This window comes from Phragmites australis, chromosome 2 (assembly GCF_958298935.1).
Source record: "Phragmites australis chromosome 2, lpPhrAust1.1, whole genome shotgun sequence".
Classification (NCBI taxonomy): domain Eukaryota; kingdom Viridiplantae; phylum Streptophyta; class Magnoliopsida; order Poales; family Poaceae; genus Phragmites; species Phragmites australis.
This window is the reverse complement of record NC_084922.1, coordinates 6,769,049-6,839,778: the sequence shown is the minus strand read 5'-3', so window position 1 is coordinate 6,839,778 and position 70,730 is coordinate 6,769,049. Positions and strand designations below refer to the sequence as shown.

The following is a 70,730-nucleotide window of genomic DNA, read 5'->3' as shown; positions in this document are numbered from 1 at the left end:
ACCAGGAAAAGAATTAAGCAGCGGAAGACTAAAAGCTATACAACATAAGGATATGGAGCCACATGCCTTTAGGCTCCATACCAAGAGCACCGAGTTCGGAGTAGAGTGTGCTACTCCTGCCCGCCACCCTGATCGGCAAGCACAAAGTAGCCAAACATCGCCTCTTCCTCAACGACAGGAGTACCTGAAAGCGCAGGCATGAGTACGAAGGTACTCGCAAAACTTAAACCATATAGAGCACATATACATAGCTCGACTCCAAGGATTATGCATCGATTATTAGCAAGGATGAACCACAGGTTAAGTAAAACATATGCACTAAGCATCCTAGACATATGGATGAGCAACTGAAACTTTACCAAGCATATGAAAACTACCCTGCATCTAACAACTGAAACATGTAACTGTAACAACATGTATATCAATAAGTAACAAGTACCACATCACCATCTCCCACATACCAAACCACAAACCATACTCAAAACTCTACGACCGGGTGCAAATGAAACAATAGCATGCTCATGACCGAGAGCGCGGTAGTTCGGTACTTTACCAAGCATATGAAAACTACCCTGCATCTAACAACTGAAACATGTAACTGTAACAACATGTATATCAATAAATAACAAGTACCACATCACCATCTCTCACATACCAAACCACAAACCATACTCGAAACTCTACGATCGGGTGCAAATGAAATAATAGCATGCTCATGACCGAGAGCGTGGTAGTTCGAACTGTTTATACACCCTGCAGAGGATACTCCTGGACCCACATGACACGAGGACCATACGGCTTGTGCCACCCGCTAAAGTGCACACAAGGGGGTACCCGTGACAACCTTTCCCAACCAGTCCCAATTGTGTGCGACATGCAACGCTCGGCGTGGCGGTACCAGAACTATTGTCGGAGCAAACTAGTACCGCTTACAAGCCCGTCCGCTCACACCGTAGTTGTTCAGGCCCCACAAAGCCACAACTGCGAATGTATTCGGCTCGCCTTACCATTAGATCAACATGTGGTGAGTAAGGTAAGTGCTAAAACCAACTACCCCGACGATCGGCCTTAAATGATGTCCGGTCTTCCTCTACCGGCCTACCCAGGTGAACTCCACATCCGGACAGGATAAAACAACATCCTAGCACCGCCCACATCTCGTCTCATACTCACCACTCATACAACCATCCCAACCTCAATAAGTGTGTGTAACCATAAGAAGGTCCTATGCTCACGAACAACGAGATGAGCCATCGTTCGACTTCTACCGAATGACCTAAGCATGGCTAAGCATATAAGTCGAACTCGTGTCTAAACATTGATAACACCTCACAGCTACAAGGAATGTAAATACACAAGTATTCGAAGTAGAAGAATGCAATCGGCATAGTGTCGGTGACATGGGAACCAGGGGTCCCCGAGTCCTGAGGCCAGGATAGCAAAATGCCACGTGGCGTCTTCCCTCGGGGACCATCTCCCCGAGGGCCGAGAAGAGCCAGTTCCGGGAGGGGTGCTCGGGGCTATGAACAGTGGTCTCCGAGTACCCAGAGTTCCCCGAGGACCTGAGAAGAGGCAGTTTCGGGAGGGGTGCTCGGGGCCATGAACAGTGGTCCTCGAGTACCCAGAGTTCCCTGAGGACTCGAGAAGAGCTAGTTCCGGGAGGGGTGCTCGGGGCCATGAACAGTGGTCCCCGAGTACCTAGAGTTTCCCGAAGACCCGAGAAGAGACATATCCGGGAGAGGGCGCTCGGGGCCATGAACAGTGGTCCCCGAGTACCCAGAGTTCCTTGAGGAACTGAGAAGCCCCTTACCGGTAGACCCCTCGAAGGCTCCACAGTGAGGTGTCAATCGGTGGGAGGCTCGATGTTGCATTTAAGAGGGAGCGTGGCTGGTCACATCCAACCACTCCACCCCACGCCTGCTGTACTGAGTACGTCAGTCCCTGCCACCGCCTGGCAGGAAGGCATGGGGACATTTAATGTGACGGGTCCCATCGCACGTCACCCTGCGGGACCCATAAGGGAAACAGCTTGGAGATATCGTCGTTAGGCTCGAGGCGTATCGCCTGCCCCCCCTGCTGTGTCAGATCTGCTCTGACCGAGCGAACATGCAGGGCAGTTCGGCGGCTGCCCGGTGGGCCCCCCTTTCTGCACCTGCTAAAAGTTGAGCGTAATGGGTGACGGGATTGGCCGAAGACGCGTTTTCAACCCCTGTAACATCAAACTATAGTCCCATGATGGTTGCTTTTCATTTATGACTCATGGGAACTCATGCCCCTATTTCTAGGCAAGTCGAGCCTCCCCCAACAGGATAAAAGGGGGGGGGGGTGCACTTCGTAGAAATGCAGACTTGGAAGAGCAAGACGACTGATAGAAGCTGAAGAGAGACAGACGAACAAGCCTTAGACTGGGCAAATCAAAGTAAGACCGAAGCTCTAGACTTAAACAAAAAACCTTGTAACACAGAGATCGAGAGAAAGGCATTCCAAGAGCATTAATAGCATATCATACACACAGGAGTAGGGTATTAAGCTCTGTGCGGCTCGAACCTGTCTAAAATCCCTTGAGCATTTACTCTCCCTAGCAGACGATCATCCGTCCCGCCTAGATCTCATATATTCGCATTAAATCCACGTACGAGGTAGATCCAGAATCAGCCCCCCGGCCGAATCTCAAAGGGGTCCCTCAGGATCCCTGCTTGCGGTGTTCATCCACCGACACATAGATTCTACCCATTGGTACCCGTTAATGACTCACTAAACATGCATACATACATAAGCATAATTTATCAATTTTAGACTTATCCAATTACACAAGAGGGATCAATATACTTAGTTGCTTGCCTTGCTGTTCAGGTGGCTGCCCAAAATCTCCTTCACTCTCCTAGAAAATCGGCTCGACGTTCTCCAAAAAGAATAACGCGTGCAATGCCATGAGTATGAATAAAATGCAACAATACATGCCATATGATACGTAAAACATGTTAAAAGTCCAAACATGCGAATTAGAACAAAATTGGGACTCAAACCCATTTGAAAAGTTACTGAAGGTGCGGAACCTCCGGAGAACTCTTCGGAACCTCTGGACATATGCGGACTATTCGCAAAATTCTGCGGAACATCCGGACATTTGCGCAGCTCAAGTAAACTCCGGACTATCCGGAGAATTCTCCGGACATATGCGGACCCTCCGGACTTTGTCTGGACACTCCAGACATTGACAGGAAATGTGTTTTCGCCGATTTGTTGATCGATTCAATTTGAACACTAGACACACTTTACCTAAACATGGTCACACACTATATAAGAGGTTTAGATCCAATTAATTATGCAATGTTAAAGATTAAAACCATTTCAATGACTCATTAAACCTTAGCACGTATTTCATTAATCAACGGAATTTAAACACTCATCTCATGGCTCATAGTATTTTTAATGTGTAGAGTATGTTAATAAAAGGCTAACAAAAGTGGTTTCATAATTTTAGGATATGGCAACAACTAACCGTGACCTAAATAAGCCGAAACACATTTAATTAACTCATTAATTCTCAAAAATATTTTTTGGAGTTCCAACATTTTTAACACGTAGTTCACACTCATACAAAGCTAACGCAACTGGTCTCACGTCGTTTGGAGTTCGGATGAATTAATTATGAATTTTACAAGACTCAACGCGCTTGATGAATAGTAACTGCGGACCCTCCGCACTTTTCTGCGGAACCTCCGCACTTTTCTGCGGAGGTTCCAGACTGCGGAACCTCCGGACAATTTTCCGGAGGTTTCAAACTTTTCAGAACTGCTCCTAATTTAGGGGAAACTTTGCCAAATCAATTTGCAATCTTTTTCACTCTAAAAGGGGATATGTTTGGGAGAGTTTAGAGAGTCTAGAACTCAACTAACCAACTAGCAACTCAATTCTTAAATCAAATCTCATCTAAATACTCATTTTGATTCAAAACCTCAAAAACTCATGAACTTTGCTAAAACTCAAAATCGACCAACCAAACCATGAATTTTTGCCATGAGAAGCCTAAGAGACTTACTCAAGATGCTTATGGAGTTGGGTGACCGCCGGGAAGTGGAAGAAATGGAGGAAAATCGAAGAACTCCGGTGTTTCTTGTGCTTCAACCATGAACACCAAAAGATATTAAATCCGGCTTGAATCTTTCGAGAAAACAAAAATGAATTAGATGGATGAATAGCTTATGAGCTCTAGAATGCAATGTTACCATATGTATACCTTCAATCCCCCTCTTGAGCTCGGATTTTGGAAGAAATAGAGAGAGGGAGTGAGAGCTTGAGTGGGGAGGGGGGCTGCAGCTGCTGCTGCACATGTGGGAGAGAGAGAGAGAGAGAGAGAGAGAGAGAGAGAGAGAGAGAGAGAGAGAGAGAGAGAGAGAGTAGGTGGGCTGCCCATTTAAGTAGTTGGAGGGTGGGGCCACATGTGGGGCCACATGTGGGGCCCACATGTTAGTGAAAAGTGTCCGTTTTTGCTGCGAATTTAGTCCTTTTCTCTCTCGGATTTCCTTCTCTCATCCAAATGATTTCATACGAATTGCATAAATATCCAGAATTATAATTACGCAATATTAAACATAACGCTTAAAAAGCATGATTATGCTTAATTGTGTGATTAAGAATGTAGGGACGTGACAATGGCCCAGACATTGCGACGGGGAGGGGAGATGGCGTGGGCTGGCGAAGGGGAGCTCATCCTTGTCGGCGTCCATGGTGTCCTTGACAGCATCATGGGCCACCAGCTTGATGACGGGCGTGAGGTGTAGGAGCTTACGAAGGCAGATGGCCTTGTCTGTTGCACCCGCTGCTAGGCCGTGCTTGAGCTAGAGATCATGAGGGGCCACAACAGCTGCGGCAGAATCCGATGAGGAATCGAGCAGAGCGGCGACGGAGGAAGGGTAAGGAGAGGAGAAGGAGCGTGGCAGCATGAGAGGAGTAAGGAGGAGGAATGGAGTAGTGCTCTGTTTGCTCGTGAAGAGGAAATGTAGAGAGAAAACAAAGGAAAGGGCGGAAGGAGGGAGATGAAGGGTGGGATCCACACGTCGGCGACATATGAGAGGGAAGAGAGATGAGTCTATTGAAATATAAGGATTGGGTAATACGAAGTCTGTTGGAGATGAATGAGGTTTAGCGAGTGAATTTTATTGAGAAGGCTCCATATATGGTGATATTAGGAGTGAGTTTTTAGGCATCTCTCATAGATGCTCTAATATTGAGAATATTATAAGCTATGTATTCTTTGCTTTTTCCTTAATAACACTAAATTGTGAAAAGAAACGACACTTTATAGGCTGTTCCCATCAGAATTCGAACATAAGACTTTGACAATACCATATTGAGTTGTTTGCACTAATCTAGAGTCTAAGTTAATACTCTCTACAGTTACAAATAAGTGTCATTTTAGGTTATGTGCAATCAAAATTTTAAAACTTTGGCTACAAATTACTTTTTATATATTGAGTTTGGATATTTAAAAATAATACTGGTAGATTTATCTCAAAAAGTAGTTTTATAGTAGTATAATTTTGATACATTCTATAAACATATCACACAAAAAAGTAGTAGCCCTCCTTCGAACTGGCAATGTAGAAGTCCTGCACCTTGCCCACCTCCGCGGACCCAGCTCAGGTGCCTTGGTCAGCTCATCATCCACCACTGTCATGGTCTCGAAGAGGAGCCTCTGCAGCGTGGTGCTCTGCGGGAGGCTACCACCGGTGAAGATAGGGACACAATTGTTGTTGTTATTGTTGTTGATGGACTTAGCAGCGTTGGTGGCGCCACCAAGACCCGTGAGGAAGGGATGTTGTTGTTGTAGATGACACCAGCCGTGCTAGAGTTGATGTTGACACCGCTGTTGAGGGGAAGCAAGACACCGTTGGGGCACACAAAGGGAAGCTGGGCAGTGACCGCGGTGTTATTGATGATGTCGGCCATGATGCACGCCGACGGATTTGTGCCCCCCAAGACGCCATTCATGAAAAAGATCATCGGGTGGTCTCTGCCTGTGGGGTCCGCTTCCACCACCCCTAACGCCACATGGATAGTGCTAGCGGTGATCGGAGCGGTCACATCACCACCAAACACCGTTGCATGGGCCACTTTGCTGCAGTCGGGGTGGCATTAGCAACGATCGGTGTGATATTAGCAGTAATATCTATAAATCTTTTTTTAAAAAAAGATGGTCAAAATTGCTACAGTGAAGAAAACTGAGGTAGTATCAATATTTTTCACACAAATATCTTCTCTCTAGATACATCCTCTAAGTTATAGAACTTACCATTCTCATTTTAACCTTTTAATATTGAGAATACTATAAGCTATGTATTCTTTGCTTTTTTCCTTAATTTACTATATCTTAATAACACTAAATTGTGAAAAGAAACAACACTTTCTAGGTTGTGGCCATCAGGAGTCGAACATAAGACTTTGGCAATACCATGTCGAGTTGCATGCACTGATCTAGAGTCTAAGTTAATACACACTCAGTCAAAAATAAGTGTCGTTTTGGGTTGCGTGCAGTCACCACAGTTTAAATTTTAGCTACAAAATAATTTTATGTATTGAGTTTGAATATTTAAAAATGATACGTGTAGATTTGTGATATGCAAAATGTGTTTTAAGTTTAAGAGACCGTGTTGATATGCAAAATGATAGCTTATTTGTGATTGGAGGGAGTAAGAAAATGGAAGCATTCACACTTCAATAATGCAAAGCACAGATTCACAAACAGTACATTAAGTTTTGCATGCAACTCATTGCAGTATCAAACAATTGAAGGCATTCACATCAACCTCAGTTGTACCGTTGTACGCACTTTCCGCTCCTTAACCATATTACGTGCAGTCGTGCAAGGTTGCAGCTACATGAGGAACACGGTGAACTGGAGCACGGTCTCGACGCCGTCGGTCTCGAGCAACGCGCCGGACGCCACCACCCCTCCGGGTCTCACCACGGCCACCTTGGCGAAGCCCTTCGCCCCGACGTACTTCCCTGTGCCGCCGACGATGGCGAGGTGCGACTCCGAGTCCGCCGTGCGGTGCACGCCAAAGAAACTGATGGTATCCGCGAACTCCCCTTCCTTGAACATGGCCGTGACCACCACCGTCTGGCTCACGCCCTCCTCCGATCTGGCGATGTAGAAGCCCTGCGCCCTGCCCACCGCCGCGGACCCCAGCTCAGGCGCCTCGGTCAGCTCGTCGTCGACCACCGTCATGGTCCCGAAGAGGAGCCTCTGCAGCGTGGTGCCCTGCGGGAGGCTGCCGCCGGCGAAGACAGGGACGCCGTTGTTGTTGTTATTGTTGTTGATGGACTTAGCAGCGTTGGTGGCGCCGCCGAGACCCGTGAGGAAGGGGATGTTGTTGTTGTCGATGGCGCCAGCCGCGCCGGAGTTGACGTTGACACCGCTATTGAAGGGGAGCACGGCGCCGTTGGGGCGCGCGAAGGGAAGCTGGGCGGTGACCGCAGTGTTGTCGACGATGCCGGCCACGATGCGCGCCGACGGGTTCGTGCCCCCTAGAATGTCGTGCATGAAAAAGATCATCGGGTGGTCGCCGCCCGCGGGGTTCGCTCCCGCCGCCCCTGACACCACCGGGATAGTGCTGGCGGCGATCGGAGCGGTCGCAGCGCCACCAGACACCACCGCACCGGCCGCTCCTGCCGCAGCTGGGATGGCATTGGCAGCGATCGGTGCGACTGCTGCCCCGGGCGCCACTGCCGGTGCTGCAGCGGGAGTAGCACCGGTGTCGACGTTATCACCGGAATTCAGCTGGCGCGTTGGCCTCGCTGCAGTGGCGCCGGATGCGATGAGGAGCAGCAGGAGAAGGGAAGCGATGGCGACGGCTGGCTTCTTGAATGCCATTTTGAGCAGGCTCTCTGTTCTCGTGTTGTCACTGTTGTTTTCTGACCTGCGACTCTGATGGTTCGAGTCGCAAGAGATCTCTCTCTATATAACGAACGATGTGCAGACACATGTTGATGGCCTGATCGTTGAGTGTTCAGTGGTGTAGTCTTGTGGAGTCGCTCACTTGCTCATTGGAGTGGAAATGGTTTAGTTGCGCTCACGTGTGAGCTGAACGGCAGAAGTTGCAAACTGCTCCATCCTGCACTCATGGGCTTGGCACACTTCATTACTTTCCTCCCTTGGGCATGGCTTGCACCGGCAAAGGGAAGCCGGTGGCCCAAGATTCCGTGCCAGCGGCGCCCCAAGCCTTGGCAGTGGCAGGCGGAATTTTTTATTTTATATTTTGAAAATAAAAAAATTACAAAATAGATGTCTGTTTGAAAAATTGTAAAACTAAGCTATTGTCGACAGACCCATGCAACCAGTGACATGTTTAAAATAAAATAAACTTTTCATCCTTTCAACGGGCGACATATTTAAAAATAAAAAATATTGCATTTCATTGGCCTTAAAATTCGAAGCACTATCGAAATAGTCATGAAAAATTATGAAAAATTTAGTGGTGTAGAAGACGCTATAATCTAGCTCTCCATAAAATTACTTGTACAATTACTTGTGCGATGAAATTTGTTTTTTTATTTCTTATTGCACGAATAATAGTTTTGTCTGAATGTTTTTTAGAGCTAGATCATATTATTCTCTATACTACCATTTTTTTTTTCAGAATTTTATGACTATTTCGATAATGTTATGAATTTTGAGAGAGCAATAGAACATATTATTTTTTATTTTTAAACTAGTTGAATGCTCATGCATTGCAACAGGAGACAAATTTTTTCACAAGATAATATTATTAGTTAGGTGAAACATGTGCACAAATATCTATCATATCCTGACACATGTTATAGCAAATAGTCAAATGCCCACACATCGCAATGAGAGCTATTAATTTTCAACATACTCATTGTACTGCACAAATTTGTCACATGTTAACAAAAATAATTTTGCTTGCACAACTAAATTAACATGTTATTTTGCCAAATCTCATACTTCCTCTTGCTGTGGTGTCAATCTAGGTATTTTTCTTCATTGGAGTTTAGTATGGTGCAGGTAATTTGTTTTGCATTTGGGGAGTGCTAGCTTGAAAAGCAAAGCAAACTCTACTCGGAAGATGCTAATAACCGAACGCACGATCCTCTTATACAAGTTAATGTCTCAACTCAAATTTCTCACAAAGGGGCAAGATTATCTGAACACAAACAATCATTCCTAAAAATTTCCAATAACATTGACACTAGAAATTGCAGGTTTACTTTGACATATACTCCTTGATAACATCCCTGCAACTTGTTCTATCTAGCTCACTCTGCTTGATTGACCATTCTCTTTAGTGTCACACCCGGTTTTAAAGGAAACAACCAGATGTATTCCACATGTATGCCAGGATCAAGTTTTACATACATGCAGCGACGTCATTAGTGATAACATAAACTGTGTCTCAAATAACGTAAACAATCCTTACAAAAGGACCCGTAGGTCTGAAAGAAAATACTAATAAATCTTCAATTGGCAGCGGAACACCCATCCATCCACAGGCGTTGTCCGGGGGAAACACCAGCCTAGGACATGGTCTTCAATCAACGCCATCTTCCTTCTAGAAATCAGCGTCCTCGCCCGGGACTTCCTCGAAGACTTCACCTTCTGAGCAGCATCCGAGGGTAGGGAAAAGGCAAGCGTGAGTACATAAAGTACTCAGCAAGTGGAGGAAAAAATATGACATGCAGGCTATTGACAAGGAACAGTCAACTTGGGGATTACTGCGACTATGCTCAGCTAAACCAGACTCAAACAACCTAGCACTCCTATTTACTAGATTTTATTCCAACAGTATAAGAACATAACTCATCGGATTCCATCCGACTACCAGACTCACCAGATATCCCATATCCGGCTACCGACTCATCGGGAGTACCACCACCCGACTACCCAAACCAACCCTTAAAGTTCCCATCTAATCCTGAAGAAGTCCAAGCCGCTCTTGACCGTGAGCACGGCTGATCGATCAGTTATTTACTCTGCAGAGTTTGCACACTTTACCCACGAGTCGTGATTCCCTTTTTGCCTTACACTTCCGGGGTGTATGGCCGGGGTTTCACTACAAGGCTGTTACAAAGTATCTCCACATCTATAAGCACCCACTAAGGTTTCACCGCTAACAGGGATCCCATCCACTGCAGAGGCCCCCTCTTGTGCCACCGAACCAACCATTGGTGCGTACAGAATGCGAAGAACACTAATTACTTAGCCAGGCCGTACCCATATAGGCCTCATGGTTGTGCTGTTTTGCCAGGTTACAGGCTCCAAGAACCGGTCCTTAGGATCCCACACAAGAACATACACAAACCCTGCTGTATAGCTCCACCACATACTAGCCATCCAGTTGGGATCCCTAAATTCAAGTTACTACAAGATTATCAATTCTCCCAAGTACTTGTTCCATAGTTATTAATCAAAGTTCATAATGATTCTAATCCATGACTGCACTAGCATGACTACCCTTTTACAGGACCCAAAAACCCCAAAAAGGCTACAAGGAATGGCCATACAAATTCTAGTAAACCCTATTCATGGGATTCAAAATTAGACAAGCATGCAACTAAGGAAAAGTAAACTATAATGATCTAGGGTTAAATCAAGGTGATCAAGGACACTTGCCTTCGTAAGTTGGCTGCTCAGAATCTTCGAAAACTTGGTCTTGAATGCTGGCACTCTGTTCTCCTCCTAAGCCGAAGAACACACCGAAAAGAAATAACAAAACAGCTAAGTACAACACACTAAACAGGAAAAACTAACTCTAAAAAGGCTAAGAACGGAAAGTACACGCTGCTACGATCTCGGGAGCGCGAAAATCACCTAAATCGGAGGTCGTATGGAAAAGTTACACTAATTCTACTCTACAGGGGCTTTTCTGAAAGTTTGCATGGTCTAAATTGTAAAACAGATAGTTCTAGGGGCTTAAGTGCAAAGTTCAGGGACCTAAACATAATTACCTAAAATTCAGGGGCCTTATTGCAATTATCCTATAGTCCAGGGGCCAAATTGCAATTATCCAGAACTATCTAAGGGCCTATATGCAAAAACAGTGAAGCCTAGGGGTTTCCTTGCAAATCTCCCTATTTTCCGAGAATAGGTGGAATTCTTTTTATACTGAAAATCCTAATTAATGCGCAATGCTGACGTCACAGGCTGACTGGGCTGCTGACTGGGCATCCACTGCTGACTGGGCTCTGCCACGTAGGACAGGGACATCCACGTGGCGCACTGACGTGTCTTGACTGCTGACTGGATTAAAGAGGACACGTGGCGGCTTTCTACTGGTTTGCGAAAGGGTAATCTGCGATCTAATCAAGAGCGCTCAAAATAGATCCGACGGTTGAGGTTGATTGGGGGGGAAACAGGCCGGCGGCGATCGGAACACGGCGGCGCCGCCTCGGATCTCGCCGGAGGATCGCCGGAGACACGCTAAACCACGCTACGGGCTACCAAACTCTACGGGGAAAGGCGCAAACGGACGGGGAGCGCACGGGGAATCTCACCGAGAGCTTGTCGACGGCCGGGGAGCTTCTGGCGGTGATCAGCGACGACAATGGCGGGCGGCGGCGCTCGGAAGTCGACGGAGATCCGGCTGCGACGGCGGAGAGGCGAATCCGACTGGCGGGGAAGCTTCCTGGGGGACATGCAGTGCCGGAGAAAAGGTTAGCTGACCGCGGGGACCTTCGGGCGATGCTAGCGACGGCGAGGGGCGGCGACGCTTACCGGCGAGCGGAGAGAGCTCGGTCCGACGGCGGAGAGGCGTCGGCGAGCAGCAAAACGAGCTCCTCCCGCTACGGCGATGCTGGCGGTGAGCTCGGACACGGCGGGGAGGTTCGGGCGCGGAGGATTGCTCGGCGACGGCAGCCGCTATGGCGCTCGGCGAGCTCGGGTTTTCTTGCGCGTGTGCAGGGGGGGAGAAGGCGGCGCTGCTGGGGATATATAAGCGAGGGCGGGCGCAGGCTGTTGCGGGGCACAGCGCGTAGGGCGGACGGCGCGACGAAATCGGACTCGGCGCGCGGCAGTTCGGGATCGGTTTGGATACGGGCGCGGGTTGTTGCGGGGCGCGGCGGAGACGACAGAGCTGACGGGCGGGCCCCTCTGGCAGCGACGCGCGCGCGGGGTGGGCTGGGCTGGAAGCAGACGGCGCTGGGCTGGGCTGCGGAGAGAAAACGGGCGTCACATTTAGCATTCCCACACTTACGTGTCGTTGCTTCTTGTGATCCTCTAGCAGCATTCCTACGTAATAGAATATGAGGAATACAGTTTAATAATTAATATAAAAAGTCTTGCATTCTTTATCTCAAAATAGGCTGCCGTGAAATAACATGCATTCGACATATGCAGGAATTAAGACCAAAAGTTGAATGCAACCAAGCTTTAGTTGTACGTGTCAATCTAATCACATGTACTGATCAGCACACAAAATTGAATTCCTAATAGCAAGGGTAGAATATATATGTATGGTCAGAACTAATAAACTTAATGATAAATAATGTTCTGACTAGCTAACAACAATCAATTACTTTCCCTCAATCTTTACACAAATAAATGGTTCCCCCATAATTCTTTCATGTAGTTCTGTTGCCGTATGGAAACAGTGATTAACAATAGCAGCAATTTATACTGTATTGCATAAAAGGGGAATTAATTTGGTTGGCAATTATAATTCAAGATAAACTCTGTCAACCCTATTGTCAGTTAATAAACAATCCTTGGCAGTAGATTGCTCTAAGGCTGATGAGCAGTACTCTGCTAGAATCTATTCTAAGGGATGATAATCGTAATGGAGTTAGTACTTCACAAATTTTAGAAGTTTCTTCCTCCCGGCAAGATGGCAACAACATGACAAGAGTACTCCACGGCCAAGCAAAAATGCAGAATTTAACCTATCTCGTCGTGAATCAAATGGTTGCAGTAGGTAATACCAGGAACTCACGATCAGCATATGTAAACCAACTGGTTTTGCTAGTCCAAAGCAAAGGCAGTATATGAGGTTGGCCTGAACTCAATCAATACTATTCCATCATCAATGAGTGTACTGAAATTTCTTAGGCAAAGCATGTACAATTGAATTATAACCTCCTAACTAATCATGACCCTCCTCAAAGTGCTTAATGGAGAGCGTAACTACCATTTCAGTTTGTCAGGATTCCCGATATTAGAAACTCTCTAAAATATATTCTAACGAAGAGTCCCAAAGCAAAGTAAAGCAAATTTCAGCACTTATACATGAACAAAAAATTTAACCATTGTATGCAATGTTCACTGCCATTTCCCAGGTTTGGTAATCTATTTATTTCGATAAATACTACACCATGTAACATTTATTTGCATGTTTAATAGAGATATTAATATTATTTATTATTTAACCAGAATGGCTATCATCTATTATTGCTCTTGGTGGTATGAACAAAACATACATTGCAAAAATATCAAACATCTTAAAGTAAGTACATAGCTTCTGCGAAAGAAACCCCAATATCTTTTTCACAAGACCTGCTGCAAAAAGATTTGGACGTTGCAAAAGAATGGCCGTCTTCACCAATCAGAAAAAGGATAGCCTAATAAGAGACATTTGACGGAATATAACAACAAAATAAACTAAGGCAAAAGACAGAGTGATCAATGTACAAAAGCCAGAAAAAACAAAATGCAAAAGGATGGCATGATTCGATAACATCCATTTTTTTAGTAACCATTGCATAAATGTCAACAATTTTGAGATCCATTTTATTAGCACAAACCAGACCTTTATTAATTCCACAGAATGATAGGAGAGAGAATGATGCATGCATATTGCATTATTACCTTAGGTTGATGCAAGCATCCAACCTTGAATCATGAAAAATGTTGTGTCGATCCTGCGTGGAGCCTCCTCTGTCTCGCGCATCAACTCTCTAGCGCCTCCTACGTGTATGCTCACACTCACCAGCGACCACTTTAGCCCCAGGATCAGGCGACTTCATCCCAAACATCTTCCCCCAGCGGCCACGTGAGCACTCTGTCTTCCCACACGTTTCGCGAACAACCTCTAGGCATGAGTGGCAGGATGGTGCGCCAGCCAGTTGAGCTCAATGCAGTTCCTGATGAAAGTGATGTGATAAACTCCATGGTGGGGGATCCCGGCAGCAGTGGTGGTGGTCGGCTCACTTAAGATAGCAGAAGTAGTGGGTGGTCAGCCCACTTTGGTGGCGGCGATGGGAGAGCCCTCTCTGACAGCGAGTGGATGGTCCGCATACCATGTCCCATGAGGTTGGCCTTGTTGTCTGCTTGGACGAGCCATGCCACCATGGCCACGCCAGCTTTGTGGTACGTGGGTCGCATGGTTGATCGATCGGCGGAGCACACAACATCTGCAGCACCGATATGCACATTTGGTCGGCACGGAGCTGGCCACGCCATGGCCAGACCAGCTCCATACCCTGTCTCAACAGCATCTAGGGCACCAACGTCGTGCCTAACCCTCCCAGCGTAGCACGGCATAGTGTCCCACTCATCCTCAGGTGCCGTCACCACCGGGCCCCACAGCCCAGTGTTGCTCCATGCAGTTATGGCTGTCATGGGCTTCGTCCCTTGGTGGAGACAATCGGTGGAGAGGAGATCGACGATGACAACTCTGTCCACTGGGGAAATGAATCAAGAAAGGCCGGATGAGGAGCGCATGGTTGTGTGGGAGCCATGAACCGAAGGGATGGGAACGGGGCTCACTGGAAAAGACGAATCAGTGGTGGCGGTGAAGCTCGATCTGGAGTTGGAACGGAGGAAGACGACCCCCAAGCTTGACTTCCATGTCAGGGAGGAGGAATTGGAAAGCCGATGCGGTGGGTGGCGAAGAAGAAGGAAAGGAGGAGGAGGCGACAGACGTGTGAGGGTTACAAAAGGGGTACGTGGCGGCGCGGGGGCAGGAGGGGCACCCGGCATCGTGGCGGCACGGGGGCAGGAGGGGTACGCGGCATCATGGCTGTGCGGGGCAGGAGGAATACGCGGCGGCATGGCTGCGTGTGGACGAGGGCACGATGGTGTGGTGACGGTGGCGCTGGGCGAGAGCAGGAGGGCGAGATGATGTTTGTTGGGCACCGGAGGGTAAAAGGAGTGATTGACACAGGGGGAGGGGAGGAGTGGTTTCTAGATGATGAAGGGCGTAGGATAAAAATGTTAATTCAGGAGGCTTGGGATTTAGATTAGGTACGGGATTAGTTAAAGACTTTTTAAGTAGTAGAGATTTATAGTATGTTGGAAGGATGATAAGTTTATTTTTTAAAATATATTGTTCGCTAGACAGGCGACAGGTGCAGCGGAGGACAATAGCCTAATTTTACAAATTTTCAAACGAACGCTTATTTTTACAATTTTTTGACTTTTAAAATATAAAAATAAAAAAAGCTCGTGGCCGGAGGCACCACGGATGCAGCAGTCAGCAGATGATCATAGCACAACTCTCCGCCGCACGTGGGCTGATGCAGATGGTCCAAACAGACGGGCGACGGCGAGGCTTCCTTCTTGCTCAGCTCGGAACTGAACCATGTGCCTGTGGTCACCGAACCGGTGCAGACTCGAGAGCGCACGAGCATCTGACCACTGAACCGTCCGTCGTCCAAGATGTAGCACCTTCCTCGCGTCTTGCACGGCGGATGACAGAACAGGGCATCGCGTGAGTGCGCCTTGAATTCCACAGCCGACCGGAAAAGACGGCAGCGACAGATCATCGTCAAAGCATGTCTTAATCATGCCCGCCGTCGACGGGTAGGTTCCCCGCCACTGGACCAACACGGTCTCATCGCCGTACCAGAAGTCCAGCACTGTCTCCGTCGAGAGGTGTGTTGTCTAAAAACTCTCGGCCGCCGATTCAACAGTTCAACTCGCCACCTCATTTACCCCTCCTGCCGTCTCGGGGCCGCGACGTTGCTGCCCTGCTTCGCATGTCGAGTCTGTAAACTACACTGCACCCTCCTCCGTTCATCTCCATTTCATCGGCCATGTCCGTACTGCCCACCCTCGTCGGGCTCCTCGTCCTCCTCGACGCCGGCGCCTCCGCGTGTTCCGCCGCGACGGACACCATCTCGGCCGGCCAGGTCCTCGCCGGCGATGACAGGCTCGTCTCCAACAACAGCAAGTTCTCGCTCGGCTTCTTCAGAGCTCCCGACGGGGCCGCCCAGTCGTCAACGTCCCCCGGCCCCGACACCGCGCCGCCGTCAAACAAGTGGTACCTCGGCATATGGTTCACCGCGGTCCCTAACCTGACCACGGTGTGGGTGGCCAACGGCGCGAACCCAATCATGAACGCCGCTGACTCAGACTTGCCGGAGCTCACCGTCTCCGCCGACGGCGACCTCGTCGCCGTGAACCAAGCAACCAAATCTATAATCTGGTCTGCTCAATCGGCCCAAGACACAACCAAGAACACCACCACCATCGCCGTGCTCCTGAACAGCGGCAACCTCGTCCTCCTCGACACCTCGAACTCCTCCGCACCCCGCACGCTGTGGCAGAGCTTCGACCATCCGACCGACACGCTGCTCCCCAGCGCAAAGCTCGGCCGCGACAAGGTCACCGGTCTGAACGGCCGCCTCGTCTCCAAGAAGAGCTCGATCAACCCATCCCCCGGACGCTACTGCTTCGAGGTAGACCCCGACGTTCCCCAGCTCGTGGCGAAGCTCTGCAACTCGTCTATCACCTACTGGTCCACCGGCGCATGGAACGGCAAGTACTTCAGCAACATCCCGGAGCTGTCAGGCAACGTTCCAGGTTTCCGGCTCGTGTTCGTCGACAACGCCCAAGAGGAGTACCTCCAGTTCAACGTGACAAACGAAGCAACGGTGACTCGCAACATGATCGATGTCACTGGACAGAACAAGCATCAGGTGTGGCTCGATGCCTCGCAGGACTGGCTGACGCTCTATGCCGCCCCGAAGGCGCAGTGTGATGTGTATGCAACCTGTGGACCTTTCACAATCTGCAGCTACAATTCAATCCAAATCTGTAGCTGCATGAAGGGCTTCTCTGTCAGGTCAGTGATAGATTGGGAGCACGGCGATCACTCAGGTGGATGTGTCAGAGATGCTCCACTGGATTGTACTAGTAACTACACTAGTCAAGCATCTTCAACTGACGAATTCGTTTCCATACCTAGCATTGGATTGCCTGACAAAGGGCATAGCTTGAAAAATGTTAGGAGTTTAGCTGACTGCTCAAAGGCATGCATGAACAACTGCTCTTGCTCTGCATATTCCTACGGCAGCCAAGGATGCCTTGTTTGGCAGGATGGATTGCTTAATGCAAAACTACATCAAAGCATCGGTACAGGTGCAGTTTCTAATGGAGAAATTCTTTATCTTCGTCTCGCCTCAAGAGAATTGCAGGCATCGGGAAGCAACAATCGAGGAGTGATCATCGGTGTCGTCACCGGTGCATGTATTACTGCTTTAGGTTTGCTGGTGTTGGCAATAGTATTGATCATCCGGAGGAACAGAACCAAGAACAACATTCAAGGAGGTGGTGGTGGGCTTGTGGCTTTTACATACAGAGAATTGCGTTCTGCAACTAAGAATTTCTCTGAAAAGCTTGGGCAAGGTGGATTTGGTTCTGTCTTCAAGGGGCATCTGCGCGATTCGACCGGTATCGCGGTGAAGAGACTCGATGGAAACTTCCAAGGAGAGAAGCAATTCAGGGCTGAAGTGAGCTCAATCGGAATCATCCAACACATCTACTTGGTCAAGCTAATCGGTTTCTGCTGTGAAGGCGACAGCAGGTTCCTTGTCTACGAACACATGCCAAACCGGTCCCTTGACACCCACCTGTTCAAGAGCAACGGCATGTTCTTGGACTGGAGGACTCGGTACCAAATAGCCCTTGGAGTCGCCAGAGGCCTCTCCTACCTCCATGAGAGCTGCCGAGACTGCATCATCCACTGCGACATCAAGCCGGAGAACATACTACTGGACGCGTCGTTTCTCCCCAAAATCGCCGATTTCGGGATGGCGAAGTTCGTGGGGAGAGATTTCAGCCGAGTCCTGACCACGATGAGAGGAACCAAAGGATATCTCGCACCTGAATGGATCAGCGGGACAGCCATTACGCCGAAGGTCGATGTCTACAGCTACGGCATGCTGCTACTGGAGCTTGTGTCCGGAAGGAGGAACTCAGGTGAGGAGTACACGACTCCCGAATCTTCTGATGGCTACCGGGCTGTCTACTTCCCCATGCAAGCTGCAAGGGAGCTTCTCAAGGGTGATGTGAAGACTCTGCTGGATCAGAAGTTGTGTGGTGATGCCAATCTTATGGAGGTTGAGAGAACTTGCAAGGTGGCCTGTTGGTGCATCCAGGACGACGAAGCTGACCGGCCGACGATGGGCGAAGTGGTTCAGATCCTTGAGGGCGTGCTGGACCGCGACATGCCCCCGCTGCCGAGGTTGCTTGAGAAAATCTTTGGGAGACCACACTCAATGACAAATTGACAACAGAGAACACAGTATTCTTCTAACGGAAATGGCTTAGATTTTAGCCTGGGATCTTGCCAGTCGATCACAGAATCAGTTTGCTAGTATATACTTTTGCTTCTTCTTTTTTCCTTCAAATAGTTGTACAGTTGTTTGTGCTTGTGAAATTCAAGTTATACTACTACCATATACAGTTGCTGCTTCCTTTTCTCCTGAACTAGTGGTACAAATAGTTACACTGAAAAGTCTACCGGTGTGAACGAGTTGGTCAGAGGATATGATGGTCTGGTTTACCTTTGCAATTTGGGTGATGCTATATCACGTGACTGAAATTGAGCCATGTTACAGTTGACGTGTGTGCACTGTCAATCGTGATCCAATAATCCAAGCAACTTCTTCAACCTCCTGGTCCTCCTCCCGTGCTCACCCCGGCCTGCCAGCCTCCACATGAATCTGGTGGCGTCAGGGGCAGAATCAGGTCCATGACAATCTGAGGAGAAGCTTGGGCTTAGATCTAAATTTTTATTGAATTTTATTGTACAAATAATAGATTTTTTAAGACCCATCTAAATTTGAATGGGCTATCTCGGGGCTTGGCCAATGGCTAGTTCCGCCCCCGCAGCGCACTGCCGAATCCACTCTTGTCGCCCACTACCGCGCTAATCACTATGTTTTTTGTTGCCCCCTTCCCCACCAACTCCTAGTGGCGGTCCTCCACCCGCGTTCGGTGGCTCCTCGCCTCGCAACCTCGCCTGCCGTCTGTCGCCACTATCGGGCCGGTTACGTCACAAGGCCATCCCACTAACCCCATCACCGTTGAACCATCTCCGAACCCTAACCTCGTCTTCACTATTCTTCTCCGTGGAATCCCCGTCTATTGTAACATTGCACATTTTCATTCACCTGAAATTTAGGAGGCGTGTTGCAATTTCCATTATTTAAAGATTTTTCCAGCAAGCGTCTGACCATGCTCCACACATGATAAGCACAAGACTCACACGCCTCTCACCTGACGCAATTGGCAGCCCATTTCCTCTCGTCCTCATAGCCCATCACAAGCACACAGTGACACAACCCATCTTACCTTGTGGAGCACAGGAGAGAGGCCCAAACGTGCGCAACCCATCCGAACCCACAACCCTGTGTCACCGTCTTCCTTGGCTAGCTCCTCTCCGCCGGCATAGCATTAACTCCCACCAAAACCACCGCTCTTAAGATCTCACTTCTTGCACTGGAGGTGGACACGGCAAGGTGGGTGTCTCCCACGAGGGCATTGAACTCGTGAAGGGCAACGAGCGCACCCGTTTCCTCCCCAAACTTGACAGTCATCGGGTCATTGCCCGCATTTGATGAGGGTGGCCGATAACAACAAGGATGAGGATGAGGCGGAGCTAGGAGCGCAAGAGGAAAGCCACATCCGCGGCTTTGGAACAAGGTTAAAAAATTCGTCAAAAATTGGTCAATTCAGTCCTCAACGAATTCTGAATTCGATCGGTTTTTTAATTTGACTTTAAAAAATTCAATAAAAAAGTAATCACAAAATTTTCTAAAACAATACTAGAGACAATTCTAAGACATACTGTAAATTTTTTTTTCCCAAAAACAACGTCCTTTGCATCATATTTATGGAGAGGAAGTTTGGGAAAAAAGAAAAGAAAAGGCATGCTTTAAAAAATGTGCAGCTCATTTAGTAGGGTTCACGTTAAGGAAAATATTAACATGTAAACCCATATTTTTTGTGTGTAGGGTATATATTAAGAGGATCTATAAAATTAGTTTCACTTTATTTAGAGTTTCAATAATTGCTCTATGATTTTTACAAAGTTCACAAGCATAAAACGAACATGTTAAGAAACAATACTGCTTAATTTTTTTTCATATCTATCATTACTTTTCCTACATAAAGCATAGCATAAGCAAACTAATAAAAGTGGTTTCACTAATTTTAGAGGTGTGATGGGTTATTTTGAATTAATCTAGTTGCAACACATTTACATAATCCTACATGTTACAATTACTATTTCATGATTTCATATATTTTTAAAGACAAATTATCATGTAATAAGACTAACAAAATTGGTTTCATGATTTTTGAATTAGCAAAGAATTAACTATGCGTTTAACTAGGTTTAAAAATTCCATTTTCTCACAGAAAATATTCAACTTTTTTATGATTATAAATACTTTTATCATGTAGATCATTTTACAAGGAAACTAACAAAATTTGTTTCACTTGAGTTGAAGCTCAGATGAATTAGTTATTGATTTTACAAGATTGAGCTATTCTTCGGTTTTTTGGTTGAATTTCACTGAAATTCGAGAAATGCGCTTGCTAAATCAGAAAATTCGACCTTTTTGACTAATTCATTCAAAATGTTTTCAATGCGGAAAATGCGATTGGTAAATCGGAGAATTTGCTTATTTTTGGTGGAATTCTATCGGTTTTTGCTGACTCGATTTGATCAGATTATCTTTGATTTATAAATTTGATCAAGTGAATTTGTCTGAATTCTCATCGAGTTTTCCGGTTTTCGTGAATTTTAGAAAATTGATGGGTAGCGGTTTTTGTTGCCCAAACAAATTTTTAACCGTGCGCTATACATGCCCAGAAAGGGAGATGCGTATTTAGCTGGAGGCGAATGTCCAGTGCACGGACTCATCGGAGAAGCCCTCCACGCCATGTGAGAGCAGCATCTCGTGTCGAGAGGTGCACGACTTGGAAGCTAAGTGGCATGGCCAGGAGATACGCGATGAGGAGGTGGAGCAACGCTCCTGGTCGAGCTCGAGTTGCAACAGTAGCTCGCCGTCGCAGTCCGCGGCTTAGAACTGCAAGGCCACACGCAGCTCAGGACACGATGGTTGTGGCGGCGGGGAACCAACTGTGCACATGACGAGGCACAGGTGGAGCAGCTCCACTTTGTGGCTATCCATGAGCGACGGTGACGAAATTGGGATGCACAGGTGAAGGGGATGTGGCCTGCGGCGTGTGACGGGAGAGGGAGACGTGTCGGCCGTATGACGAAAGATGCGGAGTAAAACCGTAATAGAAATAGGGCAAAAAATAACCTAGATCTGAAACCAACTCGAATCGAGCCCTACCTAATGACCCTATGAGATATGAGATAGTTTTTACACCTAAGTCTGTATCCGCTGGGTCTAAAACCCATTGAAACTCGACCCGACCAGACTCACTACCATCCTTACCTTCGCTGGCCACTTACATTACTTACTCATGTAGGCGCGACAATGGTGCGCTTGTGTTCTAGTCTATACCGATTGAACGTTACATCTCTTCCATGCAAAAAAATTCTTCCGATGGAGCTTAGATCCAATTCTGCAATCGTGACAAGCTGCAAGCCTCCGGCTCCGTCGATCGACGGTCTCCAACCATGTGCGGCGACACGGTGCCGCACGTCGTGGAGGACTTCTTCGGCGACGTCCGGCTCCTCGGCGAAGGCTCCGTCGTCCACGGCGGCGAGGCCGTCCTCATGCCGGCACAGCCATTCCCGGACGTCCCCGGCGTTCAATGGAAGGACGTCGTCTACGACGCCACGCGCGGCCTCAAGGTTCGCTTTTACAAGCCGTCGGTGGCCACATCCACCACCTGCAAGGGCGCTAAGGTCCCGGTGCTCTAACGGTGCTGTGCCTGTGCGCTAGACGACACAAGCTTTCCTCTGTTTCCAGGCCTCGCCACACCTGTAGCTGGTCATGGGCGGACGGCATCAGAAGCTGGCCTTGAAGGGAGCTGATGGCCTGAAACAAATCTTTTTTTGGAGTTTAGCCTGGAACAAATCTGTCTACTGTATTCACACTGCACTGCAGAAGCAAGTGATCAAGTGCTCCTTCCGCTCGGGAGCAAAGAGCATTTCATTGCTTTGCCTACAACAAAGTCTCTCCATAGTGGGTCTATTTGATATAGCTTTAGCTCTAAAATCCATGTTAGATTTAGAATTTGTACCATAAAATAAAGTAATTTATATTTATATTTTTAGTCTAAAATAAAATCGGATGGTTTAACTAAATATTTTCAATCCATGTACAGCTTTAAATTCAAGATTTTTATAGGTAGTTTTAACCAGTTTTAAAAAAATTTAAATCTAGAACTATATCAAATAAGACCTATATATACACACTTCACCGCAGAACACACCTGGTGCAACCGCTTGTTGCTTTCCCTCCCTGGCCTTCCGCTGCATAGCAAAGTAGGGGAGCACAACAGGCTTCGAATCATGCACCTGCAATCCAAATCATAGCAGAAAAATATAACAAAAATCGGTGCACAATTGTGAAACAGAGCCGCGTCATTCTGCAAAATGTCGAACTGAAACGAGTTTGGCAGATGGAGAATCAAAAAGGAGAAATGTTCAGTGGGGTGGTCGTCATTTCGAATAGCTACCACCCCAAATCACCAGCAAATCACTTCAGGCTCTAAATTTAGCAGCGAAAATTCTATACAAAATTCTGGAGATAGGGATTACACTAGAGCATCATCCTGCGAAATTGCAGACTCAAATGGATCCAGTAGAGGGAGAACCGCAAAAGAGAAATGTTCATGAGGTGGTCGTTATTTGAAATACCGACCACACCCTGGCTCCATTCCACTTCGAATCAACGGCCAAATTCTCCGCCAAGAATTCTATAAAAATTGGTGGCGGAGGGGCAAACGAAGACGCATCACGTGCGAAATTTCAAGCTCAAAACAATTCGGAAGATGGAGAAACAAAAAAGAGAAATATCCAAGAGGTTGGCTGTTACTTGGGACATCGACCACCTGTTTTGAGCATAGGAGGATGAGTCGATTTAAAGGGAAGTGGATTCAGGAGGAGGAAGACCACAACGGGGGAGAGGGGAGAATGCATGATTCGCTTGGTGCCGGTAGTGGCATAAGTAGTTGTCGGGGATGCGACCGGCTCTGACGGAATGTCGTGGCGCCGTGAGCGGCACCGACTCACCTCAATTGAGCGCGACACGTTGGCTTACAGACCTCTTCAAGACTCCTCAGCATCGTCTAGGACTTCTTCGGCGTCGTCCAGCTCCTCAACAACGGCTCTATCGAACGCGGTGACGAATCTGTCCTCATGCCAGCTAGGCCATTCCTAGACGTCTCAGGAGTTCAGTGGAAGGACGTCGTGTACTACGTGACATGTGGCCTCATGGTTTGCGAGTATAGGCCATCGGTGGCCGCCGATAGAGGAGGTAAGCTCCCGGTGCTGGTGAACGTCCATGGAATCTGCTAGCCGACTACTGTGCTGTGCCTGTTGGGCTAAATGTCTCTCCACACGAAGAAACTTTTGTGGCTCGCGGACTCGGTCGACTTTGCCCGGACGTTCATGTCCGGCGTGTCGGCCGGAGCCAACCTGGCTCACCACGTCGTCGTTCAGCTCGCCTTGGGGTAGCTCGCAGTTGGCCCTGTGCGCATCGCCGGGTACGTGCTCTTCTCAGCATTCTTCGGCAGCGCCGAGCGCACAACGTCACAGTCCAATCCCCCGGTGGATTTGGATGTGTCCCTGATGGTGGAGATGTATGACCAACTCTGGCGCATGGCGCTGCCAGTGAAGGCCACCCGCTGGCGAACCTGTTCGACCTGGACAGCCCGAGCCTAGAGCAGTTGTTGTTACCGCCGAAGCTCGTTGTGGCGCTTAGGCGCGTCGTGCTGTGCGGCCACGTGCTGCAATGCGTGGCAAAGCTGAAGGAACCTTGTACTTGTGCCGCAAAGGCCAGCACTAACCAGGCCACCACCCACCCACCTCGCCGGCCGGCGCCCGGCGCCAACGCCTAGAGCCTCCTGCCATAGTCGCCCAGGCCGCGTCAGCCACCACCATGAACCCCTCCCCTCCCTTGAGCCCCGTGCAGCTGGTGGACTGGGATGACAAAGATGATGACTCGGCGTCATACTCGCCGGTTAGGATGGGAGCCGCTGAGATCTCGGGGCTGCCTCTAGTGCTGGAGCGATGCCTCTACCAGTAGCCCAATTCCCTCAGCGGGGCAATAGCGCGTCCCCGGCCTTGATGGCGGCCCCCAATCATCACGAGACACTAATGGACCTGGTTTGCACCGCCTCCTCGACCAAGGCGTCCGCGTCTACTCGACGATCCCTGGACAGAGGGGAATGCAGCTCCGTCGCTCCTGGTCAGGCTACATTCACTTCGCCTCTCCCTTCAGGTGCTCTGCCCCACCCGGTGCGCATTACCAGGGAGCCGTTGCGTAGACGCCCTGACAGAAATTTTGCTCCTGAAATGCATTCTAAGGCCCATCTGTCGCTTTGAAGCTTTTACTAAGATTCGGTGTTAGTATTATTATTCTTATCGGATTATTCGGTACTAATAATTTTTCTGATCTATTAAAAAATTGTTAGGTGATGAATTTTAGCTATAAATATCCCTCTACTCAGTCATTTGATATGTGACATGCTGCTGGAGTCTAGAGAAAGCTCATACATACTTGAGAAGACATCCAAACCATCAAAGTGCTTAAAGTGATCATGTAAATCAATTAAGCACAAGATTAAAGAGTGTTTAGTGCTTATAGGTATAGAGTGAGTTGTAGCTAGGTGCTGCAACTTGAAGAAGGGATCAAGAAATGATCCTAGCGTGTACCGAGAGGTACATAGGTACCTTAGAGTCTTGGTAACTCACCAACATCTTGAGCTTTGATGGTTCAAGCTTGTTGATCCTCCGACTTAGTGTGAAGCAGCGTCAAGACATGTGTACGGTAAGTGACCGGAAGATAGGCTAGTGGTGAGACCTTACCTTGGTGGTTTCGTGACTCATCGTGCTTGAGACATTACCTTAGTGACTTGGTAGCTCAAGAGCCATAACCGGAATAATCGTAACGATCAGGAGCATATTATTTGTGGAGCTCCAACGTGGATTAGGGGTGGTATTCATGCCATTGATACCACAAAATAAAAATTCCTTGTGCCGAGTTTGTCACTCTATCTTTATTTATGTTTTTTCATTTGCATACTTGTAATTTACCTTGCTAAAGTAGGTTGTAATCTTTTTGAGCAGTAGAGTAGATACACTAGATAAACCTAGAGCACATTTAGATAGAAATTAATATAGGTTTATCTTGTGAAATTTTTAGAGTCATTTTGTTATAAGTTTCTAAGTGTCTTAATTCACCACTCCTCCTCTTAGGATATCACCATTCCTCACAATATCACTTAATGGTCTAATTTAAAATTAATACGTCATACGTAGCAAGGCTTAGATCATTGGTAGACGTTGAGTGGTAATTCGACTATCATTCGCGAGCTTAGAACTTACTCTTATAACACAAATACAATGATGATGATAGGATGTGTAAGTCAGTGAGGATGAGACGAGATTCAGGCGGGTAATAGGAATGACTCGAGAAGGGAGTCTCAGATGCTATAGGCTCGTTTGAATCAATTAAGCGCCGTCCGTTGTTGTAATTAGCTTTAGCACTTTTCGTACTTACCATGTGTTGATATAATGGTAGATAAACTGAATACTTTTTGCAGCTGTGATCTTTTGGTTTGTGGGTCTATAGTGTCGTGAGCATAATTGACTTGTAGTGGTAACATCATAAAGGTGTTATAAGCATAATAGGCTTATAGAGGTATCTAGTTTACTCGGAGAGTAGTTCTAGCTACCTCCACACCTTTAGACGTAACTAGGATGTTCTGAGAGTAGTCCTAGTGGACCTTCACACCTATAGGTATATGTTCAAATGGTCAGAGCTCAATTGAAAAAGGTTGTCACGAGTACCCTTGTACGTACTTTAGCAGGTAGCATAAGTCAAATGGTCCTCGTATCATATGGATAAAGATGTACTTTTGTAGAGTGTAAGATCAGTTCAAATTGTCGCACTCTCGATTATGAGCATACTTCTATCCATTTACATCAATCGTAGAGTCTTCGATATCGGGATGTTGTGATGGTACGTTAGGAAGTGGTTGGTGGTGTTGATAAAGAGTTGATATGATACAAGTGACATCTTTGTTATGTTCATGATATCAGGATACAAGGGTATTTTGGTTAGGTGTACATGCTTGCACTTGAGTCCAAATCGTTTTTGCATATGAAGTTACTTAACCTTTGTGATTGAGTTCTTGCTAATTACCCATATGCATTCTCCTTAGAGTCGAACTATTTATAAGTAACCATTATGGATTAAATCTTACGAGTACCTTTATATTCACGTGCTTCATTTACTTTTGAGGTGAGGTAGATTTAGTTTTTGGCTATTTTATACCCGCGATGTTGGTAACAGGCAGAAGTAGTGCCATTCTAGTCGTATGTTGTTATTTTGGGTGACTCCTTAGGGCAAACGTCACTACCTATCTTTTATCGTCATGTGATTCATTCCGCTGATAACTACTCTAACAAATGTTCAGATTATATATTTTGTTGTAAAGTTTAATCTATTTAAAGACTTGTAACTTAATTTAACTAGTCGCTCTTTATTATGTCTTACGATGATGTGCTTGTTGTAAAGTCGTGTGTTCAGATTTAAAAGTAAACACATGTCGGAAATATCGGAGTAGTATTCTAGTTAATTAGTGTAGGTGTGATTATAGAAAATAATCATTCTAATAATTAGTTTGAATATTATTTAGACGATTCGTCTCACCTTCTTACCTTTGTCATTATCCTCGCATTATAACCTGACTCGGGTGCAAGCATCAGTTCGGTAAAGCAGTTAAACGACAACTTAGACGAGTAATAGTAATATTGACATCATACAGTAATTACTGAAATGCATAACATGGGTCGGATCCCTTGTCGACGGTCTTGATCAATCCTCTGCTCCTCTCGCGCCTGATTATTGAATTGCGTTGAAGCGGTATGCTCGCTGTCGCTTCTATCGCTACTCTAAACATTGACTGAAAATTCAGTTATCTTCGTTCTCTGAACATTGTTGACCCTCCCGAACTGCACCGCCTGAGGGGGGACGACAGGCGGATGATCAAGGCGAGCGGACGGCGGCAGAAGAGTACGTTGGTGGCGGAGACGACAGCTGCGACGCTAGGTGGCGAGGTGGAGCATGCGCTGCTGTGGGTCTTTACAGGTTGTTGTGGGCCTATGCGAGGTTGCCTGGTGGGTTTAGAAGACAGGCCAATGTAGCTGTAGCTAAGGGTGGATCGGGAGAGGCCCGGTGAGAGTAAGACTCATTCAAATTCTAGTTTGTCAGTGAATTTCAATAGACTTATGTATTTTTTAAGGTTGCAAAAATACAATCACTGTTTAACTGGTCCTCCCCTGGCTATAGCCAGGCCACATGTGCCATGAATGGCAATTTGCGGGGCAGGTAAGTGGGTTCATAGACAAACCCACCCCACCTGCACCACTACGTTGGGGAGAGGAATTAAGCATGGGCGGGTCTGATCAAGTTTTCATTTAACATGATATGATACGCGGGCCAAATGTGAGAGGGGATGGGTTCTCCCTGATGGAGAGGCAGGAGAATGCGGTCTACTGTGTTGCCCATAAGGAACTTTTTGCACCCCAGACAATCAAGAATGCTTAATAATCAATTGATCCAGAGTTACATGTGTAATATTGGCTACCAAATAATTTTACATATTCAAAATCATATAATGAAAAGATTTTAGCTAAATATGAATGGTAGCAACCAAAACCTAGTATTTAAGGGTTTGTTTGGCAAAGTTTTAGATCTAATAATTCTTAAAGCTAGGTATCTTTAGTTTTAAAAATTTATGGAGTTGGAGCTAGGTACATCGAAATATTTGGATGAGTTATCTTATCTATATTTTAGATAAAAAATAGAGGTTTAGTTCACTTTATTTTACTCTACAAACTTCAAGGCTAAGGTGGAGTTAGTATCTCGAGTTCTATCCAACGAGACCTAATTAGCATGAAAATATTTGTTTCCTTTATGAAAAAAAGGCAAAATAGCTAGCCGTGAATGATGATAATAAAGAAACATGTCAATATATAGTAATGAACTTCGCGATAACCTGCTGCACGAAACGCATACATAATTCAGCTCAGATCCAAAGGTGTGCATAGGCATGGTCCGTTCCTTCAAGCTTTTTTTTTTTTCTGAACACCAGACCCTCTTTTCGGAGTTTTTATTAGAGGGGAGATTACACAATTCAAACAATTAGGAATTCACCTCAAAGTAAAATAGACGAAGAAATTTTTTGAAATTCAAGAACGATTACTATAGGACGTGCGACGCACAGGGTTCGAACCTGTCGAGCTCAGCTCACCACCGAGCGTTTTGCCACTAGGTTCCATGCCCGCTCGCCGTTCCTTCAAGCTTTTTTTCTAAACACCAGACCCTCTTTCCAGAGTTTTTATTAAAGGCTATTTAGATAGGAGGTACGACGCATAGGGTTCGAACATGCCGGGCTCAGCTCACCACCGAGGCTCCATGCCCGCTCGCCGTTCCTTGAAGCTCAAATCAAGCAAACGATCAATGCGCGAGACTCAGTATGGGTGGTTTGGCGAACGAGCCGCGCAGCCATGTCCCGGCGATGTCCTTGTACGCCGACTCCGTGAGGTGGATGCCGTCCCAGCTCACCGCCTTGGATGGGTCCGCGCACGCCGTCGCGCCGGGAAAACCGCAGGCCGCCATGGGATTGTAGTTGTACTTGCCGCCGCCCGCCCCGCAGCACGCCACCAGCGTCGAGCTGCTGTTGAACCCTGCACCATTTTTCCGACGCATTTGATCCTTAGTCAGACGCGTTCTTTTCGATCAGGTTGGTTCCCACGATGTGGAAGACACATGATCTCACCGAAACGGGCAGGTTTCTTCAGGAACGCGAGGATGGGCCGGTAGTAGTCGGCGAGCACGATCTTCGTGTACGGGTACTTGCACCGTAGCGCCTGGACCTGGCGCCGGAGGAGAGCGTTGTGGTAGCGCGCCAAGCCGTTGAACTTCTCGAGGCAGCCGTACCGGTCGTAGTCTGACGGGTCCGGGCTCGCGAACAGCGTCAGCATGATGGGTATGCAGCCCGTCGGCAGGATCCCCGGCACGACGATGCTCTTGGCGCCGTGATGGATCAGCCTCTGCATGCATGCATGCGCGTGTTTGGTCAACCAAGCAACGCAAATACGTACGTTAACAAAAAAAAAAATGCAGGTCAGATAGACAAAGATCGAGCCGGTCTAAACGGAATACGTATGTTTTGAGTACCTCTACACCGTCGGTTATGGCGTTGACAATGGTAGGAACGTAGGCTCTCGTTTGGTCCACGGTCTTATTGGCAGCCAGGAAGAAGACGTGGTCGTTCCCTCCGAACTCTCCCATGAAGAAGAGAGACTTGCCCATGTAATCCTCGCATCCTGCATACATGCACGTACTGATCTCGGACTTTTGAAAGGAGTGCGAGTTTTTGGACGGCTACCCGAGGTAGTCTTTACTAGCCTTTCGTGGTGTTGCATAGCGAAGGCTTGAGCTCCTCGAACCACCCGAGCTGGACACTGAGGGAGCTGTTGAACGGGGGAATAGAGGTGATGTTCTGTTGCAGGAAGAACGCCAGGTCCAGAGCCGTCGCCCCCACGACTGCGAAATTCACGCCCTCGGTGAAGCTCTGCTCCTTAGCCAAGGATGGCGGCACGAAGGGTAAACCTAAAGCATCAGCTGCGCGCGTTCCATGCCAATGAAAGAACATACTGCCAGAGTCAGATCATTGTATCGAAGGTATGGCCACAGTTCCTAGCGGCGGCAAGCTTGGTAGCGTACGAACGTACCAATGAAGTCGAGGACGATGCGGCCGTCGCTCGCCCGCCCGGTAGGGTGGCCGAAGAACGTCTCTCCGTAGGGGAGGTTGTTGAAAGGAACCAAGGGGACCAGCGGCGCGGCCAGCCTGACGAAGTTGCCGGTGTCAGCGTACGAGTCGCCGAAGCTGAATATGGAGGTGAAGCGCTTGGGCCGGTGGACGGCGCACGCGCAGTGGAGGCACGAGACGACGAGGAGGAGCACGGCGGCGATGGAAGTGCTCATGGCTGTAGATTCAGTGCAAGGTTGATGAAACTATCGCCGAGTGCTACGTGCTTGAGACCTCGTGCGTTTCCAAGTACGCATATCATGTTGGACATTCAGAGTGAAGTATATATAGGGGATCAGGTCCACAATTTCAGATCTCGACAGTGCACTGATCTTAGACTTGATACTTACTATAGAGCAATAATGGTTGCTCCATTGGACGTGTCAAGTGGGTTGATCCTTTTATTTCTTACCCACAAGGGGAACACGTTTCCTTCATGCAAACCAAAATTATTGGCCCACTATTATCTTCATAATCACACCGTTCAAATTTTCAGTTTTATAAACCAAAGTCCAGTTTGAACTGTCCACGAACTCTAATGTCCATTGCCTTTCTCGATGTAGATTTTTTTTTTTTTAAAGGCGGGATCAAGGCACCAGTACAATCCTAAAATCAAAAGGAAATCTAGAGAAAACGAACTCTTCGAAGTTCTAAAAAACAAAACATCTAGCACTTAAACTATTGGAACGAGTAAGGCCAGTTTTTTCTCTTCTCCACGTGTTTCACATGTTGATGTGAGTGGGCTACATGGTCTTAAACTATTGTACATGTCGTAAGTGCCAAGTTGCACATCTTAAAAGAGCACTCTCAAGTCTCAACTACAACGTCCTTTTGAAAAAGAAGTCTCAACTACAACGTGCCACATATTATTATCACTAATAGTGACTGGAAAGGGAGTGCTCGCGCGTCTCTCCGCCAGTCCCGCTATACTCGTTCCCATTAGCCTGAGCATTTGTAGCCATCGGGTCTCACGCGAAAACCGATCGGCCGTCGAAGAATCGTCGATCGGTGCCCAGCCAAGAGTGAAAAACAATGGGAAAAATGAAAATATATAACACTATTTTCCTCGAACTAGCAAAGTGATTCATGTTAATAACGTAGCTAGACTTAATTTCGATGTAGCCATATATATAGGTGAATTGAGTGGCAATTTAGGATTTTACATCATTTAGATACATATTGGATATTGTAATTTCCCATAATGGCGTGACCCCTTCATGATTTGATATTTTTATTTTCCCGTTGTTTTAAACCCCCAATTAGAGTTGGACCCATAGTTCCCAGCCTGAGCATTGTTGGCCCTTGGGTTGTTGATTTGATAGGTCCAAGGTGATCTTATATCGACGGCTTAGTTTCTGCTTGTGAGGACTTCCTTTTTGGATTTCAAGTAAGTTAATTAGTCTTTCATTTTTAATATGTGTTTATATCGGTTAAGGATAGAAACAATGCTATGTACTTATAGCTATGTGCTTAAAAAAAGAGAGTGTTAAATACATATAAAAACTGTAATTTTCAATACAAGATATTGGTGTTTAAAAATTGTAATTTTCAATGCAAACAAAGACTACATGTGTTTAAATATAGTTAATTATCTTGTATGCACTAATATAAGCAGCGGTGCTTAAATAAACACATTACCCTCCGCCTAACCAAATGTGCTATTGTAGTTAATGAAAAAATGGTTTTTTTAATAATTACCTCATCTGAGCACCCATTGTATATGGTCTAATTGGTTTATCGGTTGCTGCCTTCTTGCTAATTACAATTGACACAGAGAGGCGGCTAGCAGACTCCGTTGGTGGGAAGCGGTTCCTTTGAGTTATGTCACAGGGTGATAGGAGCTAAAATCCAAAATCAGTTTTTTAGAAAAACTAAAAACAGAAACTTAAATAAACCCTAAACCGTTCGGTCTGCTGGCACATCGATCCACACCTCCAGCTGGGGGCAAACCTTAGCTCTACTCCATCTTATGTCCCATTTCTCACACAATTTGCCATCACGGCAAATTGAATCCCAATCATGTCTTTTGTTCATGACTATCTACTTCTCAACCCCAAAATAGATGAACAACTTACTCTAATTTCCGTTAATGCTTAGAGTTCTTCTCACATTGATCCGTGCATTTTAGGGATGACAGCTAGACCCGTGGATTCGAGTCTCTGCGGGTTCTACACCCAACATGTAAGGGTTCAGATGCTGAATCCTGTCCACGGATTTGACAGGTCGGGTACCCAAGCTACAAGGGGTTGGACACAGGCTTTTACCTACGGCAGTGGGTGCCCACGGGTCACTTGAACATACTGAATAACAAGTCAGCTCAGCTCCTCTCATAGCCCAACCCAGCCCACTTAGGCACTCATCCCAGGTTAGTCCCTTCTGCCTTGGCTCCACGCGACCACACCACCCCTTGGGCCCTCTCCGCGCCGGCGCCACCCCTCCATGCTCCACTCAACTTGCTCACATGATCCGACGCTCCTCCGTTGATAAGACCCAACAAGTCTCTATCAGGTTTTAGGTCCTCTTCGGATTCGGATGCACTCGATTAGTGATTTGGTGTAGGTCAGATTTTAAGTTTCGGGTTTCATGACGGACGGGTTTTAACTGAATTCACAACTGATCTGACCATTGCCATCCATAGTGCATCTTCTTTCTCTCTCCCCACAACACCTTAGGTGACTGCACCACTTCGGTGCGTCGCCAGGTCCTCTCGTTCTCTCGGAACGTGGCCACATCACCCAGAGCTTCGCCACAACGGTAGGATGATAACACTCCAGGCAATCTACTTTTTCCAGGGCTCATCCGGCCTTGCATTCTACGTTGGCATCTTCCCAAACGCCCTGAGTCTCCTCAACCTGCCATTGCATACTTACCTTTGCCATTGAGCTCCATAGCCAAGCGCTCGTTGGGAACTACTGCACGTACACGTTCGTCGTGAAGGCGTGCGTTGCGGTGATGGGAGCCGCGGGGCGCGTCGGCCAGGCCGTGCACGCGCTCGCGGTCAAAGCTGCGGTGAAGCCCGACGTCTTCATGGGCAATGCGTTGGCTGCGTTCTACGCCAAGTGTGGTGATGAGGCCATGGTGAGGAAGGATGTTCGACTGGCTTGCCGAGAAGGATGTCGTGAGTTCGATGATCGTTGGGTACACCCAGAGTGACCATTCGGAGGAAGCAGTTGCGTGTGGCTTGCCGACCAGACCATGTTACCTTCGTCGCTGTGCTCCCGGCATGCGCGGCATCGGCGTCCGTGCAGAGAGGCATGTAGGTGCATTCCTATGTCATGAAGAATGTCATTGGCATGGACGCGACGTCCGCTATAGGGCTCGTTATCATAATGTACGCCGCTTGCTGCCGGCTTGACACAGCCCAGACCCTCTTTGAACGTGTCCGAACCGGAGCCATCTAGGGATAACAAATGGATCGGTGAGTTCGGCTACCCGTAGGTTTTGTATCTGATGGGTTTAGGTTCGGCTTTTATTTTTCATCCATAAGCCCGTTAGGTCAAGTACTCGAAATGAGTCGGGTCAGACTCAAGTTTCCATTTCCGTACGCGAGTGCCAATCGGGTCGTCCAAAACACCCAATCGGCCTTCAACCCAGTTGCTTGCCCCGACAGCCCACTCCCGTTCGGTCATGCCTCCACGGCTCTACGTCTAGTTGTCCACGCCCTGTTGCTTGCCTCCACATGCCCACGCGCTGCCGTCGACCCATCATCTCTACGCGCCCATGTGCCGGAGCGTGCCGGCCGCCACAGTCGCCCCACCTAGGATTTGTACGCCACCGCATCACCGCGTCGCCTGGGATCTGCAACTCTACGCCGCCCGCCCCTCTAGTCTCAGCTGGTTGCGGCTCCGTGGCATCCGCCCCTCTAGCCTCGGAGCTGACGTGAAGCTGAAAGCTAGAGCTCTAACAATCATGATAGAAAGGTAATTACCAATCACCAATTCTATCTAAATACACAGACGTGTGTAACCATCTTTCTATAGTTTGTGTAATAAACTTCCAAAGTGTTTTAAGGTTTGCAGTCAGTTTATTTGTATTATTACTATATGTTTATACTCTGTTCAGGATAGCTCACAAAAAGCCTCATATTCTTTGACCAGAAGTCTAAGTAAAGGTGAAAGTTTCTGCTGCGAGATAGTTTGTTGCAACGCTGTTGGTGCATATTTCCTGATGACTGAGACATGATACATGAATTTGTACCAGAACCTACGCTAGGTAGCCTGGCGCTACCCGTTTATTCTTCATGCTACTTAACTGGTTTGGTGTCTGGCGTCAGAGGCAATGGGACATAGGCATGAGTTGTTTATTTTTTATATGAGGTAATATTTTTCAGGGAAAAGGTCTGTGTGTACAATACTATTTCTTCTATATTTGAATGACCTACATATAAGAACACAAAACCAAATTAGATATCATATATATGGGTTTTGGTTGCAGTGACAGATTTCATACAGGAAATAGATCTTTGTAGGAAAAATTATTGTAACAATTGGCAACTATGTTACTCATGTATATAAATTATTTTAAAGATATCATCCTCATAACAGATGGTATTTTTCAATATGAATATTTTTATAATAGTATCCACCTAATTTTATCTTTTTTAAAAAGAAAACGTAAGCACGATCTCAGGAGCACATACCGTGCACATAATATAGGGGTGGAACTGCAAAATAACCATTACCATATTAAACTACGTAATTAAAAAAATATAGGCGCTAAACTAGGAAAAAGCCACATAGAAAATATTACGTAAATAACTTGAACCTCAAGGGTTCATTAACAAATACGCCAATGCTGTGGATTTTGCACAATTTCCAGAACATCAGGGGTGCACACGCAAATACCACAGCAGAAAACATTTTTCATTATTACCATAAATACCAGGGGCTTAAAGACAAAATTCTAGAAAATCGACGGGCCGATTTTCAGGAGTAGCCCACTATGTTAGGCCGAGTTCGGCGCTAGGCACATTTCATTTTCGTGTCTAAGATTTTTTTTCTTTTCTTTCGGATGAGCCTATTGGGCCGCTTAGGGCAGCGGCCGTTTGACCCATCTTATGGCTGGTTCTCCCAAACTTTTTTATTTTAATATATTTTAAATAGAAAATCGTAAATATATAAGTCTGTTTTGAAAAACTACAATCTAGACTCATATCGTTCGTTGGAAGGCGGTAGTACATGTCATCCTTCCAACGGGTGATAAATTTAAAAATAAAAAAAATGTTGTCTTCTAATACTTTCAAAATTAAAAACACTATCGAAAAAATCATGAATAATTCTGAAAAAAAATCCGTGATGTAGACAATGATATCGTCCAACTTTCTAAAAAAATGTTGTCTTCTAATACTTTCAAAATTAAATACACTATCGAAAAAATCATGAATAATTCTGAAAAAAAATCCGTGATGTAGACAATGATATCGTCTAACTTTATAAAAAAATTCAACTCAAAACAATTATTTGTGCAATGAGAAAAAAAAAGACAAATTACTCACACAAATCATATTTTTATCAAAAAAATCTGTAGAGCTAAATGATAACATCCTCTCCACCTCACCGTCAGGCCCATGGACGACGCTCGCATGAGCCGCGCCGCCGCCGCGCCGCTCTCCGCCCTCGGCGTCGCGGACTACCCAGCCGCCGTGCGTGAGGAGATTGTGCCGTTCGGGTACAAGGAGGTACCCTGCATTGCCTGTGCCTTGCGAGGCATCGCATCTTTTGGGGATTCTTCTAGTTTTAGTGAAGCTTGGCGTTTCGCACTGTGGTTGTCAGGGCCTGGGCAAGCTGTGGCCTGTGGGCTTCGCTGCACTCCAAGACGGTTCTGACGGACGTCTTCCTCCGCGCGCCATCGCTGATGAGCAACGTCTATCTAAGCTCTGTCGGTGTCGGGGAAGAACTGAAATGGCAGCTGCCCGTCTCTCGTTTTCGTTTTTATTTGGGAGTTTCTCTATGCGCACGCAGGCTTTGCTACTTGGTTAACCTTGCACTGTGCTGATCGAAAAGCATCTTGCCTTAGTCTTGTTTCTGTGTGCGCCATCAACTGTGACGTTCTGATAGCTGGCTTGGTAGGCTACTTAGTACCCTAGAATCGTGCACTGTAAAATGTGATGTTCTCATCGGTAGCAGGCGGTATTTAGAATGCTCATCGAGTTTCTCTAGCAATGTTTTTCAATCGAACGGGTCTGCAGAACACCCCATCAAGTTGGAACTTGGAACCAGGCACCGGTTTTCAATCGAAGGCGTGTACGAATGGTGTAGTGGGTGAAAATGAAACTTGACAAATGGTTTTCCAGTGTCTGGTACAGGATTTGTGTTGATACTTAACAAATGGTACAGGATTTGTATCCAAGCATGCTATTGAAGAAAACAGTCGGTTACATGAAAAAACAATTGGGGTACAACAAATGGAGTTCTGCAGTTCACACTGTTCTACAAGAATACATATTCTGTTGATAATTTAGAAGAGGAAAGGTTGTGCACAAATACATAACATGGCTAATGTGCCTCCAGGCCTAAATCTTTTATCAAATTACTGTTGCATCCAGTACTTTGGCAGGTTTAAGCGTTCTCTATATATAAATCCCTCTGGGTCAAAATTTCTCACGAACAAAATCACTCCCTGCTATGCAAACTATGCAAACCAAAAAAAAAAGGTTCAAAACAGAAAAGGAGCCCAATGTAAACTACTAGCTACCCCAGACGTTTTCGCTATCAACAGTATCCTCAAGAAGTTCTTAAAAAAAACAGTACCCTCAAGAAGCAGGGAAGGCAAGGTCCTTCAGTTGCTGAGCGTCTACAGCTGATGGTGCTTTGGTGAGAGCACATTGAGCAGTCGTGGTCTTTGGGAAAGCTATCACATCCCGGATCGAACTCTCACCAGCCAAAAGCATGACCAACCGATCCAATCCATAGGCAATGCCTCCTGCAGTAAGACAATGATGAAGTGACCTTTGCGTTCAATACTCAGAGAATAATCAAACGAAAACAACAAATACAATGAAAAATACCACATGATATATGTAGATCTAAAATATTGAGCATGAGAATTAGCTACTCAAGCACCTTAGAATGAAAAAATAGTCCGAAAGTATGGATGCAACGAGAAATAAGTGGAAGGGCTGCTCTAGCTCTGAGGAATAGTAGCTTAATGAAACGGAGAAACTCCAAAAAGGAATGTCTACCAAAGATACGCCTGCAAGCTAGCCAACTGAAGAACAATAATAAATGGAGTTATTTGTGATTGAACATGCATACCATGTGGAGGGGCACCCATGTCGAAAGATTCTAGAAGGTAGCCAAATTTCTCCTCTGCCTGCATCAGAAACTTGCAAATGTGATGTTTAGCAAATGAGCATAATCAAATACAGCAGCAGCATGTTCTCCAAACTAACAATGTTTAGCAAAACCGTGTGGATAAAAAGACTTAAGTTTACAGAAAGTGCCAGTTCACATATTATAACCATGCAATGCTGGTGGTTTTATGGCTTTGGCCATCTAGTTTTAAAATATAGAGTAACCTTACATTGATGTTAATTCTATAAAATTGGCCATCTAAACTATTCATTACACAATTCCCTGAGGTGCAATAATGCTCGTATAGTTTCAGCCTGGCCTGGCCTGCCTGGCGCAGGCAGCAACTCCAGGCGTCCGATTCCGGAGGCCTGGGCTGGATGTTGCTGCCTGGACCAGGCAGCTTTGTGTAGGGCTCCAACCAAACAGCCCCTTGGTCGATACCACGTACCTGAAGCATAGAATATTGAGAAGACAAATTTTCTAGACAAGTACAACATCCATTACCAACACACCTAAGGTGCCTTGACAATAAAGTATTCAGACATTTGAAAGCACACAAGGCAACTTGCATTTCTCCTGAATTTAGAGGTAAATTTCAGTCAAGCAATTCATAAATATTAATGGCCTTACGCCCACCAGCATTGCGCCTCCATAGGGAGAAAGGAAAGAACCTATGTAAATAACTGTCATTAAAAATATCGAACCAATGCATTATTTCTTCAGAGTTTTGTCTCGTCATGCTCTGAGCCTCTGAGTGAGCAAAAGCATGCCACATGTGACAGCTTAAGACTTCTTCGACCAAACTATGAATTTATAATTGCTTTTCCTATTAGATATACCCCAAGCTACCAACAATTGAGGACTGAAAGGAGCATCCTCCTATCATAATTGGGGTGCTATGAGATCATATCATATGAATTATGAAAGGGATTCTATGTTCAGATGGATGAGAGCTCTCGCTCGGTGCCGCCTCCTCGCCTGGCAAACACAGGCTCCTCTCCGTCTCCCACCCCCTTCGAGCTAGTGACCCCCATGGGTCCTCGCACTCCTTCCCAACATCGGACGCTCCGGCCACGCCGTCCACTCTCAACCCCCATGCCGCTCTGTTTAGCCCGGTGGCCGAGCCCTCGCTCTCTGTTTAGCCCTTCGTCCGCCTCAACTACTCTCTCTGACGGGCCATTGTCAAGTAGGCCATCGTCTTACCTGGTCACTGCAAGGGGTGCCACCCACCGACGGTTCAGTAAGGGCGGCCATCTCCATCGGCGAGGGTCCTTGATGCGGTCCGACGGTCAGAGCATCTGCATCCACTGCACCCCCCCCCCCCCAGCGGCCAGCTCCTAGCCACCTTTGTCTGGCGAGCCCCCGCGTAGCACGATCGCTGCTGAAGATGGTTGGCAGCTGGTCGCTAAGAGGAGACGCAGGAATCGAGCCCCACACCCACAATAGCCCCCGACTTCGCGACCGGTGCCAACAGAAAGGTGCTTCAACTGCCTCGCCACTGACCATGTCGCAGCAGCTTGCCGGAACCCGTCGCGCTGCTTGAGATGCCGGCACGAGGGACACCAGGCATGCCATTGCAAGAGGCCTCGCTCCGTGCCTAGATCCGTCTCAAGGTCGCACATCCCTCCACCAAACGTGCCAGGGCGATCATCCCGGTTGCCTCATCGCACCCCTCCATCACCCGTGCCTGCCCGGCTGGGGCTTCACGTCGTCTGCCACTTCCCAGTCCACAGGTCGGACCTTCACTCCACCTCCTATATGTGCGATCGTGTCCCCGTCCTCGACACCGCCATTCTTCGGTGCTACACCGTCGCCTGCTAGGTCAGTTCTTGGCCCCCTGAGCACCGGTCACACCATCAATATTGCCTCATCCCCCGCTCAGCAGACCTTGTCCAAGATGAGGCCGAGCTTTCTCGTGCGTTGGTGGCGCTGGTGGTGGATACTAGATCGTCGGTGACTTCAGAGCAAGTTTGGTCGCTTCTGATGTCCTCCTTCGGTACTGAGGAAGGCGAGTTCTCGATCCGGCGTGGTCACCTGGAAGACTTCCTCATTACCTTCCGTGAGATGAGGACTCGCGATCTCGTCCTCCACTCCACCATGCTTGCCGAGGTGCCGTTCCAACTACGTTTCAAACCATGGACACGTCAATTCATGACGATCGCGGGATCGATGCTATTTCGTGTTCTGCTCGAACTCTACGGGATCCCATCACACGCTTGGCGTCTCTCCATGGTAGTGAACATCTTGAGCTCTTCCTGCTCCATCCTTCAGCCAACTTCAGCCACCGTTGCCAAAGAGGACATGGGTCATTTTTGCGTGGTTGCTTGGTGTGTTGACCCGGATCTCATTCCAGTGGAGGACACTCTAATTGTGCCCGAGCCTGCGGAGGAATACGTGGAGCAAGGCCTCTTTCTGCGCCCGAAGGACATAATCCATTCCAAGCAGTCTTTCCTGTGCTATAAAGTGGTCGTCCACCTCAAGGAGATCCAGGATTGGCGCTCGCCATCGGATTCCTCTGATGGTGGCACTCAGCCGGACAATTGGGATAGCGACGGCGACGACTACCCCGGTTTTGAGCAATGCTGCCGGTCCAAACCATGGCCGAAACGCACGAGATTCCATGAACCACCAGCAGGTTGCGACGCCGGTGGGGCGGGAGCTGGAGGCCTCAATGCACTGGGCGGTGCCTCGATGTCCTCCTTCGCCGACACCCAATGGCCTCCTACCTTGCCGTCAACGTGGTTACCTCCGTCTAGCCGCCTGTCCTTGTCGACGCGAACCTGGTCCCAACCGACCCCACTTCGTTTCGGACGTTCAAACGCCGGATCGCGTGCAACGAATCACGGGCGCGATGGGCCGCCTATAAAGTTTTTGCAAGACCCTGAACTCGTGGTGCATCGCCTCTGCCCTCGGTTTTCCTTGATCCTATGGTCACGAAATACCACCCCAGCACCTGCCCCTTGTGACGCACGGTCTCGCTGGAGGTGGAGCCCTTGGTCGCTCCCTTTGTTGCCCCTTAGTCGTTGGCCTAGGACCCGATGGAGGAAAGCTCTCTGGCGGTTCATGCGCTGGGCTCTCGCGTGAATGAGTCGACCCACTCCTCCTTAGTGATTCCAGTGCAACCAGGAATCCTGCAAAGGCACCACTCTGCCATCCCTGAAAAAGTGGCTACAAGAGGCCTATTGGTGACAGGCACTGCTTCCGGCTTTGGGTTCAAATCCTTTAGGGTTCACTTGTGATCCCCGTGTTCGTCCACTGCCTTTGGTGTCCCCGGGTGGCATCCATGTGGGGATGGCGTCAGGTGCTTTTAGTGGGGTCGTGGAGTTCGCTAGGACACCCCATGCCCTGTCCCCTGGCACGGGCATGTTTGGGTCGTATGTTGCCTCGATGGAGATGGCCTTGGACACGTCTCTAATGGCCCTTCAAGCGTCCGAGGTCGCGGCCCCTATGCCTTGCAGCGACGTCGACGGCCAGGATGTGCTCCTGCCCTTGATCCACTCTCTCCACGTATACCCTCCTGGGACGTGTCACCTGGTTTATCGTAGGCGCCATTCGCGCGCGGCCTCCACGACTGCGCTGCTCGCGCCTGTGCCGGCGCCATCGATCGGGCCAGCAACGCTGGTGTTGTCGCTGTCGCCTCCGCCGTTGTCGCCTTCGAAGGTGGTGAAGGGCGCTTTCCTTGCTCAGATGTCCTCACCCACATGTGTTTCATGCGCCACACATGCCCAAGCGCCGCCGAAGTCGTTGGCAACCGCTGCGGTACCTTCCAGGAGGAGACGGTTGGCGGGATCTGGCCGTGCTTCAACTGACAATGTGGTCTGTCAGGCGCAGCCAGTCCTCATGAAGAAACTGGGGATCATCACCGAGGAGGTGTCCATTGGCCAAGAGGTGCAGGACGAATACGCGAGCCTTTTTGATAGACCCCCGTGCCCACCTGGTCGCTCTTGCTGCGCTTTTTGGATGGATCGTGCCAGACGTCGAGGAAGTTCGATCTGCTGACTTCCTCAATGTTGGCTGCTGAGTGTTTCAGTTTGATTGATTTGTGAAAGTGGTGGCCTTCTTGTTTTGTTTTCCGAATGGATGTTGCAAATATCCTTGTTTGGAATGTTTGTGGTCTGAACCAAAGGTCGCGGCGTGACTCGGTGCGTGAGGTTTTAGGCATTGCAGGGCCGGATATCGTTTGCTTCCAAGAAACGAAGATAGCGGTCATGTCTACCACAATTCTCCACCCTTGGCTCGGAATTCGATCGCCATGTGGTGTTACCGGCTAACGGTTCACGCGGGGGTATCTTGATGGCATGAGGGGGAAATGTGTGCACCGCCATCTCCTCCCGGGTCGATTCCTACTCGGTGTCAGTTCAGTTCATGAGCGTGGACGGCCGGCCTTGGTGGTTCATGTCTATCTACGGCCCGCAGCAAGATGCAGAGAAGATCCAATTCCTTCAGAAGCTTCATGACGTTCGCTCGATCTGCCAGGGGCCGTGGGCTGTGGCCGTCGATTTCAAACTAATATATAGATCTGACAAGAAGAATACCAATGATGATCGCGCAATGATGAGTCGTTTCCGCCGCCTCCTAGACGATCTTGAGTTGCATGAGATCGAGATCCTGGGTAGAAGGTACACCTGGTTGAACGAGCGCTCCTCGCCGACACTGGTGCAACTAGACCGTGTGTTCTGCACCGTCGACTAGGAGAACCTCTTTCTAGATTGTCTCGTGCGGAGCTCCGCGGCCGGAGTTTCGAATCACTGCACTCTGTTCTTGGGTCTAAGAGACAATGTCAGGGGAAAGGCGTGCTTCCACTTCGAGAGCTTCTGGCCCACTCTCAAGGGGTTCCATGAGGCGGTACTTCGGGCTTGGTCGTCTCCGGTGGAAGCCGTCTGATAGATGCTCTAGACCCGAACTTTCAATGAGGGGTAGATGTCGATTTAGGTGGAATAGACGTTGATGATCCGGCTACACCGTCCAAGAACATTGCGCCTTAGCGATCGATACACCAACTCCAGAAGTTGTTCGTGATCTTTCGGAGCACGATCAACCTAACCACGAGGGTATTTGTTCCTGCAAGCAATCGAAGAACGAGCAAGAACAAGATGAACAAGCACAATCTGAAAACAGAAGTGGCGGGGTTCCGAAAACAAGTAATCGGGCGGTCTAGCCAACACGCGTGTTTACAAGGCGAAGTAGCAAAAGCTAGATCTATTGTATTAAAACCCAAACCCTAGAAGAGGGTGCGGCTGTCTATTTATGAGATAGAAGAGGAGAAGTTTCGGCCAAAACACAGGAAGCCGAATCGGACTCTAATACAAGGCCCAAGTTTGATTCGGACTGGAAAACAACCGCGACTCTCTTTAACGATTCTGGATAGCTCAGGAGGAATTTCGAGATGAGGCCGGATCCATCTGAAAGTAGACGAAATTATCTTTCCATCAAGTACTCATAGGCCCAGAGAATCCTTCGGAATCAACAGTTATGGCCTTTATCATTTGCTGCTGTCAAGAGGGCCAAATCCGAATTGAACTCGCCTCTACTTATATACTTGGGCTTGTGTGGTTCTTCTCCCTGGGTCCTAAGGACAATAAAATCATCACAATAGTTAAATAGTAATCCATTCTTGTAAACATTTGTGGGCAGCCCTTGGAACAAGTTCACCTGATGATTAAGTTGGCGTGCTCGTGCTCGCGTTATTGGTCCTTCTATCACCTGTTCAGCGTGTTGTGCGGTAGGAGGAATGTGTGTATCTGTGGAAAGTATGTCCTCATCACCGTCTGTCTGGTCCATCGTCTCACCCTGAAATTCAGTGGGCTTGCCCGAGGGTTGCAGGCTTGGAGCCAGCGGAAGGTCGACAATGTTAACTCTCAGCTACACCTGGCTCGAGAGCTTTTTCATCGGCTGGACATTGCGCAGGATGGGCGGAGTTTGTCTCGATTGGAGACTTGGCTGCGCCGGCGTCTCAAGAAACACTGTCTGGCCTTGGCCTTCCTCCAGCGTGCCATTACGTGCTCCCAGTCGCGGATTTCTTAGCTGCGGGATGGTGACGCCAACACTTCTTTCATCTACGCCAGATATCGAAAACGAAAGAATTTTGTGGCTACGCTCAAGGTCGACGATCTTGTACTGACCTCCCAGCAAGACAAGGCGCAAGCTGTTTGGGACTTCTACACTGACTTGTTTGGCTCCCCGCATCAACGGCGCTTCACTCTGCGCCTTCAAGCCTTCCATCCAGCGGCCTATGATCTGGCCGCTCTGGACCTGCCATTTGAGGAGTCTAAAGTGTGGGAAACTATCAAGCAATTGCCGCCGGACAAGGCGTCGGGTCCAGACAGGTTCACGGGTCGGTTCTATAAGGAATGTTGGTCGACAATCAAAGAGGATGTCTTAGCGGCGCTGCACGCATTGCACGGCGGTGATGGCAAGAAGCTGCACCTCGTGAACTCAGCTTTCCTGGTGCTGATCCCCAAAGCGTCGGACGCTGATCATGTGCGGGATTTCAGACCAATTGGCTTGTTTCATAGCTTTGTGAAGCTGGTCACCAAGATTTTGGCTAACCGTCTTGCACCCAGGCTCCCGTCAATGGTTTCTGTGAATCAAAGTGTGTTCATCAGAGGGCACTGCATTCATGATAACTTCCTTCTAGTCCAGCAGATGGCCAAGTTCCTTCACAAACAAAGGTTGCCTCGGGTCTTTCTCAAACTGGAACTTTTCTGCTGGAAGTGCTGGCGCACCTGGGGTTCGGACCTCGATGGAGGAAGATATTGTGTATGTTGTTGGCATCCTTGTCAACGTGTGTCCTTCTCAATGGCTGCCCGAGGGAGATTATTGAGCATCGGCGTGGCCTCCGTCAAGGCGACCCGCTGTCTCCGATGCTTTTTATCCTAATAATGGATGTGTTGAACGCATTGTTTCTCAAGGCGGCCGAGGAGGGTTTGCTGCATCCGTTGGTGAATAGGAACATTGGTCACCGGTTTTCAAAGTATGTGGATGACGTCGTGTTATTTATCCATATGACGACCAAGAGCTCTCAATGAGTAGGGCCATTCTTCACGCATTCGGCAAGGCGTCAGGACTGCAGACCAACATGCGTAAGAGCTCGATCATCCCAATCCAGTGCCGCAAAACTGACCTGGAACTTATCCGAGCAGAATTGTTGTGCACGGTTGCCAGCTTCTCGTGCAAATACTTTGGCTTGCCTTTGTCGACCGGCAAGCTACGCAAAGCTAACTTCCAGCCGCTCATCGACAAGTTTGATGACTTGCTTTCGAGATGGAAAGCGGGCATGCTAAATACCGCGGGGAGATCCGTCCTCGTATGAGCCGTGCTCACGACAGTTCCTATTTATACGCTCCTGGCAATGGAGGTGCCGAAGTGGGTGCTCAACACACTTGACAAGAGACGGAGGGCGTTTCTCTGGAAAGGTAGAAAGCAAGTCAACGATGGGCATTGTGTTGTTGTCTAGACGCGTGTGTGTCCGCCGTTGGATCTTGGAGGCCTTAGCATCCATAACTAGAGCTCCTTGGTTGGTCCCTTCGGATGCAGTGCCTATGGTTGTAGAAAACGCAACCGGATCGCCCATGGCCGTCATTTCGAACTGATGTTCATGCCAATGCTCAGGTGATGTTTTGGTCCGATAGGTGGCTTCTCGGTCGCTCCCTGCAAGACATGGCGCCAGCCTTGCTTCCTTTTGTGGCAAAGAGGGCTGGCGCTACACGGACAGTGTTTGACGCCTTACAAAACCGGGCTTGGATTCGGGATATCAGCGGTAGCCTGACCGTGCCGGCGATGGAGTATCTTCATGTGGGGGATGCGATAGAAGGTACAGCCTTACAACCCGGGTTGCCCTAACCAGCATGTGTGGACACCAGCGGCCTCAGGAATGTTCTCGACACGCTCCACGTACCGCCAGTTCTTCACGGGTGCTGTCGGTTTTGAGCCTTACAAGAGGATTTGGAAGACGTGGGCGCCGCTAAGGGCCAAGTTCTTCATTTGGCTGGCCACGCTGAATAGATGTTGGACAGCGGACCGTCTCGAGCGTCGAGGCTTGCAACACCCGCAGAGTTGCCCCCTCTGCGATCAAGAAGCGGAAACAGTGCAACATCTGCTTACGGATTGTGTCTTCTCTAGAGAGGTTTGGTTCAAAGCGCTTTAGCAAGTTGGTCTACAAGACTTGGCTCCGAGAAATGCTGATTGCGTCTTGCAGAGTTGGTGGAAGCGTGCCCAGCGCAGAGTTCCCAAGGAGATCCGAAAGGACCTAGACTCTTGGGTGATCCTTGTGGCTTTGACAATTTGGAAACTCCAAATTGATGTGTCTTTGATGAGGCTCGCCCCTCTGTCGGGAATCTACTGCAGGAGATAAATGAGGAGGCCCGGCTTTGGTGTCTCGGAGGAGGTATAGGGTTGCGTTCTTTGTTGGGTTGAATCTTTTAGGTCTTTAGTCGTAAACAAAGTATGTGGCGCGTACATCTAACCCGGCCGTTGGTATGGCATTGTACTCAAAGTTTTATCTTTTCTTAATATAATAATACACAGCTCTCTTGCACGTTCGAGAAAAAAAAAATTACGAAAGGCAAGCTGGTAACTGAAGTGTGATCTCATACCTGTTCAGGTGAGATACCGATGATCTCGAAAATCCTTTGTTGTACATCACTTTTGTAGATTCTCAAACTGCCTCCTCCAATCTATTAATAACAGGACAGAATATAAGATGTTTGGTATTATTTTCAGCTTTGCTTCTATTTCATTAAAGCTAGCACTCTTTCCCATAGACTTCAACCAAAAAAATGGATATATTTAGCTATTATTATCAATGCATCAGATCAACTTTTCCAGTTTGCACACCTCATTTCATTAGTCTCATAGAAGAAAGAGCAATCACTCAAGCAACCAGTTCTATAAGTAATTTAGCATCTGTTAGGGTCAAGATGTTCAAATATTTGTTGTATTAAATTCTGGACCATCTATACAAGCAAAAACAAACTTGTGTGCACACTAAGAAAGAAGAAACACAGAAAGTACCTCCACCCCATTGTAAATCATGTCATAAGCCAATGCACGAGCTGATCGTAGATCATTCATATCTTCAGGATTTGGTGCAGTGAAAGGATGATGTAGAGCCTGTGTTCACAAAGGCAGCATAATAGGCATATTCAGAAAACAGACAATCAGACTACTCCCAATCCTTTTAGTGAAATGCAAATTCTCAGACTACTCCCAATCCTTTGTATTGTATCGCAGTTTCCAAAGCTGCCATGTCATATGGAACTATGGAAGATACAACTCCCCCGATGCATTGTATCATAGATTGTTTTAGGTCCCCCAAGACAATTAATTGTTACATGTGTTTGTGACTATGAATTGTGGGGTCACCTATCTAGTCCAGTTTCCAATGAGTTGCATTTCATGCCCAGGTTGTATCTTGCATAAGATACCACTCCTCTTTCCTCATTCTACACCAAGTCAGCAAACAGTCGTACATGGCAAGGTATTTAATGTCTACGATACTCCCACTGGGAGTGTGTTTGGTTTGTTCATTTAATAAATTTTGGCACAACTACACAGTTTCCTCACCCATTCAGGAGAACAGTCGGCATCTGCTGTAATCATGATTCTATGGGTACCAAGGCCTATTAAAACAGCATTAGCTTGTAATAAAAAAAAATGCATATTGTCTGATATTCATCTTTAAATATGTGCCATACCATATCGTGTCTAGATAACATTTACAAATTCTAAAGACTCCATCCAATAATGGTGGGTAGTCTGGCAGTAAAATACTAAAATGTAATACCCAAATATACCTAGTTTTGTTAATGGTGTAGACACGATGCCAAAGACAGCTAAGTATTATGACAGTTCTTTAAAATAACGTGATAACAACACAGTAAAGATTATCTATTTGTTTTTTGAAAAGTGTAAAGAAATATGCACTTCTAAAAATTCTTTGGCAGAAGATAAAAAACTGACCTCATATCTCTGCTCATCACTGTTCCATTCGAACATAGGAAAATCTGTTACCCAAAGAACTGAGTGTGCTGACTAGCATAATGAGAAAAATAAAGAAAATGCAAAGGCAGATGTCAGGACCATAGATAGCAGAAACAAAACTATTCTCCTCATCGTTAAATAACAAAGGATAGCAAAGAACCACAACGTCTCATCAACATGCCACGAGTAATGCATTAAACATATCAACGATAAGGACAGAAATATTCCTCAGTTTGAAACTCACCATGTCTATCACTTCCATCTTATGAGCAATAAATAATCTTAATCTGCCAAGAATTTGATTAGCCGATGATTGTTCCCCCAGTGCAAACAGGATAAGATCACCTGCCTTCGCATCCAGAAGTTCCACCAACTGATCTTTCTTTTCAGGTTTCAGACTTGACACCAGCGGACCAATTCCTTCAAGCTCACCTGTGAGACCAGATAAATTTAAATATGGAACAAGACATGACACAAAATTTGTCTAAAAGAAGGCCAAAGATCTTTTCTATTTACCATTCTCCATAACTTTGAGGAAAGGCAGGCCCTTAGCTCCAGATTTGGAAGCTTCAGTGTAGACAGTTCCTTTCTTTAGATCAGTGTTTGAAAACACTTTGGCGCCACCAGGCACACACAGTGCCTTTATTATACCTCCATTTTCTAATGTATCGGCAAAAACCTTGAAGCTACTGCTCAAAAATACATCACTAACCTGCATTTGAAAGAAGAAAATGAGGGGAGAGAATTTTGTGATTTAATAAACCAAGGAATTCTTAGCATATGTTCAACATATATGCCGCATGGCCAAAGCAACATACGATCTACATAACAGGCCACTAATAAACATATAATAATAATAGCAAACTACTAACAGTAGAAGTTGTGAATTCTTGACAACGGTTAACTAATTAAGTAATTACTATCGCAATTACACAGGTCATTCTGCAGAAGGTTAGAGGTCCTCACATCTTTCAGCTCCCAATCGAACCGAAGGTCAGGCCTATCTGTCCCATAGCGATTCATTGCATCAGCATATGTTAACCTTGGAAAAGGATTTGGCAGCTTGATATCTCTAACCTCTTGGAATATCTGTAATATGAATCATTCCATCATTCATTCAAACAACCATGAACATGGGAAATAGCTGAAGAAACAAAGAAATATTCTCTGAAAATGAACTAAGAGCTTGACTACTACTAACTATTTAATACCTGGTAGCTAAATGAGTAAATGGCACAACCAGTAATAAGTCAAAAATTACATGACATCACATCTTTATAATTCAACAATAAAAAATGTGTAACACTGGCAGGCAAGGGTGAAGAGGGGTGGGTAGTGTTACTCTCAAATATGTGTTTCAGTTTTGACACAAATAAGAGGGGAAAGGGGATGTAAAAACAAGTATACATGTCTCATCAATTCTTCATTCAACTTCAACATATCCTCCATTGATGTAAAGGCAATCTCCATATCAAGTTGTGTAAACTCTGGTTGCCTGTCTGCGCGCAAGTCTTCATCTCGGAAGCACCTGATAGGAAGCATGCAATGCAGCATGTCAGGGTAGTTAGTTGGTTTGACAAATATAATATGCCAACTGAATACAACCATATTGTACATGCTTGTGCTATGAGCAATTTATAGACTTTATTCAGGTTGAAAAGGAAATAAACTCAAGAATTCAGCTTAGAAGGCTACAAAAAAATGAACATGAATTTATAGGCATAACTGCATGAGAGAAAATTAGTCTCACCAGAGAAGATAAAAGAATGACACAGAGATGTAAATTTGCGAAACAAGCAAACAATTATAGCTACCAATCAACACCCAGCCTTTCAAACATGAGACATGTCACCTAGTTACCTTGCAATTTGATAATATTTTTCGAAGCCAGAGACCATCAACATTTGCTTGAATAGCTGAGGGCTTTGAGGGAGAGCATAGAATGTTCCTGGCTTCAGAAACAATGTTAGAGGAAATCAGCGAATATGTAGCGCTCATTTGAAAAAGATAGAAACCTCAACTGCATAATTATCAGACCTACCACTAATAAGCACTCACACAAGAATAATGTGTAATGCCTTCATAAATAGAAGTGGAACACAAGAATAATGTGTAACATACTAAAATGGAACAGAACTTAGTAAACAATGGAAGATTTGAGGAATAGAAGTGGATAGCATTGAACATCAGGGAACCCACATGAAAAAGAGCCTCAAGAGAAATCCTCCAGAATAGTTTTCCAACATATAATATGCACTTTTGAAAACCAACTAACCTCAAAGTAACTTTCTCAAACATCAGAATCAACAAAGCACACAGAAAAAGAAAGAATGCAACTTAATACGTCCATTTAAACGGTGATAAGAGCATATAGTACAGAAGATAGTTACTTTTGTGTTAAAGCATCTAAAGTCCAAACATGACATGAGGCATTAGATCTCTCAAGGATGCAAACATAATCGTGTGTTTTTTCAACAGAGGAATCAAACATGCTATACAATTATCTGTGAAAAAAAAATGGTACACAGCTGAATCACCTGAACTCTTGATGGTACAAGATAGTCTCGAGCACCTTCTGGTGTAGATTTGGATAAAACTGGAGTCTCAATCTACCTTGGAACATGTAGTAACTTTAGATGAGACATAACAAAAGATTAATAGTAAAGTAGTAAAGAAGGGTAGAAATTCTAGTCATTGTAAGGGAAGGCATACTAGTTACTGTGATGCCTTAAATCTTAGTAAATTATTGTGTTAAGGTGATACAAGCAACAGCAGACAGTGCATGCATGATGGATTTATTTTAACCAATCCACAATCAACTAAATTGTAATGCTGGTGATAAAACAAGAATTATCTTTACACAATGCGAAAAACTAGTTTTCAATTAAAATAGATTAGGTATAAGTGGCTGAAGAATTAGGCACCCTATTTATAAGCTGAAGAATTAGAGCCCCCAATTTAAGAATTGACCTTTTGGCACTACATCACGAGAGGAAATATTTCGCTCTTTCTGTTGCAGTTCATCTAAGGAATAGGACCACTTGGATATATTACGTTCCGAAGTGAAAATGACAGGCATATGACAAAAGGTAGGTTATGTTAGGGTGGGACTCAGATGAAGTAAACAATGAGTGTAATAGTGGATATAACCAGCATACCTCAACAAAATCATGCTCATCCTCCAAGCAACGACGAATGAGCTTAACAACATTATGGCGCAGCCTCAAGTTTGATTGCATATGTGGACGACGCAAGTCCAGGACTCGAAACCTACAGTATTTATGAATAGGAAATCATAAAAAGGCACTCATCACTTCAAATGAAAGAGCATAAACACATCATTTAAGTAAATATAAGCAGAACAGTACTTTAAAGCCCAAAAAAGAGAAAATGAGAACAAGGGAATCAGTTTTAGGGAAAGAGGAATGCTATATCTTTTGAAAAGAACAACTATATCTGGAACAGAGTTGTTGCTCGGATCAAGAAAAAAAATTAGTGCCACTGGAAAGAAGTTATGGTCCAACAGCATCCAACGTTAGTTTGCCTACAGTATGATAGTTAAATAATTGCTACACGTTAGAATAATAAGAATGATGGCACAAAATTCCCAATGAAACTGAATCTACCCACCTCATCACAATATCAAATATGTACCACTTTATTGAAGAGATTTGAAAGGACAAGAAACCAAAAATATAGCAGAGAACATAAACAAGTATATAGTGAAAACTAAAGTGAAGATGACCACCAATCTCAACAGTCACAAAGTGTGTGATGAATCCTTATGACATACTCCCAAGACATGCATCCCATTTATCAGGCAATCATGCAACTTTAAAAATGAGTTAACACCTAATCCAAATATCAAGCACACAATAACACCTAATTCCTTGGACGGCGGACAGGTTAGCTATGCGGGGATTACCTCACCCGGCGGCATGTCCTCTCTGTGATCAAGTCCCGGAAACCATCAACCACCTGCTTATCTCATGTGTGGTTGCGAGGGAAGTTTGGTCTACTGTTTTCCGGAAATATGGCTTGCTGGGGCTTTCTCCACAACCAGATGTTGCTCTTTTTCTGGCTAGTGGAGCAGGGTAATCAAAAGTTTGGACAAGGAACACCGAAAAGGCCTCAACACTTTGATCATCCTAGTGGCCGGTGAGATTTGGAAACATAGAAATAATTGTGTTTTTAGCAATGCTAGCCCTAGTGTTTCCTTGGTAGTGAGGACAGTGGAGGAGGTTGGTGCTCTTTGGCGATCAGCAGGAGCCCTTTGCCTCCAGCCCCTGTTTTAGGATCGGTGTCCTGTCGCTGTGGTCATTTTCTTTGGTAATCGTGGCGCGTATGTATCGTTTTGTCTAATGTGTGGTTGTTTTGGGTGTGTGGTGTGTGAGGAGTTGTAATTTTGATACCCTTTCTTCTTTAATGAAATGACACGTAGCTCTCATGTGTTGTTCGAAAAAAAAATAGTAACTTAGTATAATCTATGTCATAAGTGATCCACAATACATATCCCACCCAATCAAAGCCAGTGGGGGAGGTGGGTTTGGCCTGGGAAATGCGACTGGACATCAGGTGCCCTTCCGTCGGAGCAGCAATGGAGAACCTGCCGCCATGAATCACGTCTGGTGGCTGGTCCGCAGCAGATCTTCACGCCTGCCTCCGCTATATCCCTTTACCCGATGTCGATGCCCACACTTAATGCTCACGTTTGTTGAGGAACATTTCACCGAATTCGCCCCTCCAATCTATGTGAACTGTAGGTATGCGCCGTGTGCTCCTACGCCCAATGGCCCACGCAGCCGCGCTTGCACCCTCGGTCGAGGCAATCAGCGTCGATGCCAAGCGCCTGAATGATTTTCTTTGGTTGGATAGATGCTTCTTGCTTGATTGCTTCCTTCCAGAATGTTTCCTTTCTTTCTTGCTTGATTGCTTTCTTTTCTTTCTTTTTTCGGCTATTGTATCTTTGTTCTGTTGTGCAGATGGAATGTTGAAATGAGGGATATGAGGATGCAGTAAAGTAGGATGATATTTTAGAGTATTTGGACTGCCAGACTACATTCTGATTTATACATCTCATGCTACGTTGCTAGAAAAGTGCAATCATGACTTCTCTTTTACTCTTTTATTTTTGAGCAGCGATATTTTGGTCACATAAAAAAGCTATCCCAATCACATACCCAATACATACCAAACAAAGGAAATGACTAAAATCTCATTACTTATCCCAAACCATCTCTCTGCTACCCAATCTATTTCCCTTTCCCAAATCCAGAGGCCATCCAAACGCCACCTTAGGTGCAACTTTAAATATACCATCCAATCGCATAGCTGCACAATTTTGATAAGCCTAAGCATGCCACCAATAAGCAATATACAAGGTCATAAGCTGGCTAATTTGAATGATTCACAATTCTTCAAGTCGATAAAAACATGCAAGGGCAAAAAGATGTAGAAAAACCACAGATTGTAAATGTCTTACCTCAGTCTAATTTCTTCCGGAAATTTCTCTTTTACAGTATCAGCAGTTGTAACTGGAAACGGCAATGAACGAGTTACTGAGTTCAGCACTAAAACACGATCTGCAGCAACCTTCAAGGTAGCAACATGACATCATAGTGAGAAGGGCGTGTTGTTTTCTGGATCAACACAAAAGGAAATAGAAAAGTTGACGAAAATCAAAGAAAAAGTAATTGAACTATGAATATGTCATTCTTTATCCATATATTAGATCCATATATTTTGCATGTCCAACAACATACTGTGTACAAGAAAAGCAAGTTTTTTAAAGAGTGATAACGTAAATTTTAAATTCTAGCAACGAAAAGTCGCCTCTACCTTCATCTCAAAGAAAACAAAAGAAGGTACAATGGCTACAAGTTAATACCTCTATAGCCCCAGTCTTCATATCCGCATTGATGGCATCTGCCGGGCGTGGCTGTACCACCCCCTCAATAGCAACCACGGACTCTACTCTCAGCTTGTTCACTACATTGTAAACTTCTGGATACTCTGGTAAAGTTGTCACCTAAACGGAGAGAGAGAAAACAATGGGCCTTCGGTCACTCGATAGCTATAAACATAAAAATCCAGAACACATGCATACATAATCCTGTAAAAATTAACACTTACCAGTCAATGGAAACAATATTTTACAATAAACCACCAGTCAGATGGGGATAGCAGTTACCAGTGATATAGTTTTAATGTGATCACTTGTTTGACTATGAAAGTTACAAGATCACTCAATATCAGTTGCAAGAGCAATATCAAACAAGTCACCTCAGGATGATATTTGGTGTTAGGCTTCGTAGGTAGTTATGTTCGGTTGGTAGTATACAGGTTTTGAACTGGGTGTAAGTTCTTATTTTGCATTTCATTTTGAGCTGGTATCCCAAGCAAGTTGCGTTTATTGAACTCGGTTAATTGACTTTCAATAAAAGATGCTTGTACTTCTCTAAAAAAAAGGTAAGTAGCCATAGCAACACTTATTTTCTGAAGAAAGAATCATCCAGATACAACAGTTATTAACAGCAGCGAATACTCCTACTCCACCACAACTGTTATTAACAGCAGTGATTACTGATGCTGGTGTAACAATTAACAGTACACCAATAATTTATCAATGCAACAAAACGTTCCAGATAACACGAATCAAGCAATGCAAGCTTTGGTGAAAGTGTGAAATCATAAGCAATTACCGAGAATTATCTCTACAGCATCAGCAAGCATTGATGTAATCACAAGTACACAAATAAGAGATCACACAACACTGTACCAGCGAGCCACATTACAACCAGTCAACGAAAGCTACTACCAGGAAGCATAACCGCAGCGGCAGCGGACCCTCACTAGCGCCGCATACAACAACAAAAATAAGTCACCTGCACCATGCCGGAGCGGTCGCGGAGGGTGAGGAAGGTGAGCCCAGCGTGCGTACGGCGGAGCGCGACCCAGCCACATAGCCGCACCCGACGGCCGGCGTCACCGGCGCCGAGCTCTCCGCACAGTGCGTCCCTCCGTGGCCACTGCAGCGACTGCAACCTCTCAACCTTAGACTCCTTCGACGGGGTCGCGGCCGCGTCGGTGGCCGCCGCGCCCGCTAGGGTTCGGAGCGGGGACGGGGAGCGGGAGGACGAGGCGGTGGCGGAGGCGGAGGAGGTGAAGAGCGGGAGGAGGCGGCGGACGTGCGAAGCGGGCGGCCTAGGCCTGAGGCGGGAGAGGAGGGAGAGGGGCGAGGCGCGGAGGAAGGAGGAGGCCATTAGAGACGACGAGGGGAACGAAGCGGATGGGGAAAGGGGTTTCGGACTTGAAGAAGACATGGCGGTGGATGGGCTTCAGATGCCTTATCCTCCGGCACGAATCTTACAGAGCAAAGTTAAACAGTGACTCTGACCACTCCGGATTCGCGACAACGCAAGCGATCAGGTTCTTCGATCATCCGAGTGACCAAAGTATGGAAGCACACCAACTCACAACCACCAGTCACGACCAGCTTGAGCGACCAGTCGTACGTGCTCGACCACGACTAATCTGGCTATCCGTCGTGTACGTGTTGCTCTCGATTACACCAATCGACCAGCAACACTCAACTATTCCTGAGTCGTACTACTCAGCGAGAACGATCTCGCGTATCTCGACGAGAACAATAAAACAAGACAAAAAATCTCTGGAGGAAATTTTAACTCGATTACACCAATCGACCAGCAACGCTCAACTATTCCTGAGTCGTACTACTCAGCGAGAACGATCTCGCGTATCTCGACGAGAACAATAAAACAAGACAAAAAATCTCTGGAGGAAATTTTAACTCTATTCAACTCGTGACTTGCACGACTCTGTGTCTTGCTTACAATTTAGATATTACAACTCATATTTATAGCAATCTGCTAACTTCGAATCCTAACACGAATCGTGTCATCCCACGATCCGATTCTGACTCGAACTCTGCACACATACGAACGACGCTATAGCCGTATACGAAACGTATATAAACTCATTCCTTCCGTATTGTCGTGAAACTGAGTCCCCGAGACCGACGACAAGGATTAAGTCCAACATGCTCCTCCTTAATCTTATCTTGAGTCAACATCACGAATCCCAAAAGATGTCGCATGACCGTTAGCTTCACCGCCGGCAATACCTTCGTTGGAGCATCAGCTCACTGCTCCTCCGTGCAGATAAAATTTACCTCAATCTGGCCTTCTTCAATGCACTCACGGATGAAATGAAACTTTATGTCAATGTGTTTACTGTGGTCATGAAACACTGGATTTTTTATCAAAGCAATCGCTGATTTGTTATTGACAAATAATTTGACTGCTTTAGGCTCTTCTCCTGTCAGCTCTCCCAACAGACTTTGAAGCCACAGTGCTTGGCAAGCCGCTGTTGTTGCCACTATAAACTCAACTTCGCAGGAAGACAAAGCCATTATTTTCTAGTTCTGCAAGTTCTATGACAACAGGCTATCATTAATATAAAAAGTCATACCTCAAATACTCTTCCTGTCATCCATGTCACCAGCCAGATCACTATATGTGTAGCTGGTGATCACCTATGTTTCTCCTCCTCTGGTATATACAATACCATAATGCATAGTGCCCTTCAAATACCGAAGAATTTGCTTTACTGCCTTGTAATGTATCACCATGAGCTTCTCCATAAATCTGCTTGCCACCCGACAGCAAAAGAAAGATCAGGTCTTGTATGGAGAAAATACCATAGACAACCAATGATACGACGATATTCAGTTGCATCAACCAGTTGTCCATCTAGATCCTTATGCAACTGCGCCCTTTGTTCCATGGAGAATTTTGTAGGATTGCAATCTAGCATACCGAATTTACCAAGAACCTTCTTCGTATACGTTGTTTGCTTGATTGTCATTCACCCATCTTCTTGCGTTACCTCAATCCCCGAGATAATAATTGAGCAATCCGAGATTGGTCATCTCGAACTCACTCATCGTCTACTGCTTGAATCCTATGATCTCCTCCGGACTTTCTCTTGTCACAATGAGATCATCAACATATACTCCAATAATAACTTCATGTCGGTCTATTCCTCTTATGTATACGGTATGATCTTGAGCACACTTCACAAATCCAAGTTGCTTCAAGCTTCTATCAAGCCGGATATTCCAGGCCTGTGGCGCTTGCCGAAGTCCATACAACATCTTGCTAAGTTTGAGCACAAGATGCTCTTTGTTCTTCACTACAAATCCCTCTGGTTGGGTCATATATACTTCCTCTTCGAGCTCACCATTTAAGAATACGGATTTGACATCCATATGATGACCTTGCCAACCTCGGTTGGCTGCAACAGCAAGAATGACGTGTACGGTGTCCAGTCTAGCCACCGGTGCAAACACTTCTTCGAAATCGATTCTTTGCCACTGCACATAGACCTTCACGGCCAGCCTTGCCTTGTGTTTGATCGCATATCTATCTGAGTTCTTTTACAGTTTGTAAACCCATTTGAGCTCGATTGACTTGTGACTAGCTGGCAACGCTGTGAGAGTCAATGTGTTATTCTTCTCTATGGACTCAATTTCTTTAGCCATAGCGTCTTCCCAGACCTGTTGTCCAGCAGCCTCAAGGTAACAAGATGGCTCCTCTGTCTCTACGAGCATGACCTCTTCTTCCACGTCTTCATCGAGATCCACCCTTGAAGCATCTCTCATGATGTCGTCAATGTGCCTGTAGCGCACAGGGCCCTCATCAGTGCTACTGCTCCTGCTCGATAGCGGTGTGGCTTGATCATCCACCGGTAATTCAGGTGCCGCCAGCACCACTAGATTTGTGGGGGTTGTTGGAGAGGCGATTGTCGTGCGTTCCGCAGCGCGTCTCCTGGTTACTGGCCCTTCCGGCGTTACCTCACCGGCCAGCAGAGTCGATGAAGGAGCTTGATCATCATATGCCGTGGGTACAAGCAGACTTGCCGAACAACCCGTGAGTGGCATAATACCGTTCACCGTCGTCTCAGTGCTAATCGCCTCCTCGACATCGAAATCAGACGACTCTCTGCCACCTGTTCTTGTACACCAGCTCTACTCCATACTTTCATTGAATTTAACATCACGACTTACATGAATTTTCCCACACCTTGGATCAAAGAGACGATGCGCCTTACAGCCGTCTTGGACGCCAAGACACACCATCGGCTGGCTTCAGTTGTCGAGCTTCTTCAAAAATGGCGTTGTCACATTTGCGTGTGCAGTGCAGCCGAACACACGAAGGAGTGCCAAATACGGATTCCTTCTGTTCCAAGCCTCGAACAGAGTGCATTCGTCTAGTGCCTTCGTTGGCAAGCGGTTCAGCAGATACACCGCGTGCCGCATCGCCTCCCCCCAAAACTTTCCAGGCACATTCATGCTCTTGAGGAGGGACCTCGCTATCGCCATCACGATCCTATTCCTCCACTCCACTACGCCGTTTTGTTGTTGCATGCATGGCGCGATGAGGTGCTATTTGATCCCGGCCTCCTCGCATAACTGAGTGAACTCAGCAGAGAGGAATTCGCCGCCGCGATCAGTACTCAACGTCTTGATGCATTCCCTGCTCGTTTTCTCGGCCTCCAACTTGAACTTTCTGAACATGGAGCAAGCTTGGTTCTTTGACTTGATCACGAACACCACATCCACCATGAGTAATCATCAACAATTAACATGAAGTAACTGTTACCGACGAGAATCGAATGTGTGATTGGCCCGCAAAGGTCAGCATGTAGCAGCTCCAGTGGATTCTCTGCCCTAAAATTTGCCACTGCCGAGAATGACTGTCTCCCCTGCTTCGTCACCAAACACCCTTGACATAGCTGGTTTGGGTGTATAATCAACGACACTCCTGCCGCCATCCCCTTGTCGACGAGCAGCTTCATAGCAATGAAGTTGACATATCTGAGTCTCACATGCCAAAGCCACGCTGGGTCTTGAAGACTGGCTAAGAGACACATTGGCGTCGCTTGATGTAGCTCGATCTTGTAAAAGGCGATTTGGAGTTCGCCTCACTTTCATCAGCAACCGTGTATGACTATTATCATACACATGTAAATGTTCAGCATCTATGATCACCTTGTGTCCAACTTTGGTAAATTGTCCAAACTTGATGATATTGCTGCACTATCTTGGAATGTAGTAGACTTCCTGCAACAGCCACTAGTCGTCGTTCTTGCAGCTGAACACAACAGACCCTATGCCCATGATCTGCACCGTGGAACCATCCACGAATTTCACCTTGTCAGTGACACTTTCGTCCAGCTCTCTGAACTTCTCTTTGACACCGGTCATGTGATTACTAGCCCCATTGTCTAGGTACCATATCTCAGAGCTGGAGCCTCCCTCCGTTGTGTCGCGCAGTTCCGACTTCACTTTCTCCTTATTCAACAGCATGGCTCCTCGCTGGTGCTGCTGTTCTTGTGCTGGCTCTTCTGACACCACGAGTAGCAGGGCCGTCTCAATGTCGTCAGCATGAGTGAGATGTGTCTCCTCTTCCTTCTTCTTCGGTGCCTTGCACTCGTTCGCATAGTGCCCCATCTTGTGGCAGTTGAAACATTTGATGTGGCTCTTGTTGCGGCGACATCCCGCCACAACCATCTCTGCCACGACCTCTGCCGCATCCACGACCACCCCGGTCGCGGTTACTACTATCTGCAGCAAGGTGGGATTTACCCTTGTTGCTTGATGAGGAGTTACCACCATCCTTCTTCTGTCGCGCCTGCCACTCGGCCTGAGTGAACAGAAGATGGCTGTCGCCGGTGCTCTTGCCACCGGATGCACGTGGACGAGAACATTCTTCAAACGTCTTAAGCCGCCCCACGGCTTCCTCGAACGGCATCTTGTCGAGGTCTTATAACTGCTCAATTCCGGTGATCACACTCAGGAATCGATCCGGCACGATGTCAAATAGTTTTTTGACCAATGCAGCGTCGTCGAGCGTCTCCCCTTGGTTTGCGTACCTGACGAACATGTTATTGAACCTTCTGGCATACTGGTACAGGCTCTCTCCCTCCTGCATGCGCATGGCGTTGAAGTCGTTCTTCAATGTTAGAAGCCACGCGTCTTGACGCGATCCGCACTGATGAACCTTGTCTTGAGACAATCCCAGACCTCCTTTGCAATTTTCTCCCTTGCCACCTGCATCAGGAGATCCTCCGGGAGCGCTTGGAACCGATGCGACCTCGCCTTCTTGTCCTTCTTCTCGTCGACAGCCGCACCTGCCGCTGGCTCGACTACCTCCCAGACGCCTTGATATTCCATCATCGCCTGCACGCGAATCACCCAGTTCGTGTAGTTTGTCGTCATCAACTGCGGGTACAAGAATGGCCCACCGCCGCTCTCCCGCGCCACCTCTCTCTGAGGTGCGATCGACATCTTCACGAGTTAGTGCTACGCACTACAAGCTCTGATACCAGATGTTGGGTCCGACCACTGAATCACGTGCACGACCACTCCAGATTCGCGACAACGCAAACGACCAGGTTACTCGGCCACCCGAGCGGCCAAAGTATGGAAGCACGCCAACTCACGACCACCAGTCACGACCAGCTTGAGCGACCAGTCGTACGTGCTCGACCACGACTAGTCTGGCTATCCACCGTGTACGTGTTGCTCTCGATCACACCAATTGACCAGCAACGCTCAGCTATTCCTGAGTCGTACTACTCAGCAAGAACGATCTCGCGTATCACAACAAGAACAATAAAACAAGGCAAAAACTCTCTAGAGGAAATTTTAACTCTATTCAACTCGTGACTTGCACGACTCTGTGTCTTGCTTACAATTTAGAGATTACAACTCATATTTATAGCGACCTGCTAAATCCTAACACAAATCATGTCATCCTACGATCCGATTCCAACTCGGACTCTGCACACATACAAACGACGCTATAGCCGTATACGAACTCCTTCCTTCCGTATTGTCATAAAACGAGTTCCCAAGACCTACAACAAAGATTAAGTCCAACATAACCAACCTGTCATCCGTGTACTACCTGGATCTATCTACAAACCATCTTGAGGGTCCCATCCCACCTGAACTCGGCAACATCGGAGGAACTTGCACTCCTCGAGAACGACCTCTCTGGTGTGCTTCGACGCTCCCTATATAATTTTTCCTTGCTGAAAAACTTTGAGGTGCAAGAAAATATGCTGTCTGGAACTATTCCTGCCGATATTGGTGATAGGCTCCCCTGCATCGAAATTCTTAGCTTTGCTGACAACCGATTCAGTGGATCTATCCCGGCTTCGCTCACCAATCTATCTGCTCTCATAAAACTTGGCCTTTATGTCTACAGTCTTGGGTATGTGACTTTCGGGAGGTTGCAAGGTCTCACTTACCTGTCCTTGAACGACAGCAAGCTCGAAGCAAATGACAGGCAAACTGCAGCCAGCTTCAGCTTCTGGTTCTTGGCAGAAACTCTTTCAGCGGGCAACTGCCTAGTTCAATCGCAAACCTGCGACGACTCTCCAAGCTCTTTATTTGGGAGACAATAGGATTTCTTGGGTTATTCCATCAAACATCGGTGATTTGGTTGGTCTTGAAATACTTGAGATGGCAAATACTTCTCTATCCGGGGTGATTCCATAGAGCATTGGTCGGCTAGAAAACTTTGTTCAGTTAGGCCTTTACAATACTAGCTTGTCAGGCCTCATACCTTCATCACTAGGAAATCTTGCACGGTTGAATAGGCTTTATGCATACTATGGCAACTTGCAGGGGCCTATTCCAACAAGCCTGGGGAAGTTGACCAATCTGTCTGTCCTTGATCTATCAACAAATCGACACAATGGTTCGATCCCTAGAGAGGTGCTAAAACTTCCTCAACTTTCTATCTACTTAGACTTATCATACAATTCATTATGCGAACCACTTCTAAAGTTGGTAACTTAGCAAACCTTAACCAACTGATTCTGTCAGGAAACCAGTTGTCAGGTAATATACCTGATAGTATTGCAAATTGCATATCATTAGAACAGCTGTTGCTGGACCATAACTCATTTGAGGGAAGCATACCACAATGTCTGAATAATTTAAAAGGTCTTGATTTACTGAACCTGACCATGAATAAGCTGTCCAGTAGCATTCCTGGTGCCCTTGTTAGTATTGGCAACTTATCAGGTCTTATCCCCACAAGTCTACAGAATTTGGCATCGTTGTCAAAACTGGATCTATCATTCAATCATCTACAAGGTGAAGTGCCAACAGGGGAAGTTTTTGCAAATGTAACTTGTCAATTGATGGAAATGATGAGCTGTGTGGTGGAACTCCTCAGCTTCATTTAGCTCCGTGCCCCATGCCTGCTGCAGAAAAGAAGAAAAGCCATTCGTCAAAACTCCTTATGATCACCCTATCATCAACCAGTGCACTTGTATTCACAGTTTTAGTAGCTGTTCTTATTCAGTTGATCCATAAGAAGCTCAGGCAAAGACAGCAAAGCCAATCAACACCTGCAGTAATCGATCAACAATTTGCAAGAGTTTCTTATCATGCATTGTTAAATGGAACCAATGGATTTTCAGAGGCCAATTTGCTTGGACAAGGAAGCAATGGCACAGTTTATAAATGTACTTTACATGATCACGGTACTGTCGCAGCTGTAAAAGTGTTTAACATACGACAGTCTGGGTCTACAGAAAGCTTTGTGGGTGAATGTGAGGCACTACTTGGTGCGACATCGCTGTCTCATAAAGATCGTCACCTGTTGCTCAAGCAGCAATCCCCAAGGTCAAGAATTCAAGGCACTGGTTTTTGAGTTCATGCACAACGGTAGTTTGAAAGATTGGCTTCATCCAGCATCCAAAATACGCAATCTGAGCAATACTCTCAGCCTAACTCAGAGACTAGATATTGCTGTCAATATCATGAACACTTTGGACTATCTTCACAACCACTGTGAGCCGCCAATAATTCATTGCGATCTCAAACCAAGTAATATCCTTCTTGCAGAAGACATGAGTGCCCGAGTTGGCGATTTTGGCATATCAAAAATCCTTCCTGATAACACAAGCAAAACTATGTTAAATTCTGTTAGCTTCACTGGAACAAGAGGTTCCATCAGTTATGTCGCTCCAGGTAATAGAAATTCCTACTCCTTGTTATCTTCAGTCTTAACTTACAGCCTGTCAAATCATGTACTTGCATGTATTTACCTATATAAGCTATACTGATAAAAAAAATGCATGAAATCTAAATAACTGTAGAATATGGTGAGGGTAGCGCCGTCTCAACTCTTGGGGATGTTTACAGCCTTGGCATATTGTTGCTTGAGATGTTAACTGGGAGGAGCCCTACTGATGACATATTCAAAGACTCCTTAGACCTGCATAAGTTTGCCGAGGCTGCTCTCCCCTAAATATCTGGCGATTTGGCTGCATGCTGCAAACGTCACCATGCTGAGAAGCAGAAGTGAGGGGTGTTTGGTTTCAGTGATTGGGCTTGGCGTGTCCTGATCAAAGGAGCAGCCAAGAGAGCGAATGCTAGTGCGAGATGCTGCCGCGGAGATGCGTGCAATCAGAGATGCATACCTCAATGTTGCCACTTGCCATATCACAGCTAAGGGTAGAACACGATATGCTGTAGATGTAACTGAAATAATTGAAGCCATATAGGCTCTCTGAATTAACGTCTCTCTCTTGGATTTGTATTTCTTTCCATAAGAGTGAAAACAAAAGTAAAAATGTATCCAAATTTTACATTCCATAAGATGTGCATTTTTCCAAGCTCCACAATAGTGGGCATGAGATACATAGCTTACGCCTTACTGCACACACCTCAAACAAATCAAGAAGCAAGATATGAAAAGCGACTCTCCTGAAAAATTAGACATGCATTTCAAATGACTACATTTTTAGAATAACCACCTTCAACGAAATAACATTGAAGTTTCCACAGAAATTTCATTAATAACCAAGCAGGCAACATCCATAGCTCAAATCAACAGTAGGCAATCTGGGTGCACACAAAATGGAATGACAGTAGTACAATATGTGAAATTTCAGGAATACATCAGTTGTCTTTGGACTTGCTAATTGTGCCCTAAGTGACACCCAAAAGGACGCATACCAGTTCTGGATGCAGGCTGTTGAGATGAACGCAATTAAATTACCAGTAAGCTGATAGGATAATATCGAAGAGAAAGAAGATATCACAGTGCAGAGAATTGCAACAGCAAGAAACAATCAGCGCTGAACATTGGCCATGATGCATATCTCATGCTTGCCAGCTAACTTTTTTAGGATAGATTGCCAGTACTTAAAGGAGAGATGGAACCGAAAGTGAAGCCTTCGCGCAGCAGACGTTCAGAAAAGCAACATCAAGCAAAGCTGGCGGGGCATTATACTGAAAGAACCGAATCCATGTATTGTATAAATTATAATTCAGTTAGCTTAGCTATGCTCCTCTGGAACGGCATCAGAAAAATTATGTGAAGCAAATATTACCATAAATCTCAAAATTTGAAGCTCCACGAGAGCACTACAGCAGTTGCGCCGCCGTACTGGTACTGCATGTCACAGGTAAAATAGTTTCTGATGCATTCTCAAGATATCAGAGTGCAAATGTTTCCCAAATTTAACGCTCGTATTCCCAAAGCAGTGTAGCTACAATAAACAAGAGTCCTCTCCAAGCAGATCAGTACAGAAATTCAAGAATCCACATATGTTAGAAATAAAGCACGAGAGGATCGAATATGATACACGAATTTTATGTAGAAAACCCTTACAAGAAAAAACCACGGACGTCAATAGGCGATCTTCACTATATCAGGGATATGTACAATGCAGATGATTACAATGAGCGTCTTGGCTCTCCTTACAGCTTACAAGATATATTTATAGGGGTGGACACATACGACTCTAGTCTAATACGGACTGTTCCGGAATATGGACCGAAGACGTCCCTTGTCTGGTCCAACAAGAATCTGGATCACAATCCAACAAACTCACCTTGAGATGAATTCCATCTTATAACAAATAAAGAATCATCAATAAACTCCCTTCAATAATAAATATTACCGACGCCAAAAATCTCTAGAACTCAAACTGTAACACCAACTAAACTTGAGCATAGCTCAAATTTAGTAGCAGGACTAGCTTTGTCATCATATCAGCAAGATTATCATGAATGCTTATCTTGCATATTTTAATATCACCTTGAGCAATAATATCTCGAATATAATGATACCTCACATCAATGTGCTTTGTTATTTCATGAAATATTTGATCCTTTGTAAGGCAAATAGCACTTTGACTATCACAAAATATATTAATGCAAGAATTATCTCCACAAATCTCAGTGTACAAACCTCTCAACCAAATAGCTTCTTTGCATGTTTCAAAAATAGCCATATATTCAGCTTCAGTAGTTGATAAAGCAATAGTAACCTGCAAACATGCTTTCCAACTAACAGCACAACCACCAACGGTGAAAACATAACCTGTGAGAGATCTCCTCTTATCCAAATCACCAGCATAATCTGAGTCAACATAACCAACAAGTCCATCTCCAGATTTTCCAAATTGCAAACAAGCATTAGAACTACCGCGCAGATATCTGAAAATCCACTGAACAGCTTTCCAATGCTCTTTGCCAGGATTAGCCATGAATCTACTAACAACACTCAGTGCATGAGATAAATCAGGACGAGAGCAGACCATGGCATACATAAGTGAACCAACTACACTAGAATATGGAACTCTAGACATGTACTCAATATCATACTCTGACTCAAGACATAGAGCTGAAGATTATTTGAAATGAGCAGATAATGGAGTACTCACTGGTTTTGTATCATGCATATTGAAACGACAAAGGACCTTCTCAATATAACCTTTCTGACTAAGATATAGCTTGTCAGCTTTCCTGTCTCTAATGATCTCCATGCCAAGAATTTTTTTTGCTGCACCTAAATCCTTCATCTCAAATTCATTACTCAACTGTGATTTCAATTTGGCTATTTCTGATTTATCCTTTACAGCAATCAACATATCATCGACATAGAGAAGCAAATAAATAGCTGAACTATTAACAATCTTCAAATAGACACAACTATCATAATTAGAACGCTTAAAACCATTAGAGAGCATAAATGAGTCAAACCTCTTGTACCACTGTCTAGGAGACTGCTTCAAACCATAAAGAGATTTATTTAATTTACAGACAAAGTCTTCTTTTCCAGGAATAACAAAACCTTCAGGTTGATCCATATAAATGTCTTTATCCAACTTTCCATGTCAAAATGCAGTTTTAACATCTAATTGCTCAAGTTCATAATCACGTATAGCAACAATACTGAGTAAAGTGCGAATAGAACTATACTTCACAACAGGGGGGAAGACATCATTATAATCAATACCTAGAATCTGGCTATAACCTTTAACAACCAACCTTGCTTTATACCTTACTGCTTCATTAGGAGAAATACCCTCCTTTCTTTTGAAAATCCACTTGCAACGAACATGCTTCTTCTCTTTTGGCAATTTGACTAAATCTCAAGTACCAGTCTTTTCAAGTGACTCCATCTCATCTTGCATTGCAGTCATCCAATTATTACAATCAGCAGAAGTAATAGCTCATTGTAATTAGAAGGTTTTGTATTACCTTTAACTTCTTCTGCACAACTCAGAGCATAAACAGCAATATTACACTCCTCAATTAACCTCTTGGGTGGATTAATTTGCCTTCTAGGCCTATCAACTGCAATAGAATGTTGTGTAGGCTGCACAACAAATGAAGGATGTAGAATACTAGATGAATCATGATCAATAAATAAATTTTCAGCAATAGGTGTATCTTGAATAACGGTATCTGGTGTACTTTCTGCATTAATAAAATGCTCCACCTGCACTCTAGAACTCTGCTGACTCTGAACAGAAGCATTAGGCAACATAGAAGATTCATTAAAGACAACATTCCTGCTAATCACCACCTTTTGTGTTCCAGGATTCGACAATTTATAACCTTTAACACCAGATTTATAACCAAGAAAAATATACTTAACAGCTCTAGGCTCTAATTTTTCATTATCAACATGAGCATAAGCAGGACAACCAAAAACTCTCAATTCTAAATAATCAGCTGAAGAACCAGACCATACCTCAATTGGAGTTTTCTTATCAATGGCAATGTTGGGTGATCGATTAATAAGATAGTAAGCAGTGGAAACGGCTTCAGCCCAAAAACGCCTATGCATACCTGCATTAGACAACATGCAACGGGCCCTCGAGATGATAGTTCTGTTCATACGTTCAGCTACACCATTTTGTTGTGGAGTACCAGGAACAGTGTAGTGCCTCGCAATGTCTTCAGACTTACAATATAAATCAAATTCATCAGAACAAAATTTCATCCCATTATTAGTGCGAAGCTTCTTTACCTTCTTTTCAGTTTGCCTTTCAACCATAACATTCCACTCTTTAAATGATTTAAATGCTTCTGATTTATGCTTCAAGAAATAAGGCCAAACTCTTCTCGAGTAATCATCAATAATAGTTAACATATAACGAGAACCACCTAGTGAAGACCTATGAGATGGTCCCTATAAATCAGAATGCACATAATCAAGAATATCTTCTGTTGTATGAACTGAAGTGTTGAATTTCACCCTCTTATGCTTGCCAAAAATACAATGCTCACAAAATTTCAGCTTGCCGATACTATGTCCATCAAGAAGACATTTCTTGCTCAATTTTGCCAAACCAAGTTCACTCATATGCCAAGACGAATATGCCAAAGATTAGTAGCATCATAATCTGATAATAAATATGAACTTACAGCGGCATCACCTGCGATTGTAGTGCATCGGAGATGATATAAATTGGCAGACTTTAAATCACCCTTTATTATCAAGACTACTCAAAGAAATAAGTTTACTTTTCATACGTGAAACGTGCCTCACATCTGTCAAAATTCTAACAATGCCATCATGCATTTTTATCATAATTGATCCAATTCCAACAATTGGACATGGGTTGTCATCACTTATCCTAACAGAACCAGCATCTTGATATTAATTATAAGTGGTGAATCAATTTCTATATATGCATATATTAAAAGACGCATCAGAGTCAATAATCCATTCATCACCACTACTAGCACATCCAGCAAAAGCAACGAGAGTCTCTCCATCCACAATTCACAAATGCGATGGTAACCGCCCAAAAATCGCAGTTACCGACCTTCTCGGTCCGGTCTGGTTTCAGAAACTGAACGGTAACCGAATTTGAATTCAAAAAATTAAAAAAATAAAAAAATAAAAAAAATTCGAAAACATCTTTAAACAAAAAACTAGACACAATTCTAAGACCTTATATGAAAAAAAAATTCAAAAATAATGTCGTTTGCATCATATTCTATAGGGAGGAAGTTTGAAAAAAATTGAAACGTGCGGCTTAGTTATTAACTCATGTTAAGTAAAAGTGTAACATGCAAACACATATTTTTTTGTGTAAAACGTATTTTAAGAGAATCTTTAAAATTCATTTCACTTTATTTAGAGTTTTATTAATTTCTCTATGATTTTTACAAAGTTCATAAGTATAAAGTGAATATGTTAAGAAACAGCACTGTAATTAATCTTTTCATGTCTACTATTATTTTTCCTACGTAAATCATAGTATAAATAAGCTAATGAAAGTGGTTTCACTAATTTTTGAGATGTGATGGGTCAGTTATGAATTAATCTAGTCGTAACACATTTACACAATCATGCATGTTACAATAACTAATTCATGAGTTCATGTATTTTTAAAAGACATAGGATCATGTAAGAAGACTAACAAAATTAGTTTCGTGATTTTTGGATTAGCAAAGAGTAAACTATGCATTTAACTTGGTTTAACAAATACAATTCTTCACAGAAAATTTTGAACTTTTTTTATGAGTATAAATACTTTTATCATGTAGATCATCTCACAAGGAAACCAAAAAATTTGTTTCATTTGATTTGAAGCTCAGATGAATTATTTATTGATTTTACAAGATTGAAATAATTTTTGGGTTTTTTGTTGAACTTCACTGAAAATCGAGAAAACCGCTCGATAAATCGAGAAAACCAAGCGATTACCGACAATGCGGAAAATTCAAGAAAACTCCTCGATAAATCGCAAAAACTTCTCGATAACCGGTCCAAACCGACCGGTTACCGACGCCTAAAATCGTGATTTTTTTTTGCAAATTTCAAATTTTGCCAAATAAATTTTGTCCAATTTTTTTTGAATTTTTGACCGGTTACCGCGGTAACTGCGAATTTTCGGTTATCGGTTACCGAGCTCCGGTCGGTAACCTTAACCTTGTCTCCATCAGAACTATTATCGGAAGCAGCAACAGATGCTTTACCTTCTTCATTAGATTTACCTTTCATTTTTTTCTTATTCTTCAACTTCTAACATTCAGATATGCTATGATTATTTTTCTTGTAATACCTGAAGAATTTTTCTTTTTCTGTGGACTTTGTAATCGTTCAAACTTTTATCTCTTTGGCTATTATGCGAATTCTTCTCTTTTGTCCTGCCACACACAATCAAATCTTCTCCATTCGAAGTACAGCCATCAGTAGACACCATCTATTTCATCTTTTATTTGGCATGCAAGACCTCATAAACTTCTTTCAAAGTTAGTGTATCATGATTGTATAATATGGTATCTCTGAAGTTTGTAAAAGAACTGGGTAATGAGCACAGAAGAATAAGACTCAAGTCCTCATCATCATATTTTACCTCCATAGACTGTAGGCCAGCAATGATCTCCTTAAAGACCGAAAGAAGATTCAACACAGAACCACCCTCCTGTAATTTGTGCGTGAACAACTTCATCTTCAGATGTATTTTACTGGTTAGATTATTAGACATGCAGATCGATTCCAATTTTAGCCATAAAGCAGCAGCGGTTTTCTCGTGCAAAACCTCCTGCAAAATATTGTTTGATAAATGAAGATGAATTTGTGACAAAGCCTTATGATCCTTTCTCTTTTCTTCATGGGACCATGACTTTTGATCCTTATTTTCAAAATTATCAAGCGCATCATCGAGATTAGTGTGCATAAGAATATGCCTGCATCTTTATTTGCTATAGAAAAAATCTTGTATCATGATCTAGCAGCGAAATATCATATTTTATAGAAGCTATGACGAAGAATAATTAGGAACAAAATAGCTTGCAGTCCCTCTGGTACAGCCCTGTGTGCACGAAGCAAAAACTGCAGAAGTCCTGGTACACTTTGTGTACGTGCAGTAATTAAACTGCAAAGCTCCGGTAGACTTTCTTGGGTGCACCTAGCAAAGATGTCAAGTTTTAACTTTTCACGTGAGAGAGCAGGCTTTGGTGTTCTCGGGACTTGAACCTCCCTTTTTTTCTTTTCTTCACGCGAGGGTGGGTGCTCCTCGAGACTGATTTTTTTATGGTTGCTGAAGATTTTTTCTTCTCCGTGTGCACACGCGTGAAAACACCAGACAGCCGACTGAAAAACGAGATACGGAATCCGACTGCTGGATGCGGAATAACACCGAGCAAATTCGATGAATCTTGAGCGACGAGATCCAACGACGAAAAATTAGATCCATATTTTTTTTCTCGTATTCTCGTGTGTTTGATCTGGCTCTGGTACCACTTGTTAGAAATAAAGCATGATAGGATCAAACACGAGACACGAATTTTACGTGAAAAACCTTTGCGGGAAAAAACCACAGGCGCCAATCGACGATCTTCACTATATCAGAGATACGTACAATACAGAGGATTACAATGAGCGTCTTAACTCTCCTTACAACTTATAAGATATATTTATAGGGGTATACACCTACGACTCTAATCTAATACAGACTGTTCCAGAATATAGACCAAAGACATCCCTTATCTGACCCAATAAGAATTCGAATCACAATCCAACAACAGAACATTAACCCAATATAAATCATCGAATCCACAAACACAACAGACATTGATCAGCATGCACAGGAACCTCAATTACTGCACAATTTTCAGACTTCGACACTTGAGGAATTTCACAGTTCAAACTAAGCAATGCAATTAGATGTTCCAGAACTTGGCATCTAGTTATTCAAAAAGCAATCATCGATTCACAACAAAGTGCAACCCAATCATGATGTTGAACAATCAGATAACAGAAATCACAAAATAATATAGCAGGCGACATTACTATTTCAGATCTATGAGGAAACAGAACTACAAAAGCACCACAACGATTCCCGCCGTGTCCCTACTACACACAAACTATCATCCATCCAATTCA

At 45.5% G+C, this 70,730-nt stretch overlaps 6 protein-coding genes and 1 pseudogene across 7 annotated transcripts; 3 read left to right on the top strand and 4 right to left on the bottom strand.

Annotated features, from left to right (window-relative positions):
* Positions 1-6,720: 6,720 nt before the first annotated feature.
* Positions 6,721-7,934, bottom strand: LOC133909803 (dirigent protein 10-like). The gene has a single exon (XM_062352354.1). It carries the CDS (start codon positions 7,874-7,876, stop codon positions 6,878-6,880), a length of 999 nt encoding a protein of 332 aa, XP_062208338.1. The 5' UTR covers positions 7,877-7,934; the 3' UTR covers positions 6,721-6,877.
* A 7,747-nt stretch (positions 7,935-15,681) lies between these two features.
* Positions 15,682-18,649, top strand: LOC133896713 (G-type lectin S-receptor-like serine/threonine-protein kinase At2g19130). Its single transcript, XM_062337315.1, has one exon. The coding sequence runs from the start codon at positions 15,988-15,990 to the stop codon at positions 18,463-18,465; it is 2,478 nt and encodes an 825-aa protein (XP_062193299.1). The 5' UTR covers positions 15,682-15,987; the 3' UTR covers positions 18,466-18,649.
* A 3,187-nt stretch (positions 18,650-21,836) lies between these two features.
* LOC133902133 (uncharacterized) lies at positions 21,837-24,226 on the top strand. The gene is made up of 4 exons (XM_062343727.1): positions 21,837-22,013; positions 23,460-23,603; positions 23,733-23,839; positions 24,001-24,226. The coding sequence occupies exons 1-4, from the start codon at positions 21,837-21,839 to the stop codon at positions 24,224-24,226; spliced, it is 654 nt and encodes a 217-aa protein (XP_062199711.1).
* A 4,513-nt stretch (positions 24,227-28,739) lies between these two features.
* Positions 28,740-30,487, bottom strand: LOC133909802 (GDSL esterase/lipase At5g45910-like). Its single transcript, XM_062352353.1, has 5 exons — positions 30,135-30,487; positions 29,805-30,024; positions 29,578-29,743; positions 29,177-29,450; positions 28,740-29,084 (listed from the first exon to the last, which is right to left on the bottom strand). Exons 1-5 carry the CDS (start codon positions 30,385-30,387, stop codon positions 28,855-28,857), a joined length of 1,143 nt encoding a protein of 380 aa, XP_062208337.1. The 5' UTR covers positions 30,388-30,487; the 3' UTR covers positions 28,740-28,854.
* A 6,043-nt stretch (positions 30,488-36,530) lies between these two features.
* On the bottom strand, positions 36,531-54,816 carry LOC133896700 (aspartate--tRNA ligase, chloroplastic/mitochondrial-like). Of its 2 annotated transcripts, XM_062337305.1 has the most exons (15): positions 54,369-54,816; positions 53,372-53,512; positions 52,967-53,076; positions 50,643-50,754; positions 50,022-50,093; positions 49,345-49,436; positions 48,892-49,012; positions 48,451-48,573; positions 48,001-48,196; positions 47,729-47,916; positions 47,464-47,535; positions 46,516-46,614; positions 46,098-46,178; positions 37,465-37,522; positions 36,531-37,132 (listed from the first exon to the last, which is right to left on the bottom strand). In XM_062337305.1, exons 1-15 carry the CDS (start codon positions 54,804-54,806, stop codon positions 36,963-36,965), a joined length of 2,073 nt encoding a protein of 690 aa, XP_062193289.1. In that variant the 5' UTR covers positions 54,807-54,816; the 3' UTR covers positions 36,531-36,962. The 2 variants fall into 2 exon arrangements, with proteins under 2 accessions (XP_062193289.1, XP_062193280.1); XM_062337296.1 differs by lacking the exons at positions 36,531-37,132; positions 37,465-37,522 and adding an exon at positions 37,551-37,951.
* Positions 54,817-58,639: 3,823 nt separating this feature from the next.
* On the bottom strand, positions 58,640-59,854 carry LOC133902117 (uncharacterized). Its single transcript, XM_062343705.1, has 3 exons — positions 59,591-59,854; positions 59,358-59,492; positions 58,640-59,131 (listed from the first exon to the last, which is right to left on the bottom strand). Exons 1-3 carry the CDS (start codon positions 59,852-59,854, stop codon positions 58,640-58,642), a joined length of 891 nt encoding a protein of 296 aa, XP_062199689.1.
* A 41-nt stretch (positions 59,855-59,895) lies between these two features.
* On the top strand, positions 59,896-63,093 carry LOC133902108 (putative receptor-like protein kinase At3g47110; annotated as a pseudogene).
* The last annotated feature ends 7,637 nt before the right edge of the window (positions 63,094-70,730 follow it).

Bases quoted from the DNA above. Each gene is read 5' to 3' on its own strand.
- LOC133909803 (XM_062352354.1), bottom strand. From the start codon at position 7,876: ATGGCATTCAAGAAGCCAGCCGTCGCCATCGCTTCCCTTCTCCTGCTG.
- LOC133896713 (XM_062337315.1), top strand. From the start codon at position 15,988: ATGTCCGTACTGCCCACCCTCGTCGGGCTCCTCGTCCTCCTCGACGCC.
- LOC133902133 (XM_062343727.1), top strand. From the start codon at position 21,837: ATGTGCGGCGACACGGTGCCGCACGTCGTGGAGGACTTCTTCGGCGAC. The intron at 22,014-23,459 runs GTTCGCTTTTAC...AGCATCGTCTAG, and splicing joins ACGCCACGCGCGGCCTCAAG to GACTTCTTCGGCGTCGTCCA. The intron at 23,604-23,732 runs GTTTGCGAGTAT...CTCCACACGAAG, and splicing joins ACGTGACATGTGGCCTCATG to AAACTTTTGTGGCTCGCGGA.
- LOC133909802 (XM_062352353.1), bottom strand. From the start codon at position 30,387: ATGAGCACTTCCATCGCCGCCGTGCTCCTCCTCGTCGTCTCGTGCCTC. The intron at 29,744-29,804 runs GTAAAGACTACC...GTCCGAGATCAG, and splicing joins TGCAACACCACGAAAGGCTA to TACGTGCATGTATGCAGGAT. The intron at 29,451-29,577 runs GTACTCAAAACA...GCATGCATGCAG, and splicing joins CCATAACCGACGGTGTAGAG to AGGCTGATCCATCACGGCGC.
- LOC133896700 (XM_062337296.1), bottom strand. From the start codon at position 54,806: ATGTCTTCTTCAAGTCCGAAACCCCTTTCCCCATCCGCTTCGTTCCCC. The intron at 49,013-49,344 runs GTAACTAGGTGA...GCTTCCTATCAG, and splicing joins AAATATTATCAAATTGCAAG to GTGCTTCCGAGATGAAGACT. The intron at 47,536-47,728 runs GTGAGTTTCAAA...TCATTATGCTAG, and splicing joins AGATGGAAGTGATAGACATG to TCAGCACACTCAGTTCTTTG.
- LOC133902117 (XM_062343705.1), bottom strand. From the start codon at position 59,854: ATGTCGATCGCACCTCAGAGAGAGGTGGCGCGGGAGAGCGGCGGTGGG. The intron at 59,493-59,590 runs GTCTGGGATTGT...ATGCGCATGCAG, and splicing joins GGGAGAAAATTGCAAAGGAG to GAGGGAGAGAGCCTGTACCA. The intron at 59,132-59,357 runs GTGATCACCGGA...ACCTTGCTGCAG, and splicing joins TGCCGGATCGATTCCTGAGT to ATAGTAGTAACCGCGACCGG.